Below are 72,089 nucleotides of genomic sequence, written 5' to 3'. Positions count from 1 at the left end.
TCCTTCCAGTGGAAATAATGCTCACCTGTGACTCCCAGCATGGTCCAGCCATCCATCTAGAAGGCAGGCCAGGCCAGCAGCCTGAGGGTCAGGTAGCAGTTCCTCGGAGCCTGGAGTGAGCGCACAGCTCAGGCGACCTTGGGAGGTCAGGCAGACGGTGAGAAATGAAGCTAGCAGGTTGATTCATGAATCTCCACGTAAGACTGAGCACAACAGAAGCAAATTATGCAGAAATGAGCTGTGTCTGGGATGTATGAGCTCGGGTTCTGCGTATAATTTATTGTGGGGGTGCCTCACAGAGGCAGGCAGTGCAGGCTTTCTTGGCTATAGCATAAACAGCCCAAAGTCTGCGTTCAGAGTTGCCCATGCACTTTGAAATATCTTCTCCCGTTATTAGAAGTCGCAGAATCCCACAGGCTTCAGCGCAGCCTTAACTCGGTCTCATGGAGTGGAGTCCAGGACCGTGGCAAAATGGTCAGCAAAATTCACGTGCCCAGCTGGGGTGACAGCTTGGTGGCGGAGCGCTTACCCAGTGTCTGGGAGGCCCTAGGTCCACTCAGCACCATAAATAATTAAATAAGCGTAAGCCCCTCAGGGAGACCATAGGAAGGAATGACTACTTAAGGTTTGTTAAGGTCTCCCCATGCCTTGACTAGAAGGTGTCCTCACCAGGGACAAAAGCCACTGAACTGTGACCTAGAAGGGTCTTATCCCAGACATCCTGCAGTGAGAAGCCATGTTTGGAGCTGATTCGATACATAGCGGGTGTTTAATATGCACTTGTGAAGGGAAGATCTAAATGTAATTTTTGATTGTTGTTGATTTCTTTTGTTGTTGTTTCGGTTGGAGCTCATGTGCTCTGCCTCAAATTCTTGGCTCACTGTGGGAATTACTGCACAATAGAGTGTTAAGGGATCAGTCTACAAAGGGGAACATTCCTGCTGACAGGGGCATCGAGAGAGAGAGAGAGAGAGAGATGGAGAGGGAGAGGAAGGGAGAGAAAAAGAGAGGGAGGGAGAGAGGGAGGGAGAGAGAAAGAGAGAGAGAGAAAGGGAGGTAGGGAGGGAGAGAGAAAGAGGGAGAGTGGGAGAGAGGGAAGGAGAGAGAGAGGGAGAGAGTTCTACCTAGAAACACACTCAAGCTGGAGCCGGATGGTCCTTGCGCATCCCAGGAAGCCTGGCCTACCTCTGCTGGCAGTAGGAGGTGAGGCGCTCTGGGACCATGCCTCTGGATGTTGCACGTGAGGAGTCAGCCTTAGAATGTTCCTCAGTGCTGAATCCTGGACAATGTGTCTTAAATGTGCTGACCAGACTGGACAGCCAGATACCAGAAATGTGCTTCAGTGAATTTGTTTAAATTCTTAATTATGAATTTTACTATATGAACAAATTCTGTGTTGGCCATGTTGCCCTCAGGTTATATTCATTCCTTTAACTTAAAAAATACATATTTTTTTATTAGGGTTGGAGAGATGGCTCAGAAGTTATTTTCTGCAAAGCCTCATTACTCGGGTTTAATTCCCCAGGACCCGCATAAACCAGATGCACAAGGTGGCACACGCATCTGTAGTTTGTTTGCAGTGGCTGGAGGCCCTGATGTGCCCATTCTCTCTCTCTCTTTCTCTCTCTGTCTCTCTCCCTCTTTGTCATTGTCTCTCTCTCTCACTCAGAGACAGTGGAAGTCATCTCCTGAGAGTCCAGGCAGGAGATGGGGCAGGGCCCTGTGTGTGTAACCTCATGGGAAATTGTTCAGGAACGGATCATTCCAGAAGGAAAGATAGAAAGCCCTGTTCATCCATTGCTGGGTGGGCAATGTGGCTTTCATGTGTGCTGGAGGGCAGCAGACATTTCTTGCTGCCAGGAACAAGCAACAAGCCAGAGGCAAGGCTGGGGGCTCCTTATCCCAGCATCTCAGTTGTGAACTCCACTCCTACCCCAGGAAGTAAGAGACTGACCAACAGGACCCAGGAGCCTCCGGCTCAGGTTCGCCCTCGCTCCTCATTTATTCATCCATCCACTCATTTATTCATAAGATCATTCTTTCATTCAACCAACATTTATGTTATATTTATGGTTGAAACCAAATGCTAGCACCTAAGGTACGAAATCATCAAGGACAGCCTCTACCCAGCACAGCCTAGCCCGTCGGGGCAGGGCAATTGCCTCAGAGCACCTGTGTCTAGGCTGAGCAAGCCTGCCTTGAGTGATAGACCATGTGACCATGCTCCTTATGGATGGCCACCTACAAGCATGGCTGGCTTCAGGGGCCTTTGGCTTCTATGGACCTGAAACAAAACTCCAAGCTGGGTCCCAAGAAGCAAGCAGCCCTGGCTTCCCGACTGAGCGATGATGCTGACAAAAGGGAACAAAGCTGAACACAAAAATATCACCTGAGCACAAGGATGCAAGGCACCTGCTGGTCCTCAGAGCCTGACCAGGACTTTTGTCACACATCACGAAGGAGCCTCGGGTGCTCTTGATATAAGGCAACCGCCTCCCCCCCAAGAGCACTGAGGTCCCTGAAGACGGGATGCGGCACCACATATGGCACTGTGAAATTGCCATCCTTCTTGTCAAGTGACCAGAAAGACAGGATGAGGAACAGCGAAGATGAAAGAGGCATTTCCGCCGCAGAAGTCCCCACTCCAGTCCCTCAAACATCTTGCCAAACTTGATAACAAAAAGGGAAAGGCAGAGGAAAGGATCAGGGTGGGGGGAATAAAACAAGGTGCCATTCCGTTCCTGCTCCAAGAAGCCGGTGGAAGCCCCTGAGGAAGGGATGCCAGCAGCCCACACCTGGCACCGGCCCCGTGGCACGGCATTCCGCGGGCTGCTCGCTCCTCCATCAGCTCGTTAATCACAGCCTGTCACCGTAATTTCAGCGAGTGTTTATCTTATTTTCTTGGTGTAATCCAGTTACTTTTGTTTTTCTCACCATGTCGGAGATCTCTCGGTTTCCAGCATTCTGTCACTCAGTCCACTTTTAGATGGGGACAATTCAATTCATTATCATTAAGTGCCAACTTCTAATGTCACTTTGGGGGAAAATGAGGGAAAGACAATCCGCCAGGCGGAACCCTTGCCTGGCTCAGGGGGAGGCGATCTGTTCTGAGCACCTGAGCGGTCCCGAGCTACCTTCCTCGGGGGGCCTCTAATGTCATTCTGAGCCTACAGCTCATTAACACCCCGTCGTCTGGACGCTTCCACCCCTGTCGTGGAGGAGACTGAAAGCTGGATTTGGTCTGCTGCTGAAGGTATACTGGGGTTGGCCAGAGCCCTGGGGGTGGGCATGGGGGCGGAGGAAGGTGAGTCGTGCGTATATGCGTCCAGGCGAGCAGGCCCATTTACCAGAGTGAGTATGAGTGTTGATATCTGTGCGTGTAAACAAGAGGCTGCCATCTCAGTTCATCAATCCTTTGCCCGTCTGTAGCACTCTCTGGGTGGAGCTGTTACAGCAAGGTCATGAGCAAAGGCAAAGTCTAGCCTGCATTCCCAGGGATGGAGGCAGAAGCAGCACCGGCAGCTGTCGGTCAGCAGGGAAGCAAGGATGCTGTAAGCCCTTCCTCATCCTCTCATCTCTCAAGAGCAAACATGTGCCAACGACCTGGGCCACTCTGGCACTCGAATCCTGTCGTTTTCTCCCCTCCCTTCTTTGTTCTGCCGGCCCTTCCCACGGCGATCCTGAGCAGTCTGTCTTTCCATCACTGTCCTCTGAAGCCCGTGGAGCTGGGAGCCTACAGACTCAGTGGACAGCTGTAAGAGTGACCCCGATGTCCCATCAGGCAGCGTGGAAGTCACTCAGATGGTGTGAGGCTGCAGAAAGGAATGACTTGAGGTCTGGAGACAGGAAAACAGAAACAAAAATATTTTCTAAAAGCCAAGCGATCTTGCCCAAGCAGCCGACATAATTGAGAATGGTGACTAACCCGTGGTCAACAAGTTGCAAGGCAAGGTTAAGGTCTCTTTCTCTCTCTCTCTCTCTCTCTCTCTCTCTCTCTCTCTCTCTCTCTCAATCTCTCTCTCTCTCTCTCTCTCTCTCAAATAAATGATTAATAAACTTGAAAGGCAGTGCCTTACCCCAGAGAGATTCTCGAGGTCTGAGTGGATGATGGTAGGCCAGGGCCAGATTAGGAGGGAAAGAACAAGAAAGAGCGTGCTCGTTGAGAGATGTCTCCTCTGAGAATAGCCTGGTGTTGCAGTCAGCTTCACAGTGCTGGGATGAACATCCAAACCAGACACATTTGTGGGAAGGAGGGATTTATTTCAGGCTTACAGATCCAGGGTAAGTTTCATAAGAGCTAACAAGGCTGGCCGTCTTTCACAGGTCCAAGTCGAGGGAGAAGAAAATGCCACCACGGCCACCAAGAGCAAGCACCAAATCCACAGCCGGGAACCCCAGGCAGAGCTCAAGCACTTTTCCTTCCTTTAGCTGGACACAGATCCGTCCCCCAGTATCACCTTAGGGCTGGACCCCAGGATCCTCCCGCAAGGACACCTCTTCCAGCCACGTGGCTGGAACTCCAAGTTACATGCTCGAGCCAAGCATTTGACTCGACGAGGGGTCCTAAGGTCACACTACCTCACTGGGTACCCAGAGTTCTTAGGAAAAGGACATTAAGGATCTTCCTCGGTGACATATGCGAAAATTATGAGATATTTCTGGGCCATTAGTCACTCAGAAAGAAGCAGCTACTTTTCACCCAGCTGACAGCCTAGGCAGTGGAGGACGTGAACGCGTTGTCACACTGACAGTCCACACGGAGCCCTCCCTGCCTTCACACCTGCCGCCAGGACGTCCCCTTGGTGCCACTTCCTGTGCCTCATGGGTCACTTCCACTCACGCACTTGGGAGTACAGAAACTTGCCAAGCGGGACCTGCTGCCACACTCAAAGTTCCAGCTCATCGTCATCTGCCACTTCTCATGGCATAAGGAGCAGCCTGGCCTCCCCGGGCATCTCAGCCCTCAGCAACATTGTTCGACGTCTCAGCCCCAAACAAATGCAAGGACTGGCAAGTATGGCCATGCTTTCTGGATCTACTCCAACTTTAGCATCAATGTGAAAATAAGTCCTGAGGTGCCTTAGACCCAACAGGAAGAGGAGTTTGACACGTGCTTGGCACATCTCGGGGCTTGCCAAAGTTCGGGTCCTGATTCCGTAGGTGGAGACCACACGTCTCACCAGCTCTCAAGTGGGGCAGCTGTTGCTGGGTTGGCTCCAGCTGGAGGCCTGGCTGAGCTGGAGAGGTGGGAGGTGAGAGGAGGAGACGCTCCACCAGAAAATGCCAGCATCCACTGCTGCCCCTGAAAGATGCTGGTGGGAAACATCGGCCACCGAGACTGGCTTTATTGACTCGTGGATAGTGCTGGACACACACAGAAGTGTCCACCTTGTGGAAAACATTGCCAGTTTCATGGTGTCCATCATTATTTTGTTTTGAATCAAATGCTAAACTGCCAGTGACTTATGATCTATTATTTAATACAAACTTTTATTTATTTATTTTTATTATTTATTTTATTTTATTTTTTTTTATTTGTTTAAGAGCGACAGACACAGAGAGAAAGGCAGATAGAGGGAGGGAGAGAGAATGGGCATGCCAGGGCTTCCAGCCACTGCAAATGAACTCCAGACGCATGCACCCCCTTGTGCATCTGGCTAATGTGGGACCTGGGGAACCGAGCCTTGAACAGGGGTCCTTAGGCTTCACAGGCAAGCGCTTAACCACTAAGCCATCTCTCCAGCCCGATTTAATACAAACTTTTAGAGAACTGAACCAATTGCACTTTAGTTTCTCAGGTAGCTCTGTAACTTACATTAATTTCCCTCAGAAGCAGCTTCTGTATTTCTTTTTTTAATTTTTTTGTTTATTTTTATTTATTTGAGAGCAACAGACAGAGAGAGAAAGAGGCAGAGAGAGAGAGAGAGAGAGAGAGAGAGGGTGCACCAGGGCTTCTAGCCACTGTAAACAAACTCCAGATGCTTGTGCCCTCTTATGCATCTGGCTTGCGTGGGTCCTGGGGAATCGAGCCTCAAACTGGGGTCCTTAGGCTTCACAGGCAAGCCCTTAACCGCTAAGCCATCTCTCCAGCCCCTGTATTTCTTTCTATAATGGAGTATATTAGTGACTTTCTCATTGCTGGGACAAAGTACATGACCAGAAGCAACATAAGGAAGGAAAGGGTTTATTTTTCGTTTATCGTTTCCAGGGAAAGTCCATCATGATAACGAAAGCATGGTAGGAACAGGAAGTCAAGTGTCAGATGGTCAGATCCATGGGGAAGAGAGAGTGAGCGAAAGAGAGAGAGAGAAAGCAAGTGGGTCTGGATTGTAAAGCCTCAAGACACACCCCCAATGATACATTCCCTTCAGCGAGGGTTTACCTTCTATAGGCTCCACAGTCTTCCAGAATAAGCACCACCAACGGGGGATTAAGTATGAAGTCACATGGGTCTATCAGGGACATTCTACATTCAAACCACCAAATTCTGCTCCTGCTCCCAACAGGCTCATGACCGTCGCGTGATGCAAAAAGTGTTCAGTTGAAGTTTAAAGGTTCCCGTATGAGCTGGAAAGATGGCTCAGCAGTTAAGATACTCACCCGCCAAGTCTAATGACCTGAGCTCCATTCTCCAAGACCTACATAAAGCCAGATGCACAAAGTGGTGCATGCATCTGAAGTTCATTTGCAGTGGCTAGAGGCCCTGCCATGCCCATTCTCTCTCCCTCTCTCTCTCTCTTCTCTCTGTACCTCTGTGCTTGCAAATAATTAAGTATTGTTTTCTTTTAATTAAAATTCCCCACATTCTTTACCAGTGCCAACATTGCATTACAGTCCAAAGTCTCATCTGAGAATCTCTTAATTGTGAGCCTGTAAAATCAAAACACAAGTTACAGACTTCCAACATATAATGTCATAGTGTAACATTCCCATTCCAAAAGGGAGAGAGAAGAAAGAGAGGACCAAAACAACACTGAATCCCCATAGGGCAAACATCAGATCCTCTAGGACTCAAGATAGAATCATGTGAGCTCCACGCGGCTTGGGAAATTCCACCCCTCTATCTGGGTCACCCCCAAGTCCAAAGCGTTGATTGGAAGATGTCCCGTGCTTCCAGCATCTCTAATATCCTGAAGTCTCCATTACAATTTAAGATTCAACCTCACATTTCACACAATGATCTCACGGGGCCTCCTTGCAAGAACTTTGATCTTTGCTCGTATCGCTTACCCTCAGTGGTCCTCGGCAGCTGCGGGCAGTGCACCATGACCTTCATCTCGCATCTTTCCTTCTTCCAAAACGAGTACCACGTGATGACACTACCACATTCTACTGTCAGCTCAGGATGGACCCTGACCTTGGACTATGCTCCCTCTGTTTGCTGGCCTTACCATACAGAGACCTCCTTCGGCCTTCTTTGGGCCTTTTTCCTTTCAAAAGTATTTGCGTTCTTCCTATTTTGAGCCTTCAGCGGGTTGGGTCTGGACCTCTAAAGAATTGTTCCTCTTGTCTCAGTACAGAGCAGCTGGTTTATCTTTCATGGTGGCAATCTCTTTACCAGTTTCAGCCAAAGAAGCTACAGCTCTGAGCCTGGGACTTTAAACCTTCTTGCATTACTTTCTGTGCTAAACTTTATGTTTTTCATATCTTTTTCCCCACATTTTGCTCTCTTTCATTATAGACCTGAGCCAAGGCAGAAAAGAGAATGCAGACCACAGACTCAGTGCTTTTCTGCCTTAAAATTCCCACCGTCAAATGCATTTGCCCATTACTTTGAAATTCAACTTTTCTCGGGCTCTCAGGACACAGGCAGAATCCAGCCAGATTCCTCATGAGAACATCACATGAAGTGTCTCTATTCCGGTTCCCAGTAGAGTCGTGGTTCCCCACTGAAACCTCACAACCAAGCTGAGCTTCCACAGGCCTTATTTCTCTTGGCCTTTCAATCTTCCAAACGCCCCCAGTATGGTCCATTAAGCTCTGCTCACAGCATTGTAAGTCTTTTATAGTCTAAATCCTTTCACATTCCTCCCACAAAGCAGTTTCAAAAGACTAAGAACCACATGGCCAGGTTTCCCACAGCAAGGAATATTTACTTATTTGTAAGAGGAGAGAGAATGGATGTGATTGTAAATGAACTTCAGACACACGTGTTACTTTGTGCGTCTGATTTTACATGGGTACTGGGGCATTGAACCCAGGCCATCACACTAAGAAAGCAAGCATTATAACCACTGAGCCATCTTTCCAGCCCACAAGTAATATTAACTGAGCATAAATAAGCAAGCACTGTATTATTTGTATCCTCCAATCACAGATACACAGAAAGCTATGGCATACTACACTGGCTGTAGGCTATATGTCTTTCCTTTAATTGCTACGTTTTTCAAGTATGACAAAGTTTCCACTTGAAGTCACTTTGCTGTATAAACTCATTTCCATGTGTGTAAACAGTGACAGGTACCTTAGGACCAAACACTGGAGTCCCAAAAGGCAAGTCATGAGACTAGACTCTTAAGAGATTTGCCAAAGCTCTTTGGCTGTGAGCGTTAACCCTGCCTTGTCTTGGCTCCATGGTGGTACCCTGGGAAACTACTAACATGTTTCCCGTCTTCACCAGAGCTCCATCTGAGCCAGTGTTTGGAGGGGCCCTGCTCAGGCATTCTGTGGTATTCCTAATGAGGACCCAGAGCCCTGGACTACAGACACAGAAGAAGTTCTGACATGACTCTGTATTCTCCTCCACCCCGTGGTTGTCTGGGAAGTACTGGCAGATTCATTTCTCTTGGGCCTCCAAGGCCACCATAGAGACCAAGCATAACTACAGCAAGCCCATTCTGCATTATGTGTATCAATGTCTATGTTTACCTGTTAGTTTCAAGAACATGTCACCATGCTGGCTGGGAAGATAACTCATCAGGTAAGAGCCCTTGCCATGCAAGCATGACGACCTGATGGGGCCTAATTTGTCCTGAGTTCAGTTCCCCAGGACCCACATGAATAGCTAGGCGTGGTCACATAAATGCCAGTCTCGTGAGGAGCAGAGACTGGAGAACTGCTGGAGGCTCTGGTCAAAAAAAGATAAAAACAACAAAAGATAAAAAAAAAACAAAAAAAAAAAAAACAGATAAAACAGCAGGTCCAGGTTCAGTGAGAAATCCCACAACAAGGAAATAATTAGGTAAGTACATCTAGGTGCATCCCTTCTCTGAACAACTGTTAGGCCCTTTTTTCTTAACTTTTTATTTTTATTTATTTGTCAGAGAAAGAGAGAGAGAGAGAGAGAGAGCGCACACATGATGCTAGGGCCTCCAGGCACTGCAAACAAACTCCAGATGCATGCGCCTCCTTGTGCATCTGGCTAATGTGGGTCCTGGAGAATCAAGCCTGGACCCTTTGGCTTTGCAGACCAAGCCTTAACCACTAAGCCATCCTCCAGCCCAGCTGTTAGGCACTTTAATCATGAAAGGATGTTGAATTGTGTCCAGTGGTTCTTTGGCATCAAGTAAAATATGATCATGAGATTATTTTTGTCCTCTATTCTCTTAATATATGACATGTGATATTCATTAATTTACATATGCTAATGTAGTATGTGCTACTTACTGATTTACATACGCTAGCTTAGTGCCTGACATTGATTTGCATATGTTACGGTGGTATGGTATTTATCGATTTGCTGATGTTAAGGTGGTATGTCATGTGTGTTGATTTACATGTAGGAAGCCATCCAGAGATCAAGCTGCCCTTGATCATGGTTGACTGGTCCTTTTAAGGTGTTGCTGATCTCTGCTCCATCATAATCAGGAATTTCTGCACATGTGTTCACAGGGCATATGTTTCATACTGTCCTGTCCTTGTCTGGCTTGTGCTGGTGGAACGCTGGCCTCACAGGATGAATTTGGAAATGTTCCATCTGTATGATTTTTTTTTTTGAAAGAATTTGAGAAGAATTGGGATTACTTTTTGGTTGTTGTTTTATGTGCATTGTAGAACTTAGCCATGAAGTTCTCTCTCTCTCTCTCTCTCTCTCTCTCTCTCTCTCTTTCTGTATTTTGTATGGTGTACAAATACAATGGTATGATGCGCTAAAGCCAGAGAAGAACACTGGGACCAGAGGAACAGCTAGGAGGTAAGGGAGGCAGCGCCCCCGTGGCCTTGAGCACCCTTTCCTTCTTGTAGCAGTGACGCCTCATGGACGGTGTTCACCTCTCAGAACTAGACCCCCCAGGATGACCCCAGAGCATTGAGCCATGATGTGGCCCACAGACTGGTGCCGTGAGTGTGAGCCACACGCTACACCAGCGGTCAGTGCCTCGCGGTGAGTTCTTGACTCTCACATTGGGGCACAATGGCATTGTCTACTTATCACCCCTGCCCTCCAGTTCCTTCTGATGCCTCTTTTACCTCTGGAACGCTCTTCCCCACCAGCCATTGATAGTCAGATCCATCATCATCTGTGAACAAACACAGAGGCCCTCCGAACGGCAACAGTACCCATTACCCCCACACTCTGCACGTCCCCCGTAATGATGTTTAAGGTTTGCACAGTTGTACACATTTGTATGTCCTCCTGTGTACATTTGCTTCAATGTTATCTATTTTCAAGCGTAAAGTGGAAGGCGGAGGAGTCGATTTTTAATGATGTTTGCTCAAGACTCAGCAGGAAATCCCAACTAGGGAAACAAGGTCAAATCGAGTCATCTGTGGGAACTCAAGCATTTGCACCTCCCAAATAAACAGTCCACTGTGGCTGCTATGCTGGTCCTTGTCCCTTGCCCAAACCGGAAGCCAGCATTGATTGGGCTCTTCCTGTGTGAGCGTGCTTCCTTTTTTTTTTTTTTTTTTTTTTTTTTTTTTTTTTTTTTTGGTTTTTCAAGGTAGGGTCTCACTCAGGCTCAGGCTGACCTGGAATTCACTATGTAGTCTCAGGGTGGCCTCGAACTCTCAGCGATCCTCCTACCTCTGCCTCCTGAGTGCTGGGATTAAAGGTGTGCGCCATGGGCTGGAGAGATGGCGTAGCGGTTAAGCGCTTGCCTGTGATGCTTAAAGACCCCGGTTCGAGGCTCGGTTCCCCAGGTCCCACATTAGCCAGATGCACAAGGGGGCGCACGCGTCTGGAGTTCGTTTGCAGAGGCTGGAGGCCCTGGCGCGCCCATTCTCTCTCTCTTCCTCTATCTGTCTTTCTCTCTGTGTCTGTCGCTCTCAAATAAATAAATAAAAAATTTAAAAAATAAATAAATAAATAAAGGTGTGCGCCACCAAGCCCGGCCTGAGCATGCTTCCTTGACACATGGGTCCTAGCACACACACACGAAATTGTGGGTGCTGTGCCTCATTCCTGGTGAGTGGCAGAGTGACTTGATCCCTCTGCTCCCTACATTGTCTCCTGGCAGTCCTTCAAGGGTGGCAGCCCCCATAGCCTGCCAACTTTTGTCACAATGCTCACAAACTCACGGCTCAAAACAACACTGATGGCCATTTCGTAACGGCTACAGGTGGTAGGTTTGAGCACATCAATGGTTCTCCCTAGGCTACGGTCTAGAAAGTAGCCAGGGCTGAGTCAGGTCGGTTTCAAAGTTGCAGATTCAGCTCTCTACATGGGGAGAAGCCTGGATCTCTGTAGGATTGCTAGCTGCCTGCCAGGATCCACAAAGATACGGAGACTCTCTCCCTTAGTTTGCCAAGACAATGCTACACAATGTAGCCTAACCAGGAGAGCACATCCAATCACCTCTGCCACACTCCTTCGGTTAAAAACTGGCTCTGGGACTGGAGAGACGGCTTAGAAGTTAAAGGCACTTGCCTGCAAAGCCAGGGGACCCAGGTTTGATGCCCCAGGGCCCATGTAAGTGGCAGATGCATCTAGAGCGCGTTTGCAGTGGCTGGAGGCCCTGGCGTGCCCATTCTTTACCTGGCTTCCAATCTCTCTCTCTCTCTCTCTCTCTCTCTCTCTCTCTCTCTCTCTCTCTCTCTCTCATAAATAAATAATTTTTTAAAAAGAGGTTCTGGACCCACCATGCTCGAGAGAGGGAACTAGGCATGCCAACTAAGAGCCACTCTGGGCCATCACAAGCTTGCTAAGGAGCAGTGTTGATGGTAGAATCTCAGGGATTCCAGGTACCCAGTAGTGAGTGCTTTTACACTCCTGTGAGTCTCAGCTTTTGTTCTTAAGCCTCATGGGATATGCTGCTGAAAAGCGTGTATCTGGGAAGACCTGGGAAGACTCTTTTCCTGGCTCTACCATCAAATGCCACGGTGAATGCCAGAGACCACTGCTGATCAGTACACTGAGGCAGAGGCTCAGAGACTGCCTGGGGGGGGGGAACGCAGTAGGCAAGTCAGCACACATGGTGAAGCACCTCCACAGTGATTTTTAAAATTTTATTTATTTATTTGAGAGTGACAGACAGAGAGAAAGAGGCAGAGAGGGAGAGAGAATGGGCATACCAGGGCCTCCAGCCACTGCAAATGAACTCTAGACGCATGTGCCCCCTTGTACATCTGGCTAACATGGGTCCTGGGGAACTGAGCCTCAAACCAGGGTCCTTAGGCTTCACAGGCAAGCGCTTAACCTCGAAGCCATCTCTCCAGCCCTCCGCAGTGATTTTAACAATGATTCAAGGACAAAGATCAAGCCAGAACTTTCTGGGATAGGAGTGGGTGGGTGCATGGCCAGGTTAGAAAACGCTCAGGGCCCCCAGTACCTAAAGCTGTGGGCAAGACAACCTGAAACACAGGTGTGGTGCAGGGCGCATGGGACCTGGCCTGTCTGCAGAGTCGCGGATGCGCAGTAGCCCCAAGCATAAGGGAGAATGCGCGCACTGCTAGCTCCACCCTGGGTGCCGTTCAATAATGCAGTGTAGGCAAAATTCCCAACAAGGAATTTAGAACGTAGAAGGCTCAGCCATCACCCATCCCGGTGTGACTGGAGATGTACGTTACAGTCTGTCTTTATTCTTGTGGTCGCTTGTTGAAAATGAGGTGCCAGCGCCTTGGCTGGAGGAGAGATGTCCCCAACAAGAGCAGCTGAATCTGCCTAAAGGGTGCAGATGACGTGGAGGGTATGACACTGGACAGAGTCTGTCTCCTTAGAGGAGGAGAGGGACTGTGACCAGACAGGGGACTGGCATGCAGGCTCGGTGGCATCTTGGACAGAGAAAGGGAGTGACTTACAATGAGTTTCTCAAGCAATCAGAAAAGACAACATATGTATAAACACAGCCTCCCTACAGAACTTTTGTGCTTGTTTGTTGTCAAGGGAGGGTCTCAGCCTGGTCCAGGCTGACCTGGAATTCACTATGGGTTCTCTGGCTGGCCTCGAACTCACAGCGATCCTCCTACCTCTGCCTCCCGAGTGCTGGGATTAAAGGCGTGCGCCACCACGCCCGGTCTTATGGCGCTGCTTTGATTTGCTTTCATCAGACACGGCCCCCACGCTCAGTGAGGTCTGCGCCAAGAGTGAGAGCGTGAGGCGGCCTTGGATGAGGGATGGCTCTGTTGGCAGGGGCATCACGAGGTGGGTCTGGATGCTCTATACATGGGTAAAGAAGGGTGGCTGCATAATGGGAGGCCGTGATGGGCCCAAAGGAGGCGAGAAGGGGTAAGTGGCATGTACAGAGCGATAGTGAGAGTGGATGGACGGGAACGAGAAGCCAGTGCTGGAGGAGGCGTGGTATGTCCTGGAAAGGAGATTTCAGAGTCCATGGCGGCTGAGGACCACGGCTGTTTTCACATCCTGAGTTGAGTTTTGGTTTTTTATTTTAAATCAAATGACACTCAACATCTGTCCCCAAACCCTGCCTCCCCAGAGTATGTCCCATGGTCTTTGGCCACCATCGCTGCATGCCATAGCAGCTGTCACTCACTCATGCATGTCTAGAGTAGGCAGCTGCCTTGGAGGTAATTTCTACCTAACTTTATTTATTTATTATTAAATATTTTACTTTTATTTACTTGAAAGAGAGAGAAAGAGCACACCAGGGCCTCTAGCCACTGGAAACAAACTTCAGACGCATGCACCACCTCGTGCACCTGGCTTTATGTGGGCACCAGGGAATCGAACCTGGGTCCTTAGGTCTTGCAGGCAAGTGTCTTAACCACTTAGCTATCTCTCCAGATCCCTACCTAATTAATTTTAAATACAGCAGCTTTTGGTGATTACAGTGCTATTTTCAAGAAACTTAAAGGAGGGTGCGACACTTTAGGTGTCTGGGGCACTCCACATTGCCCCATCTTGTTCTTTTCCTGCATTAGCATAGAAAAGAAATTGTTGGTCATTACAGCATTCTTAACATTCTTACAATCCCTTAGTACACTGTATAAAAATCTTTAATTACTGCAATAAAGAAGAGACACCTATTATCGGTGGAGCATCTTGGTTCCTCTTCTGCAAATCTCTCCCAGGGGCCCTATAATTGCTTCAGCCAACCATTAACCCAGAGCAGGGAGCTAATAGAGAGTATATTATTGTTTAAATAATGCATTTGCCTTGAATATACAATTATGCCGTGTGGATGGGGACCCTGAGAGGAATATAATTTAGCGCAGGGCTTAGGCAAGCCAGTTGGGCTGTCTGCCAATTCCTTCAGCGTTCTTCAAAAGTGTCTGAAAGTAACACAAGAGCTTCCCAAATCCATCTTCAGGCTTGTCTGTAAAGGAATGAGGTCAGGAATATGTGAGTCCCCTTGATTGCTCTGGTTTCCAAAGCCTCAACTCCCGATGCTGAGTCAGTGACCCCCACCAGTGACTGGGAACCGGGCTAAAGGATCATTTAAACATCTGGAGAGACGGCACCCAACTGTGCACTCACAAGGCCAGTGAAGCGTCTGAAAGGCACGTGAAGCAAAGCCAGAGGCCTATGCCAGGGCTCCTGACCCATCCTGCAGACAGGACCCCCAGCTCCATGCTCTCGCTTGCTCCGCCTTTGTCTTGCTGTGGAGGCTCTTGCTGTCCTGAGCTCGTGTACGTGAATGAACTTGGGGACACCACCATGTTTCCAAGGCCGAATGTACTGTAACCCTGTTCCTTCTGCTAAACGCTGTTGCCCTGGTGCCCAGTCCACCTCCATTTATGCCTAGAAGTTGTCAAGGAGCCACCATTCTCTGAAATAAGAGTGTGCTTGAAACAGGGGTGTTAGGGGTTCAGGAATGTCCTTGAACCTTGTGGTGGCTTGATTCAGGTGTCCCCCATAAACTTGGGTGTTCTGAATGCTAGGTCCCCAGCTGATGGAGATTTGGGAATTAACGCCTCCAGGAGGCGGTGTATGGTTGGGGGCGGGCTTATGGGTGTTATAGCCAGTGCCCCTTGCTGGTGTTTGGCACACTCTTTTGTTCCTGTTGTCCAGCTTATGTGGGCCAGGGGGTGATGTCCACCCTCTGCTCATGCCATCATTTTCCCCTGCCATCAAGGCTGTAAGCCAAAATAAACCTCTTTTTCCCACAAGCTGCTCTTGGTTGGGAGATTTCTTACCGGCAATGCAAACCTGACTGTGACAAAACCCCAACCTTAGGTCTGTGTCTACTTCTAACCAAAGAATTGGATAAAATAAGCCTAAAATTGCTGCACCCATGTGGTCTGAGAGCCTGCCCGCGGGCCTGGGAGAAACAGAGAGAGTTAGAGAGGAAAGAAAGTTAGGTTCCAAAGCGAATGCCATGCAGAGGGCAGGAGGGGTGGAGAGCCCGTGTGGGCAAGGGTCATCATGGGATGACTCCCCCTTCTTGGGAGGAGACACCAAAACCTGGAGGTCAAGAGTGGTCAGACAGCCAGAGAGAGACTTGTCCCTTCTATTTATAACCTTATGTGGTGGGCGTCACCTCTGGGGCAGCTGAGCCTGAGAGACGGCGGATTGGCCTGGGCTAGAGGCTGACTCCGGAAGCGGCCAGCCATGACGCCAAAAGTTCGGGGGTCTAAGCTAGAGAAAGAGACCTCCCTCCCAGGGAGGGGCCTGGGTGTGGAATAAGCAAGTCTGGGGAACTAGGTAAGAGATAAGAAGTTAGATCATGCTTTGCTCTCTGGCAAGTGTGTTTTCACTTCCTGCCTTTTTACTTCCAGGGTCACCCACACTGCCCTGCCATACTGTCCAGCAGTATCCAGCCCAGAGCTCGGAGCATTGAGACCGTGCCCTTGGTAGTCACCCCAACTCTGCCACCGGGGTCCCTCTGCTGGTACCTTCCGGGGGGGGGGAGGGGTCACAGCCACAGAGGTCTGAGCACTGTCAAGACCCGCCCTCATTCCAGAACCCCAGCCCCTATCTGTCTCTCTGTCACCCTCAATCCATGATTTCAACCAAGACCAAGTACCTCCATGCTGTGTGTGGATAATGGATTCTCTCAGCCACATGGAGAATTTAGATTTCATCTTATTCCATTCCACTCTGTCACTGTGGGCCCAGCATTCCTGCACCTTCAAGCATTCTGATTTATTTGGTTCCAACCCCTCTTTTATTAGCTATTACTTACTGATTTGTGTCAACTAGAAATTTTATGGTCACTTCTTCCCTGATTCCACGATTGAGTTTTCTTTCTTTGTCCCCAGAGGCGGGCTGTGAGGGTTAGGTGTAACAGCCGGGAGAGAGAGGAGGTGAGTCTGGATTCCAGGCCCCAAATCCTGCTAATCTGGGAGTGCTGGAGGATGCATGGTGGAGACAGGAGGATGGCCTGGCAGCCTCACATTGACCTGTGAACAGCGGGTCATTAGGCCCAGAGTGACTTGCCAATCAGAGAGCGGGTACGTCATCTTGAGGAGCTCTGGGGTGATTTTCAACAGTCTCTCAAGCACATCTGGTGTAAGGAACACACAGAAAGCCAGTGGGATACCCCAGGGCCCACAGTGGAGCACCTCGCACATGCAGAAGGTTTGAGTAGCAAGGGTCGACAAGGCTGGAGTGCTCTGGACCAGGCTGTGGAGGAAGCAAGGCGGCCCGTGTGGGTCGGGACCATGCCCACTGTGCCCACGGGCTGAGAAACCACCCCCGGAGGTGGAGGCAAGCTCGCGCCCCCCCCCAGTGTGTGCTTCAGGTTGGGACCCCCAGTGTGGTGGCTTGAACTTGCATGTGAACTGCCCCCATTTTCCTCGTGTGTTTGAATAATTGGTCCCCAGCTTAGGGACATTTAAGAGGTGGGGCTTTTCTGAAGGAGGTGTGTCCTTGGGGGCAAACCTTGAGGTTTATTATTAGCCCGAGTTTCAAGCTTATAATTAGCTTATACTTCACCCCAGGTATGTGACAAAAAAAGAGCCAGCTTCCTGCCGGAGCCACTGTGCCAAAAATTCCGCACCATGATGAAACGTTCCCTCAAAGCTACAGGCTTGACATAAACCTTTTCCTTCCATTAGCTTCTCCTGTCCGGGCATTTTGTCACAGCAACGAGGACCTAAGTATAACACCCAGGATCCTGCCAGAGGCAGGGAGAATGGATCTGGGAAGAGGAGTGGACTCTAAGGAGATCATTACATTAGAGGCATTGGGGACTCCCTCCATTTTCCCTGAGGCTGACAGGAGGCCCATCATGACCCTATGACCCCATAGGCACCAAAAAAAAAAAAGAAAGAAAATCATGTTTACTTCCTGCCAAGAAGTCAAAAGTGGAAGATGAGGGCAAATGGACAGTGTGGTTCTACATGCATGCTGGTCACCACAGTTCCAGTGGCCAACGTGTGGATGGATAGGTGTATAGAATTGTGTGCACACCTATGCGTGTGTGCACATTTGTGCATGTGTACACACGTGCACTCCAGATGAAAGTTCACCTGCCCCACAGCTCCAGCTTGCTCCTGGATCTTGGATCTGTGCTTACGATCCACCTCACGTTCTCCCTGGGTGTCGTCTTTAGGTGTTGTTGACAGTTTGACACACTCACACAGGTGTGCAAACAGAGGCAGGCTCACCCTGATACTTGGCGTGTGGATGGCAACTGTCGGGCGTGGCTTACCATCTGATTCTCAGCTGCGGGGACAAAGATATCCACTGGTCCCGGTGACCTCATTGCCACAGCGAAGACTTGGCTAGATCCTGCAAAGGTGGCGACCTTGAACGGTGGCTTCTCCCTGTGTGGGAGTGGGCTGGGAGGCAGAGACAGTCCTGGCTCAGGACCCTCGTGGGACACACATCACTTCCACACTCTTTCCGAATGCTTTTACGCTGGGCAGCCTCGTTTCGGAGGTCTTTCCCTAGGAAAACCCTATAGGACATTTTCCCGTGAAAACTGCGCAGAATAGTCTTGTCATATTTAGTTCTTTGGACAGCATGCAGCTTCACTGTGAACATGGATAACTCATTTGCCAGGTGAACTGTTTAGCACTCCCTGCTTTTTAACCTCGAGTGGCATGCTACCAAATGCCCAGTTTCCAAGAGGGTGTGTAGGGTAGGATGGAATGGGTGCTGCCCAAGCTTTTACCCAGGCATGGTTGTTTTGGTCTATGTAGTCGGTGCCAACCTCATGGTGCCTTCATGGTCGCATGTGTTGAGTTTCTAGGACCTTCTACAGCAAAGTGCCACAGGCTGGGGCCTGGGAGCCTACGACCATGTCCTGAGGGACATGACCTCAGGGTAGGCTCAGAGGACATTCCTGTCCTCTCTTCTGGAGTTTGCTGGCCACCCTCTGCTTTTCTTGGCTCTCTGTAGCTTGCCCACCCCCTCCTTGTCTGTCTCTGTAATTCTCTTCGAGTAAAGTCCTTCAGCACACTGGAATTCGGGTCCACCGTGTTGCAGTCATAACCTCACGTTGGCCCACGGCACCTGCAGAGGGCAGCTTACAAGTGTGGAGTTCGGGACTGGAACACAGCTTGAAGGGACGCGAGGTCTTGTCACCACACCGAGGCATCGTAGTAAGTGCTGGTTGTGAATAGTTGAGTTTAAGTCTTAATAGATCCCTTCTTTTTTTTTTTTTTTTTTGTGCTACAGGTTTATTTGGCCTGATATGCAGCTTCCTCAGGAACCCAGGCAGGAGTTGTCACTGGAATTGTGTGAAACCTGTAATTGACAGGAAATGTGAGTGGACTTCTGTTCATGTGTACGTTGTGTCTGTTTTTTTCTGTAGCTTGCTATCTTGGCTTCATCTAGATAATTTCTTCAGAACAATTTTCCATCATTTCATCTTCAGCTGTGTCTAATTCTGTGGGAATTCATTGAGTTTGCTTTTTCTCCACTTCAATGATTGCTGCGGTTGAGTTCTAGTTTGGTTGTTGTTGTTTTAATTTTGGTACTTTTTCAACCTTTCATATTGCAGAGCCTTTTCTTTTGTATACATCATAATTCTTTTGAGCCTTTAAACATTGCTATTTCATATATATATATATATATATATATATATATATATATATATATATATATATTCATCTCCTTTAAAGTCCTATAATTTTATACATATTTGTTCGTTGCATTTATACAGTATGAAATACCATGATGTTCTTAGTCTGGAATGTTCTGAAGACTTGGGCTGCATCACTTTTTTCCCCAGGAAGATTTCTGCTTGCCTCTGAGTTTCCTCCGGTTACTATCAACCTAGCATATCTGCCATTTAGCTTTTCAGCTTGAGGAGTGTGAAACATCGTCACTAGACATGAAGACGAAACATAGCGAGACATTTCCAAATTTAATATTGTCACAACCAGTGAGCTTTGGAAGCAAGTAAGTTTCCTTCTGTGTCATGTGCCTCTGTGTCAGGGGTTCCAGCCTATCTCATCTTCCTTTCCTCTTCCTTCGCAAGGACCTTCTCCAGGACAGACGTCTGCGTTGGACTGGGAAGGACGTTTTCAGGTTCCCTTGTAGGTAGGGGTGACTGTTGGGGCCACTTATGGCCAGTGAGCCACAGGTAGCATTCTAGCCAGCAAGAAGTCCAGGTAAGGGCCGGAGAGATGGTTTAGTGGTTAAGGCATTTGCCTATGAAGCCAAAGGACCCAGGTTCAATTCCCCAGGACCCACGTGAACCAGATATACAAGGGGCACATGCATCTGGAGTTTGTTTACAGTGGCTGGAGACCATGGCATGCCCATTCTCTCTGTCTCTTTTCTCCCCATCTCTCTCTGCTTGCAAATAAATAAATAAATAAAATTTATCAAAAAAAAAAAAAAAAAAAAAAGCCCAGGTAAGCTAACATTGTCTTGACCAAAAGAGAAAGACTCATTAGTATGTCATTTTACAAGCACATGGGGAGACAGTGAAGCACCCGTGTCTGCCATGGAATCTTATGGACTCCGTATGAGCATAGATCCCTGGCCATTGGACTTCCCATAGCCTCCAGCGTGAGCTTCCATAGGCTCGTCTCGACAGAGTCTCTGTTGTACTTCTGCTCATTGCTCAAACCTGACGTTGGCCATCCTACCAACTGCAGGCATTAAGAAAACCGACCCCTTTCAGTCCACGGCTATAGACCCCACGAGCTCAGCGTTGGTTCCATGAGCTCCATTGCTTCTAAGTACAGCTTGGGGAGAGGGCTTGCCACTTGTACCTGTTTCCTTTAGAGCCAAGACGATCCCAGAATCTGTCTTGTAGGACGGTTGTGAGCTGAATGACTTAGACTCGGGCTTGAAGAGCTTAGAAGAGATGAGCATGCTGAGACCCAAGCCGAGGGCAGTCAGGAGAGATGCACTCGGTGGTAGTCCTGGGCCTGGGGGCTGAGCCGTGCAGGCCGAGGCAAGCTGCAGCCCAGGCCTTTCGTGGTCATGCTGGCTGTTGCTGTGTAGGTTCTGTTCCTACTGACTGGCTCAGGGTGAGTGAGGTCACAGGAGGGCCAACTGGCTAAGCCCATGGAAAGGACGTAGCTGCTGGGAAGGATGACATAGAGAGAGAAGAAGATGAGGGTGGAGGGATGACTTAGTGGTTAAGGCAGTCGCCTGCAAAGCCAAAGGACCCAGGTTTGATTCCCCAGGATCCATGTTAGCCAGATGCACAAGGGGGTGCACATGTCTGGAGTTCATTTGCAGTGGCTGGAGGCCCTGGCATGCCCATTCTCTCCCTCCCTCTCTCTCTCTCTCTCTCTCTCTCTCTCTCTCTCTCTCTCTCTCTCTCTATCTCTCTACCTCACACTCTTTCTCTGTCAAATAAATAAATAAAAATACTTTAATGGGCTGGAGAGATGGCTTAGTGGTTAAGCGCTTGCCTGTGAAACCTAAAGACCCCCGTTCGAAGCTCAGCTCCCCAGGACCCACGTTAGCCAGATGCACAAGGGGGTGCACACGTCTGGAGTTTGTTTGCAGTAGTTGAAGGCCCTGGCATGCCCATTCTCTCTGTCTCTCTCTCTCTGCCTCTTTCTCTCTATCTGTCTGTCACTCTCAAATAAATAAGTAATTTAAAAAAATTAAAAAGAGAGAGAGGCGATGAGACCAGAGCTGGAGCAACCAGTGAGATAGCTAGCCATGAAGCAGGGTCTTCAGCAAAATTACCATAATGTGGTTTGAATGGAAAATGTTCCCCATAGGCTCGTGTATTTGAACCCTTCACCCCCAGTTGGTGGCTCTGTTCTGTGGGTGGATTGTAGAACTTTTAGGAGGCAGACCTTTGTTGAGGGAAATGAATCACTGAGCGTGAGCCTTAAAGTTTTATAGCAGGCTTTACTTCCGGTTGAGTCTCTGCTTCCTGACTGTGGTTCCAATGTGACCAACCTGCTTTCTGCTTCTAATGTCAGGCCTTCCCTACCACAATGGAGTGGGTCCCCTCCAGACCTTAAGCGAAAAGGAAACCTTCCTTCTTGAAGCAGCCTCTTTTCACGCATCTGGTCACAGTCATGAGTAAGTAACTGTTCTAGGCACTGATGCAATAAATGAGAACGAAGAGGGCTGGAGAGATGGCTTAGTGGTTAAGCGCTTGCCTGTGAAGTCTAAGGACCCCAGTTCAAGGCTCGATGCCCCAGGACCCATGTTAGCCAGATGCACAAGGGGGCGCACACGTCTGGAGTTCATTTGCAGTGGCTGGAGGCCCTGGCACACCCATTCTCTCTCTCTCTTTCTTTCTTTTCTCTTTCTTCCTTCCTTCCTTTCTTTCTTTCTTTCTGTTCCTCTTAAATAAATAAATATAAAAATCACACACACACAAATCGTGTTTCAGGCCTGAATCCCCCATGTGGGTCATATGGGCTGAATTAACTGATAGTGGGATGCGGTGCCTATCTGGCCACCATTGAACATCTTCTCAGGAACTGATTCTCAGGTTGGCCGACGTAGGAGAGAGTAATTAATATATTCATGCACTCCTTTGGGTGCCTGGAGAAGTCACAAGGTGATGTATGTAATGAAACCCACGGCTCTGTAAGAAAACCCTCGCAAAGTGAGGCAGGAAGACTCATTATAAAACTGTCCTCAGGAGCGGCCAGCTGGAGGAGTGGCGTGTGGGTGATAACGAGGCCAGATGACAGGCGCCAGAGCAGGCACCCGGGCACAGCCAGAGCGGCTCGGTCGGCACCAAGATGCAGACGGTCACAGTGGCTTTGGGCTCAAGGGCAGTGCTCATCTATGCTGGCAGAGCCCACATCACGCCATGGGATCTGTAAAGAGGCCTCCGTGAGCCTGTGTTCATCTCTGCCTTTTGCCAGCTCCCACTGACCTCCTCACGCTGGGGGTCAGTAGCAAGGCCGAGACTTAAGTACAAAAGCAAATAAGCTTAATGCATGATGAAAACAGAAAGTGGGGCTGGACAGGTGGCTTAGTGGTTAAGGTGCTTGTCTGCAAATCGTGAGGACCCAGGTTCGATTCCCCAGAACCCAAGTAAGCCAGATACACATAGTGGCAGTGGGTAAAGGCCCTGGCACACCCCTTCTTTTCCTTTCTCCCTCCTCATCCCCATGCTCATAAATAAGTAAATAGGAACACTCAGCAAGTGACACCTCAAAGTCTTGTACGTACTCCGCGTCTCTCGGTGGTGGTGATGGCTTCGTTGACAGCTCCTGTTAGGAGGCTGAACTCACCATGGCTGTCCCCTTCCTGCAAGTGAGCCCGTGCAAGATGCTAAGGGAGTCACTGGTTTCTCGTCTTTTAATATTTTATTTGTTTATTTGAGAGAAGGAGAGAGAAAGAAAGAGGCAGGTAGGGAGAGAAAAGGGGGGAGAGAGAGAACAGGCACACCGGGGGCCTTCAGCCACTGCAAACAAACTCCTGACTCATGTGCCACCTTGTGCATCTGATTTAGTTGGGTACTGGGGAATCGAACCTGGGTCCTTAGGCTTCACAGGCAAATGCCTTAACCTCTCGCTAAGCCATCTCTTCAGCCCCATGAAGCCATTGTTTTGTGAGCACCCTGACATCATCGTTAGGTCCTTACTGAACTTGGTGGAGCCTACACATCCCACCCAGGCTGAGGAAGTGCTAACCATGCAATCGAGTCCCACGCAGATCTGCCTCCCATAAGCACTGGCACCTGCTCAGGATCCCAACATGCACCGGGTCTGAGGAGGTGACAGACAGAAAGATGCAGAGTGTCATAGGCCAATGCAGCTTTGACAGTCTCCCCAGTCGGCTGGCATCTCCGCTACTCCTACATGCTGTTTTAAAAGTGATTCACATTTTTTTTCTATTTGCATGAACCCCACTGTGTTGAAATCCCATGCCCCCACAAACCAGCCGGGTGGCAGCCTGTGTGAGCAGCCACAGTTGGTTTTCTGTCTTTTTGTTGAATTTCAGTCCTCCACTGTCCCCAACTCTTCCCACTGTGTTCCCCGTCGCCGAATGAGGCTTTTTAATTAGCAGGTTTTGGGGTTCTTCTGGACACTTAACACAGCTCCTTGCTCCCCAAGCTCTCATCCTTAGTAATAATTAAAACCAGGTGCCAGATATCGAAAGTGCTCTGCGGATACGCTGCAGCTCTTTCCTGGGAAATGTCAAGCGTGCAGAAGGCGGACTTTTCCAAGCACTTCTTAGAAGTTTGCCCTGGGGTTGTGGAGTGGAGAATATGAATAAGGTCTGGATTCAAATGACCAAGAAAGGGAACCTATGCAAGTTGTACAAAAATGAATTCATGGGCTGGAGAGATGGCTTAGTGGTTAAGGCACTGTATCAGGAGGTCATTTGCAACAGACAGTGGCCCTGCTGTTTCCTCTCTCTCTCTCTCTCTCTCTCTCTCTCTCTCTCTCTCTCTCTCTCCTGGCCTTTTGCTTTCTTTATCTCCCCAATAAATAAATAAAAATAAAATATTTTAAGAAATGAATTCGTTATAGTTATAATCAAGACTTGAGCTATATTTAAAATGGTGCTGCTTAAGGTTAAGCAGATCTTTTTATTTAAAGCTAAGACATTTAAAAAAATTTTTTTGTTTGTTTATTTTTATTTATTTATTTGATAGCCAACAGAGAGAGAAAGAGGCAGAGAGATCGGACTCCAGCCACTGCAAAAGAACTCCAGACGCGTGGGCCCCCTTGTACATCTGGCTAATGTGGGTCCTGGGGAATCGAGACTTGAACGGGGTCCTTAGGCTTCACAGGCAAGCACTTAACTGATAAGTCATCTCTCCAGCCCCAAGCAGATCTTTTAAAGACAATATCTAACCACGTTGCCCAGGCTGGTCTTGAACCTGTAATCTTCCTGCCTTAGCTTTGTGGATGCTGGGTTATAAGTGGGCAACACCACACTTCACTCTGCAGATTTTCTTAACAACAAAGCAAAAAAGAAATATTTATTTTATTTGTATTGCAATACGTCTAATTTTAATAAGAGCTGCAGATTTTAAAAAGTCAAAATTTGCCGGGCGTGGTGGTGCACGCCTTTAATCCCAGCACCTGGGAGGCAGAGGCAGGAGGATTGCCAAGAGTTCAAGGCCAGCCTGAGACTACATAGTGAATTCCAGGTCAGCCTGAGCTAGAGTAAGACCCTACCTTGGAAAACCAAAAAATAATAATAATAATAATAATAATAAGTCAAAATTGAAGTAGGTCTCTTTGCACCTAAAAGAATCTTATCTTGTGCTGTGGATGTTAGGAATGTTTCTCCCCAGCAAAAAATTGACCTGTGTGGGAATATTTATGATGGCTCTCCATATCACACTGCACAGCAGGAATTTGAGTGGGGGTCCTTGCCAGAGCTGCCTGAGCTCCAGCCTCCCACCCACCCACTTTGCATTGACAAAAGACTGTCAGGGCCAAAGATGAAGACTCTGACACTCTGTAAACCGAGGCATAAGAGAGCTGGCTGCTCTTCTAAGAACTAACAGAAACCGGGCTGGAGAGACGGCTTAGTGACAAAGGCACTTGCCAGTGAAGCCTAAGGACCCGGCTTCGGTTTCCAAGTACCTACACAGAGCCAGATATACAAGGTAGTGCATGCATCTGGAGTTCGTTTGCAGTAGCTAGAGGCCCTAGCATGCCCATTCTCTCTTTCTCTGCCTCTTCCTTTCTCTTTTCCTCTCCCTTTTTCCAATAAATAAATAAAATATTTAAAAAAGAATTAACAAAAACCTGGAGCGCAAGGATACCACAGGACCTGGGTGCACATGATGAGCCCTTCCAGCAAGCATAAGGCTCTGAGCTCAGCACCGGAAGAAACTACGTACAAAACGCACTGGCAGAGCAGATCTGACCTTACCTCTGGCCACACACAGGGCCCCAGCCTTTGCTGCAATATAAATGCACCCAAGTGAAAATTAAGCACTCTGTGAGCATTCTGTCACACCACAACCTCACAAAGAACACAAATAAGCCGGCCATGGTCTCCACTGTCACTAAATTCAGCAAAGGAGCTACTGTTGCTGGTGGACGGGAGCTCCCATATATCTGGATGGTCTTACTTATGTATTTATCTGAAAGAGACAGAGAGAGAGAGAGAGAGAGAGAGAGAGAGAGAGAGAGAGAGAGAATGGGTACACCAGGGCCTCAAACCAGTGCAAACAAACTCTAGATGCATGAGCCACCATGTGCATCTGGCTTTACCTGGGTACTGGGGTATCAAACTTGGGTCCTTAGGCTTCATAGGCAAGTACTGTAACCACTGAGCCATCTCTCCAGCCCTGTACTGTCTTACTTTTACACCGAGAGTGTCAATCGAAGGCTCAAGCGCACGCATGTCCACAGTTCAGTTCACTAGCACGCTCACAGGCACCTCAGCCCTGCAGTGCGCCCTGGACTCCTTCTAGGTGCAGCTCTAGGCTTCGGGACCGGGATGTCTTAGAGCTCAGATGCTGACTTCTGCCTCGTCGTCAGGCATGTGCCCACCAGCTTTCCACACATCCAGGCAGGCTTGTGGCGCCTACCACGGCCAGGTCAGACCCGGGACCCTTGCATGTGTAGGCCCTCCCTTGCTGGGGGACGGCGCCGACGGCCGTGTCAAAGCTTGGTGACTTTATACCAGTCAGTGAGACGCTGACCTTGCCACTGCTCATTCCATCACGCATTGATGCTCTAATCCCCACGGCCTCTGACTGTTGAGGCAGTGAGGCTAAAATAAATGGCTGAGGTGGCCCGAATCCACTGTCAACTGGTGGCCTTGTTAGAAGAGATCGGTGTGTGGACACCCACTGGGTCTTCTTTGTGGGGAGAAAGGTAGAACAGGGCAGGTGCAAGCTGGGAGAATGGCCTCGGGAAGAGCCGGACCTGCCGCAGATGGACTTAGTCTCCAGCCCTCAGGTCAGGAGAAATTAGACACCTGCTGTTTAAGCTGTGCGGCTGCAATGCCGCAGGTACCAGGACCCACCTGAACATCTACCAATGCCCCTGACTTGCTATGTTTGCGTCCAAGATCGTCATACCCATGGGAGCCCATGCTTCACAGTGTGGCTGACACTTGAGTGTGCGCCTAATGCTTTGGGAGGCTTCGTGGCTTCATTAATGCTTAATTTCTCAAAATGTTTGATCAGCCTATGTCACCATAGTGAGCCTGGAGCTGGGCATGACAGGGTCTGCGCCCATCGTGGCCATACAGCGCCAAAGCACACAGATCAGAGATGAAAGAGCAACAAGATTGCTGAATGGTATTGTATATATGTAAGTACAATGATTGAGATGGGGAGGTAATAGGATGGAGAATGGAATTTCAAAGCAGAAAGTGTCGGGGGGTGGAGGGAGGGAATTACCATGGGATATTTTTTTATAATCTTGGAAAATGTTAATAAAAATTTAAAAAATTTAAAAAAAAAGATTGCTGAATGGTTAAGGTGTTTGTCTGTAAAACCTAATGACCTGGGTTTGATTCCCCAGTACCTAAGTAAAGTCAGCTGCACAAAGTAGCTCATGCATCTGGAGCTCATTTGCATTGGCTAGAGGTCTTGGCACACCCATTTTCTCTCTCTCTCTCTCTCTCTCTCTCTCTCTCTCTTTCTGCCTCTCTCTCTGGATTTCTCTCTGTATCTCTTTGCTTGCAAATAAATACATTTTTTTAACACAAAGAGGAAGGAATGGCTCATAGCAGTGACTCAGAGCCAGGCTCCAAGCAAGGCGTGTGAAATCTTCTGGGTTCCACAGAGCCACGAAGAGGACAATATTCATTATGTTTGTTCCATGGGGCAGGTTCACAGTAAATCAAAGAGCCCAAAAGAGCAGCCTGCTTTTCTCGCTTTTGTGTCCTTGCAAAGCAGCCATTGATCATCAAAACCCAGACATGGGGCGGGCCCTGTGGTGGATGCACCCTGTAAATAGAGTCTGAGAAGAGGTGGCGTTGGGTAAAACAGCAAGTGTCCCCTTGTGCTAAGGACTGACCTTTTCATAATTGTGCACGCTGGACAAACAGACCACAGGCGCAGGGGTGGGGGGGCCTTCCCCACATCTCAGCAAAAGGAGCCCCCCTTTAAAAGTGAGGCAGTATTATTGATCAAAGCGAAGGGTATGTCCCTATGTAAAGAAGGACCCAGCTGGCATCACCCGGTGCCTCTCCAGAAGAGGCCGCGGAGAGATGACGGCCTCTTATTAACAGCAGGTCAGATGATGGCATTCCGGGTCCGGCCTGCAAAATTAATGACAAGCTTCCAATAAGGAAGCGGCATGGATCTGATCCTTGTAATACACAGTGATTACTTGTGTCTGTTCTGAGTGGGCAGAGCAGCAGGCACGTCCGGCTGCCATTTGACACACGGACAGGGGACGCTCGCAGGCAGGCGCGCTTCGCAAGCAGACGGACTTCAAAGTCTTCGCCCTGCTGGCTTGGTTTACACCTGAGCCAATTAGCCTGGGAGATCAGAAGAGGCCTGAAAATGGAGCTGGGTCCTTCTTTATGAACTGCTGAAAGTCACTCGATCCCAGGTAAGATGATACTGGGAGAATAATGGCAGAGAAAGCGAGAGGAGGCGGGAACCCAAGGACAGCGGGCACTGTGCACACAGAGCTGGGTACCAGGGCCCGATGCCAGGCTGGGGCGCGGCCTGGCCCTCGCTTGGGCTGTGTGTAGAGCTTTTGTTGGCAACAAAGGGGCTAATTGAAATGAAACAGTCTGCAGTCGGTTTGTTGGCACATCAAATATGCTGTAAGATATGCTGATCCGTGCTCCTCTTGAATTATTGAACATCACAGCTCCCAGGAATAAGACGGGAAGGGAGAGCGGAGGATGGGAGGGAGGCTCACGAAGCCAGTCCGCTTTTCAAAAGGATCTGTGCGCCCAGATGGGAAGAGGCAGGGGACTCCAGCGCTGGGACGTCGCCTCAGCTCTGGCGCTGCAAGAGGCGCCAAACCCAGGATAGGATGGCTCTGGTCTGCGAAGCTGTCCACCCAGAAAAGAGCTGGCCCAGCCTGTCCACTGGGCCAATAGGCGGTATCTGCGTGTGTGAGGTCAGAATTCCATCTACCAAGCCAACACATTCCGGGCACTTCTGGCAAGCACAGCGTTTGGTGTTGGGGACATAGGATAAGTGAAATGGGCCCCTGCTAGGTCACGTTCCTGTTCCAACAGGAGGACCAAAAGGCCACCTGTATTGCTGTCACCATAGACACACCAAAGCGGAGGGATCCAGTGCCGCAGGCAGAATGTGGCGTAAGGCACAAAACTTAAAACCGGTGCAGGAATGTGAGTGTGGCGAGTGAGCACGTGTGGTCCTGTATTTCCTGTGCGCGCACACAGGTACCGTAGAGATGTGTGAGGGTGCCCAACACAGGGGCAGCCGCCCCACCGCGCCCCAGCATCAGCACGCCCCTGCTGAGCAGTTCCCTTTGGCAAAGACTGAACGGAGCCTTGATCAACCTGATATGTTTGTTGTAAAGTTTTTGTTGTGGTCGTTGCTTTGTTTCTTGTAAGGTCAGATTGCTCTCTTTTCTTTCGGGGGGGGGGGTGTAATTTATTTTTATTAGTTATGGACATACTTAGTACGTAAATAGCACATGTTGGCATCGCCCTTCACCCCCTCCCTGTCCCTTTTCTGAAGAAGCCCTCCTCATTGGAGATGCAGGTCATCCTCCAGGGGACTGTGGGACATGCATTATGGGGGCAGAAGTCAGGATTGTTTTTCGTTTGCCTTCTTCCAGGAATCACTTTGAAACGAAACCACATTCCTGGGTATTGTCTTCCCACAGTCATCCCAGGGGGTCATGTGTCAAGGACCACTCTTGCCCCACATGGAACCAGAGGCCACTAACCGAAGATCAAGTGGGACTTAAGCCAAGTTGGGCATAATGACTTTTCCAGCGGTAGAAGGTGGTGTTTCTAACCTGTGCCATCCTCTCTTTGAAGCAAGGCAAAAAAGGTGCTTTCAGCCACTCTGGAGAGGGGGACACCCTCTGTGTGTGCAGTGACAGTCCCTGAGGAGAGTCCTGGGGTCTCCAAGGGCTGACGGCACTGCTGTGACTGTCCACTGTCCCCTCCCCAGAGATCTTCAACCCCTCCTTCCTGACTCTTTTTCCTTTCTTCTCTTCTCTTTTCTGGTTTTTCAAGGTAGGGTCTCACTATAGCTCAGGCTGACCTGGAATTTACTGTGTAGTCTCAGGATGGCCTTGAACTCACTCCTTCTACCTCCGCCTCCCAAGTGCTGGCCACTGTGCCCAGCTCTGCCTCTTTTTCTGAAGACTGGAAGTAAGTATGTGTTCAACACTGAGCACTTGAAGTACGGGGGGCGGGGAGTCCCAACTTTCCATATTTGATCTCTGACGGCAACCACAGGAAGTGACCATGGAAGAGGCTGTTTTGGGACCAGGGCGTTGCGTCTCCCTCAGTACAGTGACACCAACACAGAGCACACGCCCACGCGCAGGCACACACGTAGGGGAACCCCACGAGTCCACGATGCACAGACACACTCCAGTGCTCCAGCAGGACCCCCTTCGTGGGAAGCCCTTCTGGGTCCCCTGAGAGCCCAGGACAAAGCTGTGCCATGAACTCCAGGATACGACGGCCAGTGGGAGGTAGAAAAGCCATCTTTCCCAGCCTTGTGCTCTCCTATAATTGCCACGGGCTCTATCCCCCTCACAGGAAGGGGTTCCGTTGAGGAGCACCCCAGGAGCTGAAGGGAAGTGGTAGGAGCACCACAGCACAGAGGGGACCCCCCCACACATTCTGCACGTGGCTGAAGCCAGCCGGTGACACCGGAGACCAGGACATCCAAACCTCATCCAGCTTTTCCAAAACAAGCATCTTATTTTTTTATTTATTTGAGAGAGAGATCGGGCACACCAGGGCCACTGCAAGTGAACTCCAGGTGCGTGTGCCACTTGTGAATCTGGCTTACGTGGGTACTAAGGAATCGAACCTACATCCTTAGACTTCTCAGGCGGACACCTTAACCACTAAGCCCCCTCATCCAGCTTTTGTCCCTAGCCCTAGAGCCGGCTAATCTTTGCACCGCTGATGTTCTTCTTGAAACCTACCTCCTCTAGAACCCATACACACCTAAAGAGGCCACTCTTGCTGGACACCAGGGAGGCTGCGCCCTGCATGCCTGCTTTAGGGACTCTGCCTCTTTTCCTTCCGGGTGTAGCTTCCTCGGCGGTGTCCCAAGTCCTGAGTCATCTTTTAACAGTGCATCGTATATATTATCATTTGCAGTAGCTCCCGTCGGGAGAGGTAGGCTCCCATCAGCTACTCATCACAGATAGGGAAGAAAGAGATAGTAACTCCAAGTCTTTACCTTCCTGCCACCTCTGGATCTGCTTGCCATTCCCTCTCCTCAGTCAGGACTTTCTCATGGACGTTACCATGTGGGACCATGCAGGCAGGCGGGCTTTCCTTTGGGTAAATTGTGCGTAACATTTGCCTTTCGTGCAAGAACTTCAACTTCAGGGGAAGAAAGGAATGTTTCTTTTGTCTGTCACTGGGTCTCCACAACAGATAATAATGCAGTGATGGGAATAGCTTTAGATAGATAGATAGATAGATAGATAGATGATACATAGATAGATAGATAGATAGATAGATAGATAGATAGATAGATAGACAGGAAGGTAGATAGATATGACAGATAGGGATGGATAAACTGATTAGAGACAGATAATTAGTAAGTGATGGATGGATGATATATTGTTGCAGTCAGGTCCGCATTGCTGGTAGAAATCACTCAACCAAGAGCAGCTTCTGGGAAAAAGAGGTTTATTTTGGCTTACAGGCTCAATGGCAGGGGAAAACAATGGCATGAGCAGAGGATGGACATCATCCCCTGGCCTACATAAGGTGGACCATAGCAACAGGAGAGTGTGACAAACACTGGCAAGGGGATACTGGCTCTAACATCCATAAGCCCGCCCCCAGTACACTGCCTCCAGGAGGCGTTAATCCAAAATCTCCATCAGCTGGGACCCTAGCATTCAGAACACGTAAGTTTATGGGGGACACCTGAATCAAACCACTGCATATGTGATAGGTAGATGATAAATAAAACATAAGTAATTGATAGAGGATTGACAAGTGATAGTTAGATAGATAGATATACATCTACATAGATAGATAGATAGATAGATAGATAGATAGATAGATAGATAGATAATAGATAGATAGATAGATAGATAGATAGATAGATAGATAGATAGATATAGCTAAGTACAGCAGAGGTAACTGGGGAAAGAAAGGTAGAGACAGGCACACAGATGGAGGACTATGGCCCACTGCTTTCTAACACGTCTCTAGGCATCTACCTACCAACTACCCACACCTCCCCAGTCTGTGAGTGGCATCTGTAGGAGAGAGGAGGATTAAGTAAGAATAGTTTCTAGAAAGCTCTGCAGCTTTAAAATGAGAGGTCATCTGCAGAGGATTCTTGAGAAGGGATTTGATGAGGTCCAATATTTCTGCACAAGATGCTATCACAGAGAACTCAGACATAGTGGAGTGGTTTGTAGCAAGTGTAACAGATTTCTTTTCAGATCAAACCCATAAGTAACTGAACCAGGATATGGTCCTCAGTTGAAGACCACCTTCTTTCTTGCTTGACTCCACTTTAAAAACCATATGGGCCAGAGAGATGGCTTCACAGTTAAGGTGCTTCCTTGCAAAGCCAAACGACCCAGGTTTGATTCCCCAGAACCCATGTAAAGCGAGATAAAGTCACAAAAAGCACAAGTTGGCGCATGTGTCTGGAGTTCATTTGCAGTGGCTGGAGGACCTAGCATGCGCATTTTCTCTCCCTTTCTGTCTCTAAAGTAAATAAATAAATAAAATATTTTTAAAAAATTATATTTATACACTGGTCAGAAGACCCTCAAATCTTTGTTGTTGGGACACACTTTTTCTTTCAACATAATGAAATAATAATTTTCTTTTAGGAAGAGTGTGAAAATTTATCTAAGAACAAAATTGCCCCGGCCTTTCTCAAGTTGTGCTGAGAAGGCCTGGACCCCTGAGGTCATCACCACCTTGTTGGCAAACCTCTAGACCACACCCTTCAGCCTGGGTTTCTGCCCAAGGCTTCCCTGTGGCTCTCCAGGTGGCTGTCACTTGCCATCCCTACTTTGGTCTGGTGAACCAAATCCCAGGTTTGCACTGCCCCCCCTTTTTCCCCTCTATAGTGGACCAAGAACCTTTTCAAGCAACTGTCCTTCATTACACTGAACCTGAGTTCCTTCTTCATTTTTCAAATTCAGTTTTCTTATACCTTAAGTGGCATCTAATGAGTTGGATTCCTGAGATAAGACGCTCACTTAAGCCCTGCATGGCGACCAATGCCCCTAACACCATCCGGGGCAGCTGAGGCAGGGGACTCAAGCTTGAGGCCAGACTGACTACATATTGAAACCTTGTCTCAAAAAAAAAAGTAAAAACCTGTAGGCTTGGAGATGTTGCTCAGTGGTTAAGTCACTTGCCTCCAAAGCCGACGACCAGGGCTCAGTCCCCCAGTGTCTATGTAAAACCAGATGCTCATAGTGGGGCATGTATCTGGAGTTCATTGGCAGTGGCTGAAGGACCTACTGCCCTCTCTCTCTGTCTCCCCTGCATGCAAATAAATCAGTAAGATATTTAAAAAGCAACTGTAACGAACAAAATGCTCAGCGCTTATGGACACACGCTCCCTGTTTAGGAAGCAGTGAGCACACAGCAGGCGTGGGGCGGCAGAGTGACGTTCTGCGGAGGGCAGGACGGCCGTGCCCACCCGACCACCCCCAACGTGCTAGTTGATCCACCAGCCTCCAAACTTGGCACCGCTCATCCACCCCTCACGCATTTCCTTCAGATCTCGTTAATAATAATTTATTTTTTTGGTAAAACATATTTAATTTTGTATATGTATATAAGTTTCAAAAAAAAAACAAATTCAAAACGTAACAGAGATTTTTCTTCTGGATTTATATCTAGATCTTCTGTTTTGGTTCCATTCATCTATACATCTGTATTTGTGCTAATACTGTAGAAGTTACGATATATATATGGGTTATATATATAGGTTATATACATAGTGTGTAGAGAGCCATGTTGGTACCATTGATAGCCTCCTCCCTGTCCTCCCCCCTCCACAGGGAGCCCCCTAGTTGAGAAATATGAATCATGCATTGTGGGGGTAACCATCAGTTACAGGGAAGGGGCAATGTCTCTGTGCATAATGACCCAATGTGTGGCTCTAACAATCTTTCTGCCCCCTCTACCACAAATTTCCCTGAGCCATGTTGGGTTCATTTTGGGTTTGCTTCCATGATGAGATCTTGGGAGCTTTGTGTCTCTGGATATCTGGTTTGGTAGGAGTTGAGTGTCCTCTGTGTCTATCTCTTTCACCCTTGGGCTGGCACCAGGTTCGCCAAGAAAGCAGCACTCTTGCTCATTTCCCCAATTACTCTTGGTTTCAGCTGGGGCCCTGGTGAGGTGCGATAGGCTGATTCCCTCCTCAGGATCTGAGTCCATCTGGAAAAGAGAAGCAAATTCTCCAACAGAGAGTGAAGTCAACACCAGATAAATGGGATAACCATTATTACTTTAGAAAGAATTTAGTAAGTGTAGGCCCTAATATAGCCTACGATTGGTGGGAGCTTGATAATGAGAATGGGTTTATTTTTTGGATATGGTTCTGATGTTTTTCCCAGAACCAGCTATGGGCTACGTTCCACTGAGCACATCAGTTAGCCAAATCAAGAGCAGTTGGTTCCCCACCATGGCTGTGCGTCACTATTTCACCTGTGTGAGCATCACATCAGGTTGTTTGCTGCTGTGTAGCTTAGACCACGAGTTGCTTGGACAGATGTTGTTCATTTTCTCCCAGTCGCTCATGTAGCACCTTCTGGTACTAGACACGCTGACTGTCTGGGGACTGACTCTCTTCCAGATTCCAGCCAGGTCACTCCATGTTTTGTACCAACAGCATATGGTGTCTTCAGCAGTAGGGTTTTACCACTAACCTTTGGTGAGTCATCAAATGCTCTGACAGAAATCTGTCTTCTTTTGCGAAACCTTGTAGGTCTCTCTGATCAATAGCTCATTGTGGATGTTAATTGCATGCTGGTACTGGGAGTTACAGGCCAGTGCCAAGAAAAAGAAGGAAGCAAAAGATAGGTAATATCAAAGAGACAGAGAAAAGCAGGAGAGAGAGAGACAAAAACAACAGAAGATGAAGGGTTAGTGTTCATTATACCTTCTCCAGGGCCCCATGGTTCAGGTGTTCCCTCTAAGGACCTGATGAAGGTTCACCATTTAGTCTGTCTTCTAGAGTATAGAATTTTATGGTACCATTGCCCTTTGGGTCATTGATAACGATTTAATTCACTTCTCTGCTCTGTCCTTGTGCGCACGTGGATAAATGAAGGACAGCTTTTCACTTTGAACGCATCCATCATTAATTCACTGCGGCCATTGTGCCGATGCCGTCAGGAAGAAGGCTTTGGCTTTGTTCAACGTGGTGACTATAGTCTGGGCACGTGTTCAGAAGCCAAGAATCTGCCCATTGCAGCCTTTCCCCTGCCGTCATGACCACATCGATGCGTGCACATGGCTCAAAGGTCATGCACATCCCTTCTGGCCACTGGAGTCCTGCATACCAGATGCCTTTTTGACTTCGTATTTCTCAGCAATGCCTACACACTATTTATCTTTCTGATGCTTTGGGGCTAGAGGCAGAGTGTTGGCTTTCACAAAGGAAGGTGAGCATTCTCTAGGACCTATTTCCCAACCAGTGGCATGTGTGTGTTTGCTCACTGATGTGCACACTTGCACATCTGGAACTTCCTTTCTCTGCGCTGACCTCTTTCTCCTGGGGTCCTCTCATAGCTTTCTCCTACGTACCCCTCAGATGTATCCAAGCTTTCTTGGAGCTAGGAAATCACTCTTGGTGTGGGAAGCAGGTCTGACTAGGGGAAGTGCGAATATCCTTAAAATCTCACTGCCCTGACCAGCCCAGCTCTCTCCAGAGTCCCCTACAGCACACATACAGGGCACTCTCACACTTTCTCCAAGCCGGGCGCTGGGTTTTCTTATCTTGCCCTCTGGTAGCTTTATAGAGAGTGGGGGTACACAGGAGAATTGAGATGGACACTGAGGCTCCAAGCCAAGGTGTTGGTACATGCTAAACACACTGAGTCACACCCTCAGCCCCACACAAGAGACAGGTTCTTTGAAAGCACGTCTTTATTTCTCAAAAAATATTTTACTTGGGCTGGAGAGATGGCCTAGTGATTAAGCATTTGGCTGTGAAGCCTAAGGACCATGGTTCGAGACTCGATTCCCCAGGACCCACGTAAGCCAGATGTGCAAGGGGACGCATGCATCTGGAGTTCATTTGCAGAGGCTGGAGGCCCTGGTGAGTCCATTCTCTCTCTCTCTCTCTCTCTCTCTCTCTCTCTCTCTCTCTCTCACTCTCTGCCTCTTTCTCTCTCTGCCTGTCTGTCTCAAATAAACAAAGAAAAACAAGATTTTACTTGTGTTTATTTATTAGAGAGAGAGAAAGAATGAGAATGGGTATGCCACTTTAGCCACTGCAAACAAACTCTAAACGCATGCACTGCCATGTGTATCTGGTTTATGTAGGTACTGGGGAATTGAACCTAGGTCCTTAGACTTCACAGGCAAACGCCTTAACCATTTGACCATCTCTCCAGCTCTTGAGAGCACTTTTAAACGTTGCTCTTTATATTTGAAACTTTAGAGGAAGCTTGGGCAATAGCTGAATGTGTGTGTGTGTGTGTGTGTGTGTGTGTGTGTGTGTATGCATGTGTGCATGCTTATATATGCGTGTGTTTATACATTCTTTGATCCAACCAAAAGAGTTTCCGCCCAGAATACTATGACAGAATTCAGGCTCCTCAGTCTGTCCCAGGCAGGTTTCTCAGCAGAGCATTCTACACTCCACCACTGTTGTCTGAGCTAAGCTGGAAAGACCCGGAATGCACCGTCCGGGCGGCTCCTGGTATGAACGGCTGTCTCAGTGCCTCTCCAGCCTTTGGGAAGCCCAGCTACAGACATCGCCGCTCCTCACAGCGTGTCATCCGTCTCCGTTCCTATTGTCAGCACTTGGTCTCGCCGAGGCCTGCTCTAGCCTGTCTCCTCCTCAAGCCTGCTCTCTCCAGCCCCGTGCAGCCACCAGACTCTGCTTTGGCCACTACCAGTCACTGTGTCCATCTCAGAGCGGCGAAGGTTCCTTGTGTGGCCTCTGGCTCCCCCAATAGACAGTCACTGCTTTGAGCAAGCCCAGCACCAGGGCTGTCTCTAATGCCTTTCCCTGAGCTGTCTCTGTCCAGCGTGGAGCACAGCCCTGGGGACCTTCCGAGCCACACTGGACCCCTTTCAGACCGGCCTCTGACCCTCTAGATATATGCATTGGAAGGCCAAAGCTGCGTCCTTGCACAGATGTCGTGAAGAACTAGGTATCGAAAATATATACTGGATTTGAGTTATGAGCAGAGCAAGTTAATTTCCAAATATGTGAAAAATGCGAGCTGGAGAGATGGCTTAGTGGTTAAGGTGCATGCCCTCAAAGCATAAGGACCCAGGTTCCATTCTCCAGGTCCCATGTAAGCCGGTGCACATGGTGGCACATGCATCTATAATTTGTTAGCAATAGCTAGAGGCCCTGGCACACCCATTCTCCCCCCTCCTCTCTCTCTCTCTCTCTCTCTCTTTCTCTCTCTCTCTGTCTGTCTCTAATAAATAAATAAAGATAAAATAAGTAAAATAAAAGAAAAATACTTCAACTCTTAAATGGGATATCTGTGGTAAACTCTCCATGTAGGCTGAATGCCATTTTATGATATCATATGAAATATTGACTTGTGAGATATGTGGCACCCCACAGCTTTCTGATGTGCCTAGAAGGACTTTTAACAGGAAGATATCTGTGTCTTTCTATAATACGTGAGTGCACATACGTGTGCACACGCTTTCTTCCTTTGACGAGAACACGAGGAAACCACCTTGGTGTCTCACAGTGGCTTCAAGCTTCTCCTGGGGTGTCTGATGCTTTCTTCTCTCTCTCTGTTCCCTAAACAATTCCTGCACCTTGAGAATCTTTAGCACAGGCCATTTCACAGGTCCAAGTACTGGACTGAGACATGGTCTGAAAATGTCCTGAAACCCAGCCATGGCTGCATTCCCTGGCAGAAACTTAGAGAACAGAGAATACAAAAATCATAGCCTCTGTGAGTCTGTCTTAGTCATTTTCATTGTTTTGAGAGGAACTTACAATGTTGGGCCAAGTTTTGTTCTCATCTTGGATGTGAATAGGTCTATAATATAGCAACACATATCTTCTGGGATTCAACATTTTTTTTTGAGGTGGGTAAATTTGTTATTAGAGCAGAAGCTATGACGATTCAATGAAATGGCAGTTTTGAAAATGGAAGACTTAAATTTGGATAGTGGCTTTAAAAATATTTTATTTCCCTCTGATAATTTTAAGGTGCATTTAATTGTTTTAAAATTATTGAATCTGGGCTGGGGAGATGGCTTAGTGGTTAAGCGCTTGCCTCTGAAGCCTAAGGACCCCAGTTCGAGGCTCAATTCCCCAGGACCCACGTTAGCCAGATGCACAAGGGGCGCATGCGTCTGGAGTTTGTTTGCAGTGGCTGGAGGCCCTGGCACTTCCATTCTCTCTCTGTGTCTCTCTCTTTCTCTTTATCTCTCTGTCGCTCTCAACTAAATAAATAAAAATAAACAAAAAATAATCATTGAATCTTTGTGATGAGTTCATGTTCATGCATGTTCAGATGTGTGGGCATACATGTGTCTGCACGTGTACATGTATGTGATGCCAGATGTCTTCCTTGCTTGCACTTTATTTATGGAGGCAGGGTCTCTCTTGAGCCCAGAGCTTTCTGGCTGGCACCTGTGATCTAGCTAGGCACCTTGCCCTAGAATCCTGTCTCCACCTCCTGGGTACATAGATGACAGGCGGGCTGCCTCGCCCACTTGACATTGATGTGGGTGGCAGGGTTGCAAACTCCAAACCTATGCTTGCCAGCAAGTGTTTTATCCACCGACCATCTTCCCAGCCCCAAATTATTGAAGCTTATGAATAATATTGAGCCTTCAACCACTGTTTTTATATATTTTAATAATTTATTTGAAAGAGAGAGAAAGAGAAAGAGGGAGAAAGAGAAGGAGAGAGAGAATGGGTGTGCCACTGCAAATGAACTCCAGACACAGCGCCACCTTGTGCATCTGGCTTATGCGGGTACTGAGGAACTGAATCGAGGCTTCGCAGGCAAGCACCTTAACTGCTAAGCCATCTCTCCAGGTCTTCAATCACTCTTTTTAGTTTTTTTGTTTGTTTGTTTGTTGTTTTTTTAAGAAAGACACAGAAAGGCAGGCAGAGGCAAGAGAGAGAGAGAGCATGCATGAGCATACCACAGCTTCCTGCCACTGCAAGTGAACTCAAGATGCATGTGTCCCTTAGTGAATTGGGCTTTATGTGGTCCTGGGGAATTGAACCAAGGATGTCAGACATTGCAAGCAAGTGCTTTTAATCACTGAGCCATCTCTCCAGCCAACACTCTTAATATTGACTCTTAAGAACACAAATCCTTAGGCTTCAGAGGCTGGAGAGATGGCTTAGTGGCTAAGGCACTTGCCTGCAAAACCAAAGGACCTCGGTTCTATTCCCCAGGACCCACATAAGCCAGATGCATAAGGGGGGCGCATGCGTCTGGAGTTCATTTGCAATGGCTGGAGGCCCTGGCACGCCCATTCTCTCTCTCTCTCCCCCACTCTCTCTCTTTCTCTCTCTGCCTCTTTCTCCCTCTCTGTATCTAAAATAAATAAAAAAATAAAATTAAATAACGAAAGAACACAAATCCTGGCTACAGAGTAAGATATTTATATTATATGTACAAAAATAACGTCCCCAATGTCAGGAGCAACTTTGTATTTGAATAAGTGACCAGGAGAGGGTATAAAATTCCTGATAATTTAAGGGAAGTACCAGCATGCATGTGCTTGGGACCATGGAGGTCTGAATCCCATTGGGAGCCAGGCCTGGGTGAGGAGGACAGCTGGCCGCCACATCCTGGTGTCGACGGGGAAGATGGCAGCTTTTGCACTGCAGAGGGCATACAGCATAAATCCTATCCTTGAACTCCGCACGTCCAGCTGGCATTTGCCGTCGCTGTTCTGTCCCTCCCTCCCCTTCAATCTCTCACCCCACTCCATTAGATGTCACCCCAGAAAGCTACTCACGGCACCAACTTATCTGTTTAAAGAGCCTTCTGTGGTGCACGTGGCACAGTGGGTGGGTGAAAGGCCATCTGACCAGTCACCCTGGGGGGCTCACCAAAGGCCCCTTTCTGCCCTGTCCGCCAAGCCGCTTCTGAGCTAAACTGGCACATTCCACCCGTAGCGTGGCCTGAGCTCCCAGAGGAATACACTCAAGATTTTCTTTTGATTTTCACTTTTTAAAATTGTTTATTTTTTTACTTATTCGAGAGAGAGAAAGAAGCAGTGAGAGAGAGGGAGACAGAGAGAATGGGTACGCCAGGGCCTCCAGCCACTGCAAACAAACTCCAGGTGCATGTGCTCCCCTGTGCATTTGGCTAACATGGGTCCTGGGGAATCGAACCGGGGTCCTTTGGCTTTGCAGGCAAACGTCGTAACTGCTAAGCCATCCCTAGAGCCCCACTTTTTTTTTTATTAAGTAGAAACTTTGTATGGACACATCACACATCATTTCCCTCCTCCTTGTGCCCATTGCACTGAGGGCCCTCCTCAGTGGGGTTGCTGGTATTCACCACGGGGCTGTGGGTGATGAGTGGTGTGAGCAGGGGGCAGTCACTGGGGACATGGGGTGATGCCCCTGGGCATTCCCTCCAACCCTGTGGCTTCTACAATGTTTCCGCCCTCTCTTCTGAAAAATTCCCTGAGCTTTGCTGAATATATTTTACATCTACTTTAGTGCTGAGTCTCAGCAGCGTTTGGATCTCTGCTTTGGTGCATTTCGAGCGTCCTCAGTGTCCACCCTCCCTCCCAAGCCAGGCCAGGGCCTGGGCAGCACGGTGTCACCCTACATATGCACCTGTGGAGCGGTGAGTCATGACTGAGAACAGGGTACATGAAAAATAGAGAAAACGGGGCTTTGTCTGCTCTGGGTCACAGGGAGATAGTCGGATGAACCGGTGCCATGCTGGGCAGCGTGGGGGTTTGACTCAGGTGTCCCCCATAAACTTGGGAGTTCTGAATGCTAGGTCCCCAGCTGATGGAGATATGGAAATTAACACCCCCTGGAGGCAGTGTATTGTTGGAGGAGGGCTTATGGGTGTTATAGCCAGTTTCCCCTTGCCAGTGTTTGGCACGCTCTCCTGTTGCTGTTCTCTACCTGATGTTGGCCAGGGTGTGACGTCCACCCTCTGCTCATGCCATCGTTTTCACCTGCCATCATGGAGCTTCCCCTAGAGCCTGTAAGCCAAAATAAACCTCCCTTTTCCCCCAAAATGGCTCTTGGTTGAGTGATTTCTGCCAGCAACGTGAACCTGACTGCAATAGGCAGTGTTCATAGAGAACGCAAGGAGATGGAAAGAATGTAACAGCCGCGGGATGGGAAGATGTGCTCTGAGGCATTGTCCCTGCACTCCACACAGACACAGAGAGACACAGACAGAGACTGGAGCACTCATGATCCTGCAGTGATTAGGGAGACCCCCACCGAGAGAAGGAATGGGGGTAGGAGACATAAGTGTGTAACCTACTGGGAAGATGACCAAAATTGCAATAGGTTTGGATGCTAACGTTCACAATAAAAAGGCCTGAAGTGATGACTGGGGAGCTCCCCTGGGCGAATTGAGCTGTGGCCCGGGAGGGCTGGGGTCGGCGATGTTCCGCTCACAACTCCCCACCCAGGACGTGCAGGCTTCTGAGATCCCAGCCCCGTGACATTTGCCACTGGGCAAAGGCTGCTTGGTTCGGTGGCTCTGTAGTCTCAGCTACAGGTCTGATGTCTCAGCGTTCCATGAGTCTCCTGCAGAGGCATGACCCCTGGTCCCAGGTCAACAAAAAGCGCAGCCAGCGCAGCGTTCTCCCAAGGGGCCAGTGGCTACTACCGTGGAGAGCCTTCCTGGCTGAATTTTTTGTTTGTTTTGTTTGGTTTTGTTTTTTCGAAGTAGGGTTTCACTCTAGCTCAGCCTAACCAGGAATGCACTATGTAGTCTCAGGGTGGCCTCGAATCCACAGCGATCCTCCTACCTCTGCCTCCCGAGTGCTGGGATTGAAGGCGTGCACCACCACTCCAGGCTCCCTGACTGGGTTTTGAACCTGGGCAGGGCCTGCGGAAACTGGTGAGGGTGGTCCACCTGGATAAGTGTGGCATGGACTGGTGGGTGTACGCACTTGCACCCAGGACGACTCCTGACGTCAAGCTCTGGCCTCCACGTGCACAAGCAAACACACACACACACACACACACACACATTAATATATATTTGTATATATGAATATATATGCAAAATAAAAGGTTCAGGGTCTAGAATTGATATCATACAATGGTTGATGAGTTTTCAAGTGAAAACAGAACAAAGGCTCAAGTGTCTGGCAGAGTTTGGTAGTCGGTAGGATAGAATAGCCATGCTTAGCTTCCACCAAAGGCATCAGACGGCTAAATGCCTTCTTCTTTGCCGTCCTGATGCTAATCCGCTTGTGACCCCAGGAACGCCACACAGCACACGTTCAGTAAACGTCTGCTGAATCAGTGCACCCACAGCTGCTGCAGGGAGGGGATAGGCATGCCCCTCAAAATGTGCTACTGGTAAGAAGGAACTTTCTCCAAAAGCATCCAGTTTCCAGCCAAGTTTATTCTGCTAGGCAAAGATTGCTATTACGTTCTTCAGAAGTAATGCACTGACTCTCCCATCAGGCCTGGAAGCAGCCTGCTCAGTTCTTCCCCAAACACTGGGTGAGCAACATGCTTCCTTAACTTTGAAAATGAGGTTGGGGTGTGGAGAAATGGCTTAGTGGTTAAGGTATTTGTCTGCAAAGTCAAAGGACCCAGGTTCGATTCCCCGGTACCCATGTAAGCTAGATGCACAAGGGGAACACATGTCTGGAGTTTGTTTGCATGGCTGGAGGCCCTGGCATGCTCATTCTCTTTCTCTCTCTCTCTCTCTCTCTGCCTCTCCCTATCTGCCTCTTTCTCTCTCACACATATAAATAAATAAATAAAAATTAAAGAAAAGAAAAAGCTTTAAGACTTTTCCAAAAAAAGAAAATGAGGGGCTAGGGAGATGGCTTAATGGTTAAGCGCTTGCCTGTGAAGCCTAACGACCCCGGTTCAAGGCTTGATTCCCCAGGACCCATGTTAGCCAGATGCACAAGATGGCTCATGCATCTGGAGTTTGTTTGCAGTGGCTGAAGGCCCTGGTGCGTCCATTCTCTCTCTCTCAATCTCTCTCTGCCTCTTTCTCTCTCTGTCTGTCTGTTGCTCTCAAATAAATAAATAAAAGTAAACAAAAAGTTTTAAAAAAAAAAGGAAAAGAGGATGGGGATTGACTTTGTCTTTCTGGGCTGGTGCTTTTTGATATGGCTGGCCTGGTCACAAGTGACAATGGCATCACGGCAGAGACAGCTGTCTAAATACTTGGCATTTCTGATCATTGAATTAACACTCTTTCTACTACACCCTGCAGCTGTTGAGGCTGACGGGGCATCAGAGCAACAGAGACTGATACTTGAAAGTGATGGCAAGGGGCTGGAGAGATGGCTCAGTGGTTAAGGCACTTGCCTATGAAGCCTAAGGACCCAGGTTCAATTCCCCAGTACCCATGTAAGCCCAATGCGCTAGGTAGCACATGCATCTGGAGTTCACTTGCAGTAGCTGGAGGCCCTGGCACACCCATTCCCCATACCGTTTCTTTCAAATAAATTAATTTAACTTAATTTAAAAAGTAATGGTGAGTTTCTAAGAATGAAAGATGACAGCCTCTACCAGGAGTTCCGTGGGCAGCGTGCCATCCCCCAGCACCTCACCTCAGAGGCTTCATTTCCACTCTAGTTTCATTGCTCTGAAGGCTTAAGCACTATGGCTATAATATAGCTTTCCTGAAAATCCAAGTCTAAATTAATTATAGTTCTGCTAAAGGGGGAAAAAGATATTAGATGGCCAAGCTGAAGTAAAGAGAGCCAACTTTTTTCTTTCCTTATTGGATTTTAATGGTATTATTATAATAATTAAGCCTTTCATTAATTTTTTCATGCTGATTGAGTCACAGTTCCCTGCAGACTTAAATCATATTTAACATGTAATTATGGCGGTCCATTTTTAGAAGGAACTGTGAACGTGGCACGTGGAAGTCACCGGGCTTCTTACAAGGTGGCTAGGTACTCTTGTGACTCCAGCACTCAGGAGACTGAGGCAGGAGGACCAGAAACTCAAGCCCAGACTGAGCAAGATACTGCCAACGTTGCCTAATAATAATAATAATAATAATAGTTATAATAATACCAACATATAGCAGAATTTTCTTCAGCCACAAAGAAGAATGAGGTGGTTTGATTATGGTGTCCCCCATAAACCTAGGTGTTCTGAATGCTAGGTCCTCAGCTGGTAACAATTTGGGAATTGAATTCTCCTGGATGCAGTGTGTTGTTGGGGGAGGGCTTATGGGTGTTAGATCCAGTTTCTCTCCTGTTCCTTTTGTCCACCTGATATTGGCCAGGAGGTGATGTCCACCCTCTGCTCACGCCATCTATTTCCCCTGCCATCGTGGAGCTTCCCCCTCGAGTCTGTGAGCCAAAATAAACCTTTTTGCCCACAAGCTGCTCTTGGTGGGGTGATGTCTGCTGGCAACGTGAATCTGACTGCAACATGTCCTTTACAGGAAAATGGATACAACCAGAGATGATGGTATAAAGTGAGCCAAGCCAGCTTCACAATGACAGCATCGTGAAATCATATGTGTACAGATGACAGGACAGCAGAAATGGAAATGGAAATGTCTAGAGAGGTGAAGACAAGTAACGGGAGGGGCAGAGTGGAGGAGGAAAGGGAATCAGGGTGTGGAGGAATTGCACTTACTGCTCATCCCGGGGACAAACATTCAACCAGCAGCAGCCGGTGGGAGGAAGGGGTTTATTTCAGGCTTACGGAATCCAGGGGGAAGCTCCATCAAAGGAGGAAGAAGCTGGCTCGTTTCCTCGGGTCCATGCAGAGAGACATCACCAACAGTCAGCAAGCACGAACAGCCAGGGCTCAAAGCCACTCTCCACCACCTTGGGGCTGCACGCCTTTCATCCCAGCACTCGGGAGGCAGAGGTGGGAGGATCGCCGTGAGTTCGAGGCCACCCTGAGACTCCATAGTGAATTCCAGCTCAGCCTGGACCAGAGTGAGACCCTACCTCGAAACACTAAATAAATAAATAAATAAAATAAAATAAACATACATGGGTTGGAGGGATGGCTTAGTGGTTAAGGCATTTGCCTGCAAAGCCAAAGGACCCAGGTTCAATTCCCCAGGACCCACGTTATCCAGATGCACAAGGGGGCACATGCGTCTGGAGTTTGTAGTGGCTGGAAACCCTGCCACACCCATTCCCCCCTCCCTCTTTCTCTGTCAAATAAATAAATAAATAAAACTTTCAAAAGTGATGGGGGCACACATTTAAACCACACAGAGATGCATGCTCCAAGTGCACTATATACTTGCTTGAAAATGACCTTATATGGTCCATAATGATAATAATAAATGATCAAGATGACTGAATCACAGTCCTTAGCAATTCAGAGCAGCCCCAGTTCCAGTTCAGGAGGGTGAGGGCCAGAGACAGTGCTGGTCTTTGCTCTCCAGCTTTGGGCCTATAGCCATGGCTGCTGACTCTGGCTAAGACTCACCGAGCTGTGGCCAAATCCGCCCAGGTAGCATTATTTATTCCTGGTCACCCGAGCTTCTGTCTCAAGGGTTCTGAGCAGCTCATGGGCACTTACTGCTTCTCACTTGGGGCTCCCCCTGCGACTCCTCCCCCCACAGCACAGACAACCAGCGTCTGCCCTCCAGAAGAGATACACACACACACACACACACACACACAGACCACACCGGACGCCGCTGCACTGACCACAGCTGCAGAGCCTGGACTCGGTTGCCCCCGGATCCACCTTCTCCGCCTCCTGACTTGAGCACACAGACAGCGGGGCGGGTGCCTGCAGTGAGACCCGACCACATGTGATTCCCACGAGCCACATCCCTCACCTTCCATCTGTTACATGAGGAACCAATGCCCGACAACTCAGGGCACCAAGTAAATAAATAAGATATTGGCTCAGTGCCATGGGTCAGGCGTTGGATAAACTCTGTCTGCTGTGTTCAGACACCAGGGATGCTTGTCCCAAGTCGTCTGGGTCTTAGACTGCAACATAACAACCTCTGCGAATATGGACTGTAGAAGGGTTAGCAAAGGGTTAACTTGGCAGGAACAGGGCATCCGGATGCCTCTCAACTTATACATGACCCAGGCAGGGTCCTCTCATGCTCCTCTGCTGACATACCCCAGTGGTACTGGGTATGGCTAGCAACGTGGGCAAGCTGGCACTAAGGAGCAGTGGATCCCAATTTGCCCAGCACCTGGGTGACCTCAGTCAATCAAAAACCTCAAGATCTGCTCCCCAGACCCTCCCCCCAGCTTTGGCCTGGGACCAAGGCTCATTGAACCTGACCAGAGACCACAGGCTGCTGGGCTGTAAGGCTGTGTGTCATTTTGCAATGGGTGGAGTTGTTTTATCATCAGAAAATATGGGGAATACAGCCACAGTTATGACGCTGCCGAAATGAACTGTGTCATGCCTGTCTTGTGTGTCTGTGTGACAGCCCTAGCCCTGGCTGTGATGAGGCCAGAAGAGCTGGGCCTTGATGGAGAGATCGTCTCCTCTGAAGAGACAGGGAAGCAGAGACACAGTCACGCGGGGCCCACACCCACTCTCCCAGGGAGGGGCCTTCTGAAAAACACAGCGGGCCTTCTCAGCAGGAGCCCGCATCCCAGGAGACGCTGGACTCCCAAGGCGTTCTGGCTTCATGCAGCTCATTTTTATTCTGTGGAGCAAACATTTAACTGGATGGGATAGTAAATATCTGGATAGGTGCTTCAGTGGTTAAGGCAATTGCACAAAGCGGCACATGCATTCGTTTTTTTTGCAGTGACAAGGAGCTCTGGCGTGCCCATCACCTCCCTCTCCTTGCAAATCAGTGAATATTTTTTCTTGTTTGGATTTTTGAGGTCGGGTCTCATATGCCGGTGCTCAGCCAGCTTCTCTGTCTTTGATGCATTCCAGCACTCTAGACCATGGAAATGGCACCGGCTACATTGAGGTGGGTCTTCCCACCTCAATTAACCTGATTCAGAAATTCATTTACAAACATGACCAAAGATTTGTACCCGTCCACGGGGCTTCCTAATCCCGTCAGGATGGCAACTGTGACTAACCATCACCGTGGGTATCCTTGTCCCCGCCCACCGCCAAGCTTCCTCTGGTTCTCCGGTCTGACTCCTTCACCCTGTCAGTTCACCATGGGAGCCCCTCTCCTGCTCATCACATCAAGTTCCTCTTGTGACTTTCCATCTGCTGCCGCCACCAGGTGGACCGTTTGTGACTTGCGTTGTGTCCATTCTGGCTCCTGGGCACAAAGTTCCTTGAAAGGTGGCCCTTCTCATTGGTTACAGGGCCACGATGACTTCCAGCACTTTCAGGAAACGGCCCAGGTGGAGTCCTTTTTGCAGGCCACAGACAGGCTCAGAGCAATGCCTTGACTAAAGATAGGAAGGAGCATGGCATAGGAAGTCTTGGGCCTGACTGGGGACGACGCTCTGATTGGCCTGCCAGAGGTGTCTGGAAGACTCGGCTGCCTTGTGGAAGCTGAGTGCATAAAGAAGGGGTCAGAAAAGCTTTCAAGGGCTGGAGAAATTGCTCAGTTGTTAAGGCGCTTGCCTGCAAAGCCTAAGGACCTGAGTTCAATTCCCCGCTATGCACAAGGTGGAGTATGCATCTGGAGTTCGTTTGCAGTGGCTAAAGGTCCTGCTGTGCCTATTCCCTCTCTACCTGCCTCTTTTCCTCATGCTCTCAAATAAATAAATTAAATTAAGAAGGCACAATCATGTATTGGGCTGGAGAGATGGCTCAGCAGTTAAGGTACTTGCCTGCAAAGCCTAAGGACCTGGGTTCAATTTCCCCAGTAACCATGTAAAGCCAGATACACAAGGGGGCACATGTGTCTGGAGTTCATCTGCAGTGGCTAGAGGCCCCGGTGAGCCCGTTCTTTCTCTCAAATAAATAAATGCATAAAACATTTTAAGAAAAACTTTCAATACCAAGGGGCACCCGGTCCATTGGTTCCTCCTATTACCACCTATGGTAATCAATGGATGGGTACACACACCTCCTCCGCCTTGGCAGATGGAGGCCCTGCCCACTGCCACCAGGAATAGGCAACAACAGAGAGCCTTGGCTGGTGTCCTGACCACTGTCATCCCGAGTTTAATAAGTTAGAAACGCAACTGTGGCCCTGTGTTTTGCCTAAGCGATGCTTCATTAGTCTGTAGGGCGCACGTTGTCTGGACCGTGCGGTCATATTCCTGGGGCGACAGCTGGCCAGGGAGGGCACGGGGCCACCTTGAATCACAGCACCCACAAGGTGAAAGTGCTGATTGGAAATGGATTTAGTTAGTGTGGGCTGGAAAAGAGAACACACGCCGGGTGAGCCCTTAAATATTACCATATAAATGAAACCAGCATCGGAGTCGGAAAATGTTTCAAAAAAAATGCTTTTCTTCTACAGAGTGGTTTGCAAGTTGTTTTATGTATTGAATACTCACCTGAATGTGCCCAAAGTGTCTTGCTTTGAAAGCCAGTAGAATCTCCAAGCACAGTGTGCAGAGGAATTCATCCTGTGTTGGGTAGATGCATGGAGAAGTTATCCTATCCCAGATATAAAATGCAGTTTTTGGGGTTTTGTTGTTTTTACAATATTTTATTTATTTGTTTGATAGGGAAAGAGAGAGAAAGAGGCAGGTAGAGATAAAGAGAAACTGAGCACACCAGGGCCTGTAGCCACTGCAAACAAACTCCAGACACATGCACCACTTTGCACATGTGGCTTTACCTGGGTACTGGGGAATTGAACCTGGGTCCTTTGGCTTTGCCGGCAAATGTCTTAACCACTAAGCCCTCTCTCCAGCCCAGTTTTGTGTTTTTATGTAGAAGATACTGAGAGGATCTTAGGATGCTTTTGGTGGCATTTAACACACAGTGGCTTGCACTGAAATCGGGCAGTATTTGTCCTTGTAGGAAAAGCCCAGCCCTGCCTCCCGCCACTCCCCAAATAAGTAAAGAAAAACAAGGGACCTTTGTGAGTGAGGTTCCCCAGGCATTATGTGAACAGAGCCCCTGTGTTTGGGGCTGAGGACGGCTGGGGTATCTTCTTTGGAAATCAAAGGGGTATGTTTCCTCCTTACTAGATTTGAGGGCTTTTCAGGAGCTGCAATTCACAAATCAGTAACACAAAGGGCATTTAAGACCCAGACAGACGCTCTCTGTGGCATCTTCTCTGTGACAGCGGAAGGTGCAATGCTGACCACCCAGCGCTGCCTCCTCCATTGTCAGGAAATTTTACTCACTTCCCTCCCATCTTGTCCATCTTGGACTGACTCCTGAAGCTTTCATATATATATATGTATATATATATATATATATATATATATATATATATATATATATATATATATATATATGAGAATGGGAGAGAGAATGGACACACCAAGACCTCTAGCCACCACAAACCAACCCCAGATCTGTGGGCCCACTCCCATGTTTATCTGCCTTACGTGGGTCCTGCAAAATTGAATCTGGGTCCTTCGGCTTTGTAGGCCAGGGCCTTAACCACTAAGCCATCCCTCCAGCCCATCCTAAAGCTTTTGTGTGAGACACAGATGCCGAATGGGCAGCTGTAAGGCACCCACAGAAGACACACAGACCTCCTTCCTCCCTCAGCAAAAGCTGGGTCTTCCTCGTGTTAACTCTACAGTTACAGAGAGCAGAACACCAGCCCTCAGGTCCAGCCTTGGCTAGGGCTGGGTTATGCTGGTGTCCTTGGCCCTCCACAGAGAAGGTTTAAGTCCAGTCGTCATTGCGGAGTCAGCCGGCCACTCCACAACCCAGGCCTTCTCTCCAAAAGCCATCTCAGCACGGGAACACTGAACGGGGAGAGACAGTTCTCAAAAGTCCGTTGTGTCCCAGCATCCAGACAGCCTGGCCAGAACAATGAAGGAGCAGGCTGGGCACCTGTCTGGGAGCCGCTGAGTAGGTCCGCCAGTCCGCCTTTGTCCTTCTGGCCACCTTTGGGAGAATGTCAAAGTCACTAAGATTTACAAATGTCCTTCGTAATGCCGCAGAATTCAGGGCAATAGATTTCAAAGCTTTCCAGACCCATCCTGTAGGTGTTTAGGGATCAGGAAACACTTGGGTCAGGTTTATGATACTTGGGAAGCCCACCTCTCCTTCCGGACACTAAATCAAAGGTAGTCTTCATGGGTCACAAGCTCTGAATATAGACACCTGCACCCTAATCTCAGAGTATGCACCTCGAATGAACTGTTGAGCTCCAGCCAGTTCCAGGAGGGGCGCAGGAGCCAATCGCTTCTGAGCCAATCACAGCACCCAAGTTCCAGCCAATCACAGTAACTGTGCTCCGGCCATTCACCAAGATGTGTCACTTCTGAGCCAGTCACTGCCCAGACCACACTGCCACCTGGAGCTCTCTGTACTTCGCTTCTTTCCAGGCCGTCGGATTCAAAAGCTTGAGGCTGTTCAAACACACTTGGTGACGTTCGATTGTCCTGACGTTCTAGCAGGGTGGTTCTCTAACTAAATTCCCCCTTCCTCAGTTTCTGAAGCTACCCTTGAAAGGTTTGACATGGCAGTAGTTCCATTTGGAAGAAAACCGTCTAAGGAAGGCAAAACATGGGTGTATAGGCCACTTCCTTGGGACAGGGACTTCAGAAGGCCTTGAGGGCAAGGGCTGGTCTCGAAAGGGCCTGGACAGCCCCTGATTCACGGTGGCTGTTCAAGAAGTTCACATCTCCCGGTTCGCATGCCACCTCGACAACAAAATGCCTGCAGATCGTCCCGAGAAAACCCGCTCAGCATGCTGAGACCCCAACTGCTGAGTGTGCAGCCGCTTCCTGCGGGCTGCCAGAAATTCCCCTTAATAAACATTCATGAGATCCCCAACGCAGCTGTCCTGTCTTTCAGGAGGACGTGTTGGCAGAGATGACTCCGGAGACACGTTCTACCTGAGTGCTCCTGGGCAGCTGGATGAGCCTCCTTCCAACGGCTCACTCTTTGTGGAGAGCGTCGGCTTGGCATGCCCAGGCTGCTCACATCAATATATTATGAAAGAATAAAAGGCAGCCACGCCAAACACTGCAGACAGACACGTGTCATGCGTGGCTGACAGGTTGGTTTCCAAGGGCACTCCGAGCAGGCCACTTTGAAGAATGCAGGCTCTTCCCCTGCTCCAGGGGATGGTGATGTCTTCCCTGACTCCCCTTTGCCCGAGATGGCCCTACGCCCCGTATTGTGTATTCTCCAAGGCCATTCGGGTGTCTTTGGCAAATCATCCCTGGCGTGGGCCAAGGAGGAGCAAGCACAAATAGATATGGCTCTTGACATGGTGTGAACGTGTCCCCCTCTTGTATCTGTAGAGAGCACAGGGCCTCTTTCTGTCCTGCTTCATTTTTAATGAAGGTCTCTGAAAAGCAGGGAGAGCGAGATGTTGTCACCGGACATATTTTATCCCTGATCAAACATGGGCTGGCAGCTGTGCAGAACTTCCGGCTGCTGTAGGTTAGAGGAGGTGGCCAGACGCCTCCCCACCCGCTCAGCTCCTTTTGCGCAGGACACGGGAGCCCATCGCCGAAGGTCACTATTTGCACATGGACAGGAAGGGAGCCTTGTCGCAGGAGAAAATTCCTGACTTGCAGATTACTGCTGTAGATGGGCTGGTGAGTTCCTGTCTACAGAACCATCCAGATGACACTTTGTTTCTCTACAGCAGACATACCTGTAAATTTGGACTTCTTCCTTTAAAAAAATATTTTTATTATTTTATTTATGGGGGGGGAGGCAGATAGACTGGGTGCACCAGGCAATGCATGAGCTACCTCCATGAGACAACCCATTCAGTGGCCTTACATGGGTCCTAGGGAATTGAACCTGGGTCCTTTGGCTTTTCAGGCAAGTGCCTTAATCTCTAAGCCATTTTTTTTTTGTTTGTTTTTTTGAGGTAGGGTTTCACTCTAGCCCAGGCTGACCTGGAATTCACTATGGAGTCTCAGGGTGGCCTCGAACTCACAGCGATCCTCTTACCTCTGCCTCCCAAATGCTGGGATTAAAGGCATGTGCCACCACGCCTGGCTTATTAAGCCATATCTTCAACCCCCCTCTTTTAAAAAAAAAATCTTTTTTATCTTATTTGATTTATTAGAGAGAGGCAGATAGAGAGAGAAGACTTCTTCCTTTTTATGAGGCTCTGAACAAGCTTGGAAATGAGCCTGTAGCCAGGCCTACAGTATGTCTATATTGACAGAGACTCTAAGAGACCTTGGAGGCATCTCTCTACCACGCCACCACATCATAGCCATCCCAGACACGGGACACCAGTCAGCAGAGGGACGTTGTCTGTTCCCCCTGGTACAAAACGCATGTGGTGGTCAGTTCTCCAAACCCAGGGCCACTGTGCCAGACAAGGGGAGCTGACAAGGGCCAAGTACAGCCACAGACCCAGGTATCTGCCTTGCGGGTCATCTCCCTGATAGGTGACAAGCCTCCCTTCTGCACCAGGTGAATATGCCAGGGAGGAGGCAGCGCGTGGGGGGCGTGGGGGGCGGGGAGTGGAGGAAGTGGGGGGCAATCACACAAAGGGGCCTAAACTCTAAAGCGAGTGAGTGTTGCTTTCTGGGAGGAAATTCCATTTCCATACTGGATAAAGAAAACCATTAAAAAGTGAAAAATGCAATCACACAGTCTCTTTCTTCAACTAGCCACACCGTGGTTAATGTCTCCCCCTACGGGGTTGATCCATTGTTGTGGGATAGAAGTAAACTTTATCTAACTGAAATTAATAACTGAATGTATTAAACGGAAGCTTTGTTCCCTTGGGACTCTCATTTTCTTTATTGAAAAAAAAAAGAAAGAAGAAGGCAGAAGTCCAAATTTACAGCTATGTCTAATTTTCATTTTGACAAATAATTTTTATGGCCAAAAAAAAACCTGTTCAGTCACATGAAAAGTAATGGCATCTGCAATTGGTACTGGTGACAGGGAGAGGCTGGGGGTGGTGTGCTGGCTTAAGATGATGGCAGGGCGGTCACTGGAGGGAAGAGGATGAAGCCTTGGGAAACCAGCACACTGATCCCGGGTCTGCGGCTGGCTGGCGACTGACCCCAGGAGCGGGAAATGCGTGCTCCTCCAAAATGCACTGGAGAACATTCGCAGACGCTTGGCTCGCCACAAGCCTGCCCTGGAACGTACCAGCTGGCCTCCACTGACCATGCAAACTGGCCCACACACACGCATCCCGGAAGGAAGGGAATGCAAATCCAGGGGACACCCAGGATGGACTGAGCACTGCCCAGCTGCAGAAAGTTCTGTCCGTAGAACATTCCAGAACAGCAGGAAGGCCAGAGTAGAAGCACAGCAGAGGAAGGGGACAGCAGCTTGTGAAGGGGACAGCAGCAGGGTCGGGGGACACCTGGGTGGCTCTGCAGACCACAGCCTGTCTTCACTGAGGATGTGGGGAGAAGGCTTCCCGCGTGCGGTTAAGCTGCCCAGACTCAACACGCACAAGGACACATGTGCCCACGCTTGAGCACACACAATCACAGACGTGCCCACTCACTTGTGCATGTGAACATGCCAACACAGACACAACGCATGCACACGCGCTTACAAGATCGCACACACAGAAAGCACACAAGACTGAGCGTGTAAAGCTGGGGGCAATCTGAATTTGCTTTGTGCCTGGCACAATATCAAAGTCCTGGTCATGGCATGTCACTGTGACCACCCTGGGTGGGAGGCAGACAGGCGCTTTGGTGGGAAACTACTTTAGCCTGATGATCTTGAGCTCCATCCAATTAGTCTTGTTTAATATTTATTTATTTGATTTTTAACTTTTTTAAATTTACTATTTACTTGACAGAGAAAGAGGAAGAGAGAGAGAGAGAGAGAGAGAGAGAGAGAATGGGTGTACCAGGGCCTCCAGCCACTGTAAACAAGCTCCAGATACGTGCGCCCCTGTGTGCATCTGGCTAATGTGGGTCCTGGGGAATTGAACCTGGGTCCTTTGGCTTTGCAGGCAAATTCCTTAACCACTATGCTATCCGTCCAGCCCCTATTTATTTGATTTTTGAGGTAAGGTCTCACGTTAGCCCAGGTTGACCTGGAATTCACCATGGAGTCTCAGGGTGGCCTTGAAGTCACGGTGATCCTCCTACCTCTGCCTCCCGAGTGCTGGGATGAAAGGCGGGCGCTGCTGTAACCAGCTTACTTTTTCATGTTAATTAGCATACAAAGTACCACATCTCCTTATGGTGAACTCACACAGGCACCTACTCCTCTTCTCCTCCCTGCTTCCCCTCGCCATCTGCACCATTCTGACATTCCACCCCCATCATCCCCTGTTTCTATGGCTCATACGATCTATTCAAAACCGTATCGTAATCTAAAGCTATTCTAAATGGAAGCATATACGCTTATTACCATGGGGTGATTTACATGCTAAGCGCTTTGGGTGCATATGTACAGAACATATCTCCACATGCACGTATGCGGCACCTTCCACGTGTCCCCTGGAGGCACCGCGTTGCTGAGTGGCCTCTGTCACCTAGCTGCAGGTCTAGGGGAGTAAAGGGCTCGGAGGTCTCTAGGCAGAGCCCCTGTAGGCAAGGCTTCCTACGGGGCTGTTGTGAGTCTGCACGTTCCCACGACCCCACATCCACGGAAGCTGGTCACGCGAGAAGAGCACCTTTGAGGGACAAGGCAGGCTCCCACCTGGAGCTCCTGGGTCCTCAGAACCTGCGCAACAGGCCCCCCCCAGCTGACTCATGCCCCACGTGGCCCGAGGCAACAGCCCACAGCCCAAGGGACAGGGCAGCAGAAACTCTCAGCTCAGCCTTTCCAGTTGCATTCTGAGCCTTTGGGTAGACACAAACCGACTTTTTTTGCTTGTTTGTTTTTTGGTATTTTTTTTTTTTTTTTTAGAGGTAGGGTCTCACTCTAGCCCAGGCTGACCTGGAATTCACCATGTAGTCTCAGGATGACCTCCAACTCATGGCGATCCTCCTACCTCGGCCTTCCTCCGAGTGCTGAGATTAAAAGCATGTGCCACCACGCCCGGCCCAAACCTACTTTTAGAAACAAACAAACAAAAAGAAATCCAAAGTGACACGCTGGATGACCCCAAGGTTGTAGGTGCCCGTTCCCTCAATGCATGCAGTGATAGCATAGCCATTCCGCCACTCAGCCCCGGCGATGTGCCTACCCAGTGAATGAAGGAGACCATGTGCCAAGAGGCTCCGAGTCGAAACACACCACAGTCCTTCCGGGGTCCCAGGCAGGTGACTTCTGTGCGTGGCAGAGGCAGCCTTGTCGTAGAGTCCAAGGGTTCAAGGAAAGCTGGCACCTCCTCTGCAGCCTAGAGTTAGCCTCAGGTGACGATCTGGTGAGGGTGGGACAATAACTTGCTAACAGGAGCTCAGCCCCTCCCCACCCCGGGGCTGCCGACACAGGGCTGCGCCCTTACTGCTGAGGCAAAGAGAAATGCAAGTGACAATGACAAGTTCAGATGCCCATGACTGATTCCGGTGCCTAGCCTTCTCCTGTAACATGGGCATTGCAGCAAGAAGCTAATTCTCAGGCTAGAGAGATGGCTCATCAGTGAAAGTGCTTGCCTGCAAAGCCTAAGGAACAGGGTTCGATTCCCCCAGGACCCACGTAAGCCAGATGCACAAAGTGGAGCATGTGTCTGGAAGTCGTTTGTAGTGGCTAGAGGCCCCTATACACCCATTCTTTATCTCTTTCTCTCTTTCTCTCTTTCTGTCTCTCTCTCTCTCTCACACACACACATACACACAAATAAAAAGTAAATAAATAGAACTGGAGAGATGGCTTAGCTATTAAGGCATTTGCCTGCAAAGCCAAGTGGCACATGTGTCCAGGTTCGTTGGCAGTGGCTGGAGGCCCTGGTATGACCATTCTCTCTCTCTCTTTCCCTCCCTCTTTCTCTGTAAAATAAATCAACAAAAATAAGAAAGGTGCAGGCTGATTATTCAAATAAATAAATAAATAAAATTGTGTGCGTGTGTTTTTAAGAAGTTAACTCCCTTCCCAAGCTTTCACAACCTGGCTTACCATCATTTCTGTTGTCCCAGGAAATTCTGGGTATAATATCACTAGTAGGTTTTAAAAAATATTATTTATTTATTCATCAGAGAGAGACAGACAGAATAGGTACACCAAGACCTCCAGCCACTGCAAAGAAACTCGGACACATGAGCCACCCTGTGCACCCTGCTTACGTGGGTCCTGAGGAAATTGAACCTGGGTCCTTAGGCAAGTGCCTCAACCACTAAGCCATCTCTGGAGCCCCGAGAGCAGCTGTGAATGTCAGGGCACCATGAAGTCATTCTCCATAACTCCAGGGGTCTCTGTGCTGCCCAAACCGCATGCTTGCCTGACCTCTCCTGCCCTGGCCTCTGCGCCCTCTGCCCCTCCACTGGACACAGGGTTCACCTGCCGTCCCACAGAGGCTCTGCCCCCTGGCACTCCCTCTCATCTCCATGTGGTCTCCCATCCTCTCCAGGTGACCACATCTCATGAGCCCGGGTGGCCTCCCTTACTCTGCCATGTCCACGTGGTCACTGAACTGCCAGCACTGCATGAGAGCCTGTGTCACCTTTCTCAGTGACAGTCCATCCAGGAGCCTGCCAGCTCAGGAGTGTCCTCTCCTGACCCCACCCCCCGTGAATTCCGCCAAGCCATGATGACTTCCAGACTGTCGGGGTTGAAGGGAAGGCAGTGTGGAGCTGAGCTTATCTGGGCTTCCCTCAGCCTGCTCTGCCCACGCAGGACCTTTGATCCACATCTCCTGTCCCCAGTGTGCCCAAAACCAGCACCTCAGGCAGCTGGTGTCTTGCAACAGGACTCTCCTGGCTAGACCGTACCTGCTGCCAACCAGGGACCCAGTAGGAACTCAGGAACCAGACAGTTGGCCACAGCCTGCACTGCCATCCCCTGCTGGCACCTGATGGGCCTAGGACCCAGAGAACATGCCACCTTGAAAAGCCCTCTCTGTACCCGCTCTAGGCGCCGAGGGGAAGTGGCATGGAGGCCTTGTGTGTCCGGATCCTCACCTGTCTATCACTTCCTGTCCTCAGCTAAGCCCAAGTTGGAGCTCGTTCCCTTAGCAAAAGGAGCACTATGTCATCCCACAGGGTCACTTCCTAGTGACCGTAAAATGGAGGTAAACGGTGGACGTGGGCTGCTGTAGGAGAAAAGCAAAGGCCCTGCCTTCCGCAAGGCCAAGGAGGCCATCTGGGAGGAGACCCTGCCAACCACAGCCCCTTCCTCCCCCCACAGTGAATCTCCACTCTGCCCCACTGAGTCACGTGCAACAAAGATCGAAGAAATGGACCTGGAGAAATAGCTTGCCTGCAAAGCCAAATGACCCAAGTTCAATACCCCAGTACCCACACAGAGCCAGATGCACAAGGCAACGCATGCAGTGGCTAGAGGCCCTGACAATCCCTCTTCCCTTGCCCCCTCCCTCTCTCTCTGCTTTTAAATATTGGGGTTTTTTTAGAGAGAGAGAGAGAGAGAGAGAGAGAGAGAGAATGGATGCACCAGGGCCTCTCACCATTGCAAATGAACTCCAGATGCATGGGCCACCTTGTTCATCTGGCTTATGTGGGTACTGGAGAATCAAACCTGGGTCCTTAGGCTTTTCAAGCAAGTGCCTGAACCACTAAACCATCTCTCCAGCCCCCGTTCTTTCTAATAAATAAAATAATTTTTTAAAAAATTCAAAGAAACAGGGCTGGAGAGATGGTTTGTCGGTTAAACGTTTGCCTGTGAAGCCTAAGGACCCTGTTTCGAGGCTCCATTCCCCAGAACCCACTTAAGCCAGCTGCACAAGGTGGTGCATGCATGTGGAGTTTGTTTGCGGTGGCTAGAGGCCACATGCATACGTTCTCTCTCTCTCTGCCTCTTTCTCTCTCTGTCTGTTGCTCTCAAATAAATAAATAAAAATAAACAAACTAATCAAAGAAACAAAGGGCCAAGCGTGTCTCAGAGTAGAAGCCGGGCACAGGCACCGGGTCAAGCACTTCCTGACAAAATGGTGCAGTTTCTCAGCACTTGGCTGCTGGGAGAAGAAGAAAAGAAAAAAAAAGACATCACAGCTCTTGAAAACAGAGAGCAGGCCTGGGACTAATCCAGGATTCAAGGAAATGAGACTGGGGCCAGGTGGGAACTCACCAGCATGGTCGGGAAGATCACAAAAGACAAGTAAATTAGGGGCTGGGAATGAGCTGGGAGATGCGTTTAGCGGAAGCTCTTTATTTCGCTTTAACCCCTGGGCATATCCAGAGACACGAGACCGAGGAGGAACCTGCCACGACGGGGTGTTTGCAGTGAGTGTCGGTACAGGAGACGGAACAGACCACATGCTGGTGGTGCCGGCCTTGGGTCGGGTGGAGCCACACCTGGCTCAATTGTCCCCACCACTCCTGGACAGAAACGTCCAACCAGCCCTGTGCCCTAAGCCTCTAGCCAGAGATGGTCCTACTGGTCTTCAGCTCCCTGGGGGCAGCTGCTGAGCCCCACACAACCCGAAGCACCCAAGTCATACCCCACGTTCTTTGTTGGGGGGAGAGGGGAATACCTGGTCTGACGCCCATGGGGACAGGTACATGGTGGGATTTAGGGCTCTTAGAGATCCCTGAAACCCTGAAGAGAAAGTCCATATTCAGAGCTGTACCGTCTGTAAAGATGGCTGGCCTACCGTTTCTTAGTGCTTACTGCCCAACAGAATAACCATAGTCTCTTGTCATAATGGCTAGAATTAAGCAGTCTGTACCACACAGTACTCTATCATTATATTTTAATAGATCATTATTTTATTTTATTTATTTATTTTTTTAATATTTGTTTATTTACTTGAGAGAGAGGAAGAGAGAGAATGGGCATGCCAGGACCTCCAGCCACTGCAAACGAACTCCAGACATATGTGGCCTCCCCTCCCCCGTGCATCTGGCTTATATGGGTCCTGGGGACTTGAACCTGGGTCCTTAAGCTTCGCAGGCAAACACCTTAACCACTAAGCCATTTCCCCAGCCCATTATTTTATTTTTTAAAAATATTTTATTTAGTTATGAGAGGGAGAGTGGACATGCCAGGGCCTCCAGTCTCTGTAGACGAACTCCAGATGCGTGCGTACACGACCTTGTGCATCTGGCTTGACATGGGTACTGGGGAGTCGAACCCAGGTCCTCAGGCTTTGAAAGCGAGCACCTTAGCCACTGACCCATCGCTCCAGCCCTGTAACAGATTATTTCATCCAAGGGGACTTGCTGCTCTGTTTCCTTTCCATAAGGGAGGAAAACACTCATGACATGGGTAAGTTATTCTCCTGTTACCCTGTCAGCCATAGGCTCCTGTCTTTGTGGAAATATTACTCCGTGGCTAGTGATGTCCAAGGACACTGAGTGAAGCACCCTCCCCCCACCAAACCTAGAAATACCTGCACACATCCACCCTTTCTTCCACCCTTCCACCCATGTACTCTGCTCTATCCACCCACCAATGCCCCTGTTTGGCCATCTTGGACACATTTAACGCACCTACTGCACCCATTGCTTCAGCCCCCACGGTCCATCCATTCTCTTACACGTTGATCCACACAGCCACCCGTGTCACCAATTCCTTCACCCGTCTAGTCATCTACCAACTCATCCATTCACCTACCCACGCTTTCACCCATCAATCCCCTCATCTACCTGTGATCCATTAATTTACGCACTCACCTAGCCACCCAGACCTTTTGCTACCCTTCTCCATAAACTTACCCATGCACCCATAAATCCATCGATCCACCTTTCTGGCTATCAATGTATCCATCCATCTACCCTTCTATCTAACCATCCCCCCCACACATCAATCCATCTGACTGCCTACCTTTCTAATCTTCTGTGTGTGCACCCATCCATCCATTGGACCGCCCCTCATTCCCTCATTCACTGAGGGCCTTGCACATATCACAACACATGTTCATCTCTAGGTGTCTATGCCTCTTCAAGATGAGGGGTAGGCACCTTGCAGTGAGTGGAGAAATATACCTACGCTGGGCCAGAAGAGGAGGAAAGGGCCTCACATCTCCCCATCCACTACTCAAAGACACAGAAAAATCTGACTCTTCAGGAGCTGGGGAGGCAGGGGGAGGTGTCCAGAATCTAGAGAAGTCCAGGAACTGGGAATGTCCAGGAACTAGGGATTTCTAGAAGCTGGGAGTGTCCAGGAGCTGGAGGTGTCCAGGAGCGGGGGTGTCCAGGAGCTGGGGGTATCCAGGCCCCTTTGCTACAGAAACCGTGGTCAGAGTTGGGAAGTACGCTTCTGTCTTATGGTGCAGGCAAGTTTCTGCAGGGAGGGGGGCCCCAGGAGTCCGCCTGCTGACCCTTAATGAACAAGCCACGTCCCCAAGTCCGTCATAGACCCCATTGCTTTTGTGCGTAATGAGATGCATACAAGCATTGACATGACCTCTGAACTCCAAATAATGAATGTGATGATGGTCCCTGCTCCTTCTGCCCATGGGGTTAAATGGAGATTCTAAATAAATAAATAAACAAACAGCCCACTGTCGAGGTCAATTACTCCATTGTCGGCTCAGCTCAGCTCAGAGACCGAACTGGAAGCTACCACTTGAGAGCCTTACAGAGCATGGCCAAGGCCCATGCAGAATCTTTGAGGACCTGGGCCCCTCAAAGCTAGGATGTCACATATGGTCTCAGACCTCAACCCCAAGTGGGTCCACACTGAAGTGACAGCTTCTGGTCACTTCTGAGGACGGCAGGAGGGAAAGACCAGAGCACAATGAAATTGCTTTTTTCTCTCTCCCTCAGGTCTGCATATTATATTATATATTGAAAAGTAATTATGCAACAAAAGTAAAATGTCAGCTGGCGCTGTCTGGGAAGTGGTGGTACAGACGTGAATTATTCTCTTCCTCGCGTCTTGCAGACATCTCTATACCTCTCTCCTCGGTCACACGCCACGGTGTGTGCTCATGGGCCCAAGTATTTATGCGCACGAGATGAGATTTGCTGTTGTTTTTTCCCCTCTCTCTCCTTGCAGCATCAAGATCCCAAGCTGAGTGGCCTCGTTGGCAATGATTGATCACCCAATATCTAATTAAACCTGATCCAATCACTTATTATGCAGAGTGGAACAAACAAACTGAAGGCGAGTGTCAGCTCAATGATTGATGACGCGGCCAGCCCGGCTTTTGTGGCTCCTAATGTCCCGACGCTTGTTACAACCAGGCAGAGCCGCGCCGGACCAAGCGCCTGTCACTCTGCCCTGCCCCTCCTCCAAGTGAACTTTAAGCTGAGTGGTGGGTGGGAGGCCGAGAGGGGACCTGGGTGCTGAGGACAGGCCAGGTTCTGTTGCGGTAAAGTCCTTTAATGGGATCAATGCTACCCCCAAGAGAGAGTCCCCCAAGCCGTTACTAGTGGCGAGGGTCTCAGGAGTGCGGGAGGCACGTGTGTTTGCGTGGCTGTGTGCAAGCTGGTGCCTCGACTCTGCTGTGTCTGTGTGTGCCAAGAGCTGGGACCTGACTGTGCCACCGGCTGCCCCTCTGGGAGAGTGACAGATAGGACATTAAAGCGGCCCTAGCAGGGTAATAATTTCTTTTCTATTGTCTGCCAGGCAGGATTCTCTTAGCAGCTCTCATTTATAAATTTTTCAGTTTTAATGTTTTAATTATTTAAAATGCAAATAGGTTCAAGGAAAAAAAAAGGCAGCAGAAAGTATAGATTCTCAGAGCAGGTTCCCACTGAAAGGTCTCTAGAGGAGTCTTTGGGGGGCAGGCTCCACCCTGCCACAATCCTGTCCCGAGACCGGGGTTCCTGACACCCGTGGGGTCCTTTGGGAAGGCATTTAGGCAGGAAAAGTGAAAAAAGAGATCAGAGGACAGGCACCCCGGTATAGTCCACATGAAGTTGGGGGACTGGATGTGCTTAACGTGAGTGCGACTTCCCAAAGCTGGCGGTGTTCTGGGCCACCTCGACCCTGTCCTCACCTGATGATCAGAACGCAGCGTCTGCACAGAGAGACTGACCTTAGACAAGGGAGGAACCAGAGGTGGGAGGTGGGTGAGCGCCCTGCTCTGGAAGAGCACTGTGACATGCCAAAGCTTCTTTACAGTGATGGATAGCAGCCATTGCACTCCTCTGACATCCCTAGGGTGTGGCAGAGCCAGTGAGACATGCCCTCCCTCTAGACCAGGCCAGTTCTATCCAACCAGGGGCAAAGTGGAGCAGGGGGCAGATTAGAAATAGGGGCGAGAACAGTGAGTCAGCCTATTGGTCACTTTTGCGTCATCTGTCCTCAAGCCTCCTGTCTCCACCAGGCCAGGGAATATAGGCAATGTTGCTCGGAGTCTCTTCCTACCTCAAGGGTTAGGCGGTCTGCCCACTGAGAGCACAAACATGTGAAGTCAAACGTATCTTCTGGGGAGGGCCAAATTTCAAGGGCTTATGGGAAAAAAATGAAAAAGGAGTCCAGAGAGATAGTTTGGCAGTTAGGCAAAAGGACCCAGGTTCGATTCCCCAGGACCTACGTAAAGCCAGATGCACAAGGTGGCGCATGCATCTGGAGTTTGCTTGCCATATCCGGAGGCCCTGGCTCACATATTCTCTCTCTCTCTCTCTCTCTCTCTCTCTCTCTCTCTCCTTGCTTGTTTCCCTCCCCCTAATAAATAAAATTAATTAATAAAATAAATGAAATAATGAAAGGAAGAAGAAATAAAAGGAAGAAAAAGGAAAGAAGGGAGGAAGGAGGGAAGGACAAGAACTGTTTTTCCTGCTTTTTATGAGCACAGTTTACCTCTCTGTAGCCTACAAATTGCTCTTAGGCCAAAGAGACCTTCAGCATCCCTCCTGCCCCATAAAATCCAACAGTGCATGCAGGGCTTGTGTGGCCAGCACTGGGCCCTGCCAGCGCCAGCCCACTGTTGGCCCACAGCATGGAAAACAGGTAGACTTGGAGCTGAAAACTTGATTCCCATTCTGACTTCTTAAATTCCCAGAATACAATGTCCTCTTCCCCTGGGAAATGGATACTTTCCCCCACCCCCCAGCCCTGAAAGAAGAGGTGTGTGAGGCGATCAGGCACTGTGGGATCATGTGGGCCAGAGGCACAGCCCACACAGACCCTAGGGTGCTTTTTCCAGGAGCTCTTCCATTCTCGGCCATGTGACATCATGCACATGCATGTGCACACGGTGGCATTGCCTTCAGTCGTCTGAAACACGTGGCCTTCCTCTGCTCAATCTCCTCACATTGTCTGTAGAGAGGTACCACTGGACATGACAAAGACACACACTGCGCACATGTTACATGCAGGCTCCCCTGACAGTGCGTGGTGCCCCTAAGAAGCCGTTGTATAGTTTACATCATCTGTCCTCCTACAGCCTCCACCCCCCCCCCCGCTTCCAGCAGACCCCTTCCCTCGCACAGGGTCTCATGTGTCCACGCTGTGTCCCATGGAATCTGACACAGTGCCATTGGCCAGTGTCCACTGACAGAGTGTTTCAGTCTGGCCAGCTGGGATCAACTTGAACTCGGGTATACGCCCAAGAAACAGCACTTTTGGCATTTGCCACAAGGGTTGTACAAAACCAGGTGAATGGGTGGATTTGGTCAGAATCACTGCTACTATGCCCTGGGAACAGCCTTGTCATCAGCTGCCACTCTCGAGAGGAGCACACAGCAAGAGAAGGCTCGGGGTCGGCCTCCTGCTCTGTTTGTTAGAGGCTGCACTCCTGGGGGGCTCCACAGGACCCCAGAGGCAGCAGCTGGCTCCACGTCTACAGAGCCCTGAAAGGGTGCATGGGTGTATGGAGCACAGGCATCTTCGAAACCCACTGCTCAAGCTAAGGGGGGACTCCTTGAGGTGTGCCAGGGGCCCCTTTCCTGTGAGTGCAGAGACTGGTATGGCCACAGATCCCCAGCGATCCTCCCTGAATCTCACCATCTGCTTCCCTTCACCTATGTGACAGGCCACTTCTTTTCACAGTCACCAAGGTAAGATAGAAAATATGTGCCCGGCGGGCAATTTCAGGCTCTGTGGAAACAGATGCCCAGAGCTAAAGAGAGGAGATTAGAGAGGAAGGTGTCCGTCTTTGAGTCAGCTCCTGCTGTTTCTACCGTAAGCTGGGACGGGACAGGACATGGGAATCGTGAGCTGAGCTTGGCAGGGCCCGGCACAGGGACCAGAGGACTCACGACTGTAACAAACTCAGCCTGCACCCACTACTTAACCAGAAACGGGACAAGCAGAGAAAAACAATGAGAAGAGACAGAAAGAAAGAGAGAAAGAGACAGAGAGAAGAGAGCACACCCCAGGGCATCCAGCCACTGCAAATGAACTCCAGATGTATGCACCACCCTGTGCATCTGTCTTTACATGGGTACCGGCCAATCAAACGTGGTCATTAGGCTTTGCAAGCAAGCGCCTTAACCACTGAGCAATCTTTCCAGCCGCAGTGAAGTACTTTAAGTGGACAGCCTAAAGCAAATTAAAAAAAAAAAAAAAACTGGAACTCAGATGAGGATTTTCTTCTCACTGTTTTGCATAAGGACACGGTAGGCTAGCACCGACCAGTCTATACTTAGCCCAGAGTGGTTACCCAGGCTGGACTTCTGGTGACACTCTAAATCTTCATTTCAATTAATCTTTGGAAATTTGGTGTCTGAGCCCCCATGACAGTCGCCTCTGGCTTTCTCAGAGTGACTGCCAAGGGGAAAATTATCTGACACGTATCAAACAAGCAAGGATCGGGTCCTGGACAGCATTAATCAGAACTTTCTCATTTCCCCAAGAATTAAGCATTAAATAATTAATCCCAGCACTACAGGCAGCTGTAAAAGAGGCCTGATGCCTCCCCGCTGGTAAGAATTTGTCCTTGTCTAAAAGACTAGATTGATATATTTATTATTTATCAGATTAATCATGGCCGGGAACATTATAGATGGGCAGCGGGAGCCAGTCAACGGTGGCGTCTGGTGTCATCTGTGCAGGAAGGGCGGCCTCCACTGCTGCGGCAGCACAGTGTCAGAGAGGCCACTGTCCCCAGCTCCCTGCTCCAAAGGAAACATGCCCCAAGCGCTATTTGTTTAAACAAGAAGAAAGGAGAGGAAGAAGATGATGCTTCCTGACTTGTTCCAGGCCCTAAGGCTTCCATTCTTGGCTCACTGTGGCCAAGGAAGCCAGGTTATAGGTCTCAACATCACAGGGCTCCTTCAAACTCAGTCTATCAGGGGCTGGAGAGATGGGTTAGTGGTTAAGGTACGTGTCTGTGAAGCCTAAGGACCCAGGTTTGATTCCCAGTACCCAAGTCGGCCAGATGCACATAGCGGCACATGCGTCTGGAGTTCGTTTGCAATGGCTAGCGGCCCTGGAGTGCCCGTTCTCTCTCTATCCTTTCTCTCTCACATAAATAAAAACTGAAAAAATATTTTTAAAAAATGAACTCTGGGGACTGGAGGGATGTAAGGCGATTGCCTGCAAAACCGAAGGATCCAGGTTATATTCCCCAGGACCCACGTAAGCCAGATGCACAAGGGGGTGCACACATCTGGAGTTCGTTTGCAGTGGCTGGAGGCCCTGGCGCACCCATTCTCTCTCTCTCCCTCTTTGTCTGTCAAATAAATAAATAAAATAAAATATTTTAATATTTTTTGTTTATTTTTATTTACTTATTTGAAAGTGACAGACAGAGAAAGCGGCAGGGAGAGAGAGAGAATGGGCGCGCCAGGGCCTCCAGCCACTGCAAACGAACTCCAGACGCGTGCGCCCCCTTGTGCATCTGGCTAACGTGGGACCTGGGGAACCGAGCCTCGAACCGGGGTCCTTAGGCTTCACAGGCAAGCGCTTAACCGCTAAGCCATCTCTCCAGCCCAATAAAAATAAACTTTGAGACAAAAATCCAAATTTAAAAACAGGAACTCAGTCTATCAGCAGCACAGCCCAGCTGTGGTGGCACTGCACACAGAGCCAGTGTGCCCTTAACACATCTGGAGACCCCTGGCATCCCTTACCCCCACAGTCCTGGAAGGCAGCCTCTTCCCTCCGTTTTGGTCCATGTGTTTGAGCACCCTGGGGAGTGGAACACGCTTACTCTGGGCGGCAGCAGGCAGCGCGGGAGGAGAGCAGCCTGTGCCGAGAGAAGCTGCCCTGCATGGTCCCCGCTGCGGGACAACGGCGTGTGTTCCTTCAGACAAGGGCTCTCGCTGCAGCAGACCAGCAGCCCCGGGCTTCCAGCACCCCCACATAGCTCTGAACAGCAAACATAGCTCACGTCAACAGCAGAGGAAGGTACTGGGAGGTGTGCCTTTGGTAAAAAAAAAAAAAAAAAAAATCAAAGTTTTTAAATCTCATGAATTTTTCTAGAAATATGCTAAGACAAATGGAGAAAATTTAGGTAAATACATTTGGTGAACTCTGGATAAAATGTCTAAAATGGGCATATTTATTTATTTACTTATTTCCAAGGAGGAGATAAACAAACAGAGACAAAGAGAGAGAGAGACAGAGAGTGCCAGGGCCTCTAGCCATTGCACATGAACTCCAGATGCATGTACCACTTTGTGCATCTGGCTTTACCTGGGTACTGGGGACTCAAACTTGGGTCATTAGGCTTTGCAGGCAAGCACCTTAACCACTGAGCCATCTCTCCAGACTTAAACTGGGTATCTTCATACAGGGCTGCTCAGGAGTTCTGGGGGCCAATGGCAGGTTTGACACTCAATGCTTCTCCAGGGGCCACATGTTCTGACTCCAGCCTGGAGTAGTCACTCGCCATAAAATGCCAGACCATTAGTTTCACTCTCTTTCACCTCTCCCTCCCCACTGCCCAACAGCCCCCTCGGGAAAGAAGCCACGAGAATTGGACCACACCTTCCACCCGCTGGGGACGCTGTCACCTATGATTTGTTCACCTTTGCAGTGAGGGAGCTGTGTCTGCAGAGACCAGGGCTTGGCTGAGGGGGGCAGCTCTGTTCCCCCACAATAGCCTCTGGGTGACAGCAGGGAACTCCAGCTTGCAGCAGCCAAGTGCGGGGAACCTCCAGTGTAGCAGCCTGTGCTCTGCATCTCAATTCCCTAGTAAACTCACAGCAACATGGTGGCTCATGTCTGTAATCCCAGCAGTGGAGGTTGAGGCAGGAGGATCACTGTGACTTCGAGGTTAGCCTGGGCTAGAGTGAGAGCCTCAACAACAACAAAGAAAGACAAGAAAAAACAGAAATATAATTGCATTATAACGTAACATGTGTACAAGTCACATCAAGTTAGATGTTAGACTATTAGTATACTATTTCTGCAGTCACCCTAAGGGCCCATTTAATAGGAGCAGTCTGTCAGATAAGCAGGATTCTCTTAGAATATGACCCGCCAGCCCCCCATCACCCACCAGCGGCGTGGGTCACCCCAGATCTGCAAGGATCCCTGGGCCACACCTCCTCTGCCCACACGGTGCTGTCCATGGCTGGTCCTCATTCTTCTCCTGTCACCTTGATCAATACAGGGCCAGCCCAGCTACACATGGCTGGGACAAGCTTTAGACAGGCCTTCCTTTGGAAACTCAAGGTCTGAGATTATCTATGAACCCCTCCCCCCAGAGAGAATCCCCCCATGGCCCAGCCACTCCGGCGTGGAGTGCCCCACGTGTTCAAGAGCGCCCTCCTTTTCAAAGGTTCTGTTGCTCAGAAAATGAGATGAAGTTTTCGGCCTTATAAGCTGCAGCCTGCAGCTTGACGCCACCCAGCTGCTCTGCGCTTAATACTGCACCAAGCTCACCCTCATCTCGGTAATGACCCACGTGGCCAGCTATAACGGCCACCTGTTTAGAAGCTACATTGAGAGTCAACTCACACCCCTTGGAACTGTGATAAAACCATCATCAGTGGATTTAAAAGAGAGGTGAGGGGCATGAATATTTAATTTCCATTGCCCAGGGAATTTGCAAGCCATTCTGAGTCATGTGTAGGTTTTCTTTCTCTTTCAGTCTGATGAACTTGATGTTGTTTTATCATTTTCAACAGCACACATTATCTCAGAGACCAGGGTATGCTGAGCTCTGTGGAAAGACACTGGTCACTGGCACCACGGGTCACACAGACAGGTGAGCAGTGGGGACATGGATGGACTGCCATCACACCCGCCAGGTGTCAAAGAGTGAGGGGCCAGAAGGACAGGTGCTTGCCACACAGGGACTGGCTAAGGAGGCTGCGTCTGGCAGAGAGATGCATTGGAAGGGCCCAGCGGCCCTCTGAAAATTGGCAGCTATAAGATTAATGGTGACTGCCACAGGGCTCTGCTAATCCAAACACCATTCCCACACTGTACCTTCCCAGAGTGGAGAGCCTGGTTGACTGGTGAGAAGTGATTAATAGCAGCAACTCTGTTTGATACTGGGACCTAGAAATCTGTAGGAACGTAAGTGGAAGGCAGCTCTTTGAGTATGGAGTCAGACGTCGATGGGGAGATGGCGGCTCCATGGTGAACAGCTCTTGCTCACAAAGTCTGATGGTGGCCCTGGTTCACTTCCCCAGTGCCCACGTCATGCTAAATGCACAATGTTGCACGTGCATCTGTAGTTCATTTTCAGTATGCCCATCCTCTCTCTCTCTCTCTCTCTCTCTCTCTCTCTCTCTCTCTTTGTCTCTCTCTTGCAAGTAAATAAACATAACATTTTTAACTGATTCATAAAAGAAGTGAACACTTGCAGAGCCTCGTTGGATCAAAGCTGAGATATACCCACGCTCTACCCCTAGGTCCAGAGGACAGGTCCTGAGGCCTCCTCTGAGTCCTGCCCTGGCCCTGAAGGGGGCAGCATCCTAAGACTCTTCTCTAGAATGAAGAATGATGAGACCCCTGTCTCCCCCGGGCGTTGGGGTAACCATGTCAGTTGGTGTGACCTTGGGGAAGAGTGACAGACTTCCTGATGGATCAGTGGCCTTATGAAAGTGGCCCCAGAGAGGCCGGGTGTGGTAGCTCATGCCTTTAATCCCAGCACTCAGGATGCAGAGGTAGAAGGATCACCATGAATTTGAGGCCACCCTGAAATGACATAGTTAATTCCAGGTCAGCCTGAGTTAGAGAAACCCTACCTCAAAATATCTTTTTTTTAAGTAGCCACAGAGATCCACCACCCCCTGGGTGCCCGTGCTCTCTGGAAGTCAAGGGCCTCTCAGAACAAGGCTATGCCAATTCCTTGCCCCAGGCTGCTGTAGGAAATGCATGCTTGTTGCCTGAGTCCTCTGCCCTGTAACTTGTGGGTATAGAGGAACACCCCTCTGGGGCAAGACCCTCACCAGAGAAACCTACCTGAGAACCTAAGTTCAATCCCCAGAGCTCATATGAAAACTCGAGGCATGACAGTGTGTGTTCATAAATCCCCATTCTGAGAAGGCAGTGACGGGGATCCCCGGGGCTCAATGGGTAGCAGTTTAGCCTCTTTGGTGAACTGTAGGTCAAAGAGAGACCCTGTCTCATAAAGACTGTGTACAACACCCCAGAGGAGTGACTCCTAAGATTGTCCTCTGGACTGTGCAGCCCCACACATGAACAGGCACACACACATACACCCATGTTCAAAAAACATCCAGGCCAGGCATGGAGGTGCACATCTTCAATCCCAGCACTCGGAAGACAGAGGCAGGAGGATCGCTGTGAGTTCGAGGCCACCCTGAGACTACATAGTGAATTCCAGGTCAGCCTGGGCTAGAGTGAGACCCTACCTCAAAAACAACAAAAAATAATCCAATCTAGCTGGCTGTAAAAGTTGCTGTTAGTAACACTGGGCTGGGAGAACGGACACACCTGGGGCACAGGCAGCGTTCACGTCGGTTCTGCGCAGCAGTGGGCACCGGTAATCGTGTCAGCACACAGTTCAAGGCGAAATGTTAGAATGGAAGCCTGTGAACTGCAGGAAGAAGGACAATGTCCCACCCTCGCTGCAAAAGCACTTTCCAAACGTGTGAGCTCTGGTGACATGCCCAAGTGTGCGGCATCCGTGTGAGTGTGTCAAAAGGAACACATTCGTGATAAAGCCACATAGGAAACAAACAACAAAAAAGAGAAGATAATGCCAGTAATGTGATTAAAAAAATCTTTTGTAATTTGAGTACAAAAACTGCTAATGGTTCAATTAAAGGGAGAAAAAAAGAGAGAAAGGACAGACATCTCTCAGAGGAGCACTATAAATGTATAAGAAAAACAATCAAGAAATAATCATTCTTATCAATTCTGTGAGTTTTCAAAAAGTAAGGACAACAGGGCACCCAGAGCATACTAAGTCGCCCACCTCCACCTGACTACCTTATATACATATTCATTTTAATACCTTATATACATATTCATTTTAATACCTTCATAATTGGCATTAAGATTAATCTTTCTCAAGTAGGGAATGAATCCAGATTCTGTGTAGAAATTTTTTTGTTGAACATGGAAAAAGACATCACAGGTACACTATATTTACATTCTCTGCAAAGCATTTTGTTGTATATGTGTGTGTGTGTGTGTGTGTGTGTGTGTATGTGTGTGTGTATGGTTCATAAAATATGTTTTTAGAAAAAAGTACATATATATTGGATTTTGGAAGTAGGGTCTCACTCTAGCCCAGGTTGGTCTGGAATTCACTATGCAGTCTCAGGCTGGACTTGAACTCATGGTAATCCCATGTCTGCCTCCCAAGTGCTGGGATTAAAGGTGTGCGCCACCTGACCTACAATAATATATTTTATGTATGTATGCATGCATGCTTTTCTACAGAAATCATGTTGAATGTGTTGTTTTTCTTTGATGACCTTTTTAATCGCATAGTCACATGTGCACATTTGCTACATAGCCAAGTCTCATCAAAAATTCACATTGGGGGCTGGAGAGATGGCTTAGCGGTTAAGCGCTTGCCTGTGAAGCCTAAGGACCCTGGTTCGAGGCTCGGTTCCCCAGGTCCCACGTTAGCCAGATGCACAAGGGGGCACATGCGTCTGGAGTTCGTTTGCAGAGGCTGGAAGCCCTGGCGCGCCCATTCTCTCTCTCTCCCTCTCTCTGTCTTTCTCTCTGTGTCTGTCACTCTCAAATAAATAAATAAATAAAAATTTAAAAAAAAAATTCACATTGGTCTGTAAAAACCTTGTGTTAAATTTGAGCTAATTGTAATGGAATACCAATAAATTTGGCAGCTTGGGCAGTTTTAATTAACATTTTAAAAATTAAAAAATAATTCACATTGGGTGGGGCTGGAAGGATGGCTTAGCAGTTAAGGCATTTGCCTGCAAAGCCAAAGGACCCAGGTTTGATTCTCCAGAATCCACATTAGCCAGATGCACAAGGGGGCGCACGCATCTGGAGTTGGTTTGCAGTAGCTGGAGGCCCTGATGTGCCCATTCTCTCTCTCTCTCTCTCTCTCTCTCTCTCTCTCTCTCTCTCTCTCTCTCTTTCTCCCTCTCCCTCCCCCTCTCTCTCCCTCCCTCCTTCCCTCCTTTCTCTGTCAAATAAATAAAATAAAATTTTTAAAATATTAAACAAATTCACATTGGATGGTTTCCTGGCATCCTATTTTGTGAACACATTCTATTGAATGCTTCCTTAATATTGTGTGCTTAGGGTATTTGAGCATTTCATGGCTGTAGGATGTTCTGTAGTGAATAACTTTAAACAAATATGCTTTACCTCATCTGTTTTTGTTTCTGGAAACAGGGTCTCACCTCCCCAGGATGGGCTTGGGCTCACTATGGAGAAGACCTTGCATTTCTGATCTCCCTGTCTCCATGTACCAAGTGCTGAGATTTTAAGAAAGCCCCAAGCCTGGTTTACACGGTGTGGGTTCAAACTGAGGGCTTCCCATATACAAAGCAAGCACTCTACAAACTAACTTACACTACCAGCCCATCTCGGATCATGGCCTGGGGCTTGCTGGAGATTCCCGAGCTCCCAGGAGCCCAAGCAACACATCTCCACATTTGGGGTCAGAGTATAGAGGAGGGCAGTGGCTTACAGAGCCCTTCCTGAGCAGCGCCAGCATGGATATCTCAAATGCCCCCATCCTGGCAA

The sequence above is a fragment of the Jaculus jaculus genome, chromosome 20 (genome assembly GCF_020740685.1).
Source record: "Jaculus jaculus isolate mJacJac1 chromosome 20, mJacJac1.mat.Y.cur, whole genome shotgun sequence".
NCBI classification, from domain to species: domain Eukaryota; kingdom Metazoa; phylum Chordata; class Mammalia; order Rodentia; family Dipodidae; genus Jaculus; species Jaculus jaculus.
The sequence above is the reverse complement of the archived record's forward strand: the minus strand, read 5'-3'. Positions refer to the sequence as shown.